The sequence below is a fragment of the Plectrocnemia conspersa genome, unplaced genomic scaffold, assembly GCF_051122295.1.
Source record: "Plectrocnemia conspersa isolate PC_06_02 unplaced genomic scaffold, ASM5112229v1 ptg000014l, whole genome shotgun sequence".
NCBI lineage: Eukaryota > Metazoa > Arthropoda > Insecta > Trichoptera > Polycentropodidae > Plectrocnemia > Plectrocnemia conspersa.
The window spans coordinates 3,349,430-3,421,518 of NW_028277178.1; the positions used below are offsets into that span (position 1 = coordinate 3,349,430).

General features: G+C 29.6%; 2 protein-coding genes and 1 pseudogene across 3 annotated transcripts in view; 1 reads left to right on the forward strand and 2 right to left on the reverse strand.

Annotated features, from left to right (window-relative positions):
* Nucleotides 1–33,242: 33,242 nt before the first annotated feature.
* On the reverse strand, nt 33,243–34,662 carry LOC148225986 (cytochrome P450 6B7 pseudogene; annotated as a pseudogene).
* A 1,199-nt stretch (nt 34,663–35,861) lies between these two features.
* LOC148225987 (putative cytochrome P450 6a14) lies at nt 35,862–38,252 on the reverse strand. Its single transcript, XM_088203804.1, has 2 exons — nt 36,936–38,252; nt 35,862–36,147 (listed from the first exon to the last, which is right to left on the reverse strand). The coding sequence occupies exons 1-2, from the start codon at nt 38,242–38,244 to the stop codon at nt 35,972–35,974; spliced, it is 1,485 nt and encodes a 494-aa protein (XP_088059930.1). The 5' UTR covers nt 38,245–38,252; the 3' UTR covers nt 35,862–35,971.
* A 30,497-nt stretch (nt 38,253–68,749) lies between these two features.
* LOC148225988 (uncharacterized) overlaps nt 68,750–72,089 on the forward strand; it is a 482,607-nt gene continuing 479,267 nt past the window's right edge. Inside the window, exon 1 of one of the 2 annotated variants that reach the window (XM_088204339.1) lies at nt 68,750–69,164. In XM_088204339.1, the coding sequence (XP_088060465.1) occupies nt 69,045–69,164 (120 nt within the window). In that variant the 5' untranslated portion in view covers nt 68,750–69,044. The remainder of the gene's footprint in view (nt 69,165–72,089) is intronic. The other variant, XM_088204340.1, reaches the window with a different exon arrangement.

Below are 72,089 nucleotides of genomic sequence, written 5' to 3' on the forward strand. Positions count from 1 at the left end.
TTGGAACGCCAATGGCTTGCTTAATAATGGGAAAGAAATCAAAATAAATATAAAAAATAAACATATAGATATTATACTGTTTTCTGAAACCCACATTATCGACAAAATCTATTTAACTTATATTAGTGATTATAATGCAAAACACACAATGCGGCTCAAAAACGACAACACCAAAAGGAAGACAACTACAAAAAGCTATGAAAACTTGCAACTTCACTTATCTTATTACTAGGCAACCGACATATTGACCTTCTAATAAAAGATTGAAAAGATCTTTATTGATTTCTGCGTTATAAAAGGAATCTCAGAAAATAATCTCAAAGAGCAATCTTTATTAGATTTATCATCAGATCATTCTCTGAATTAATTTACTGTGTGTATATAATACAACACAATACTTTCACAATAAGAGAGCAAATTGAGCAGCATTTAATGAAGCATTGAACGACTTGATATCATTAAAATAGAAGAAGACATAGATCTTGCAATCAAACATCTTATCGAAAATATACATAAAGTAAGACTGCAAGCAATTACGGAATCATACATACAAAGAAAAAAATGTAAAAACGAACAATAATATAAATAAAAAATAACTATTAAATTTTAAATAAGTTGTATTATAACATATAATATCAATGTATTATATTTCACATGAATTTTAATTTAGAACTGGATAGGGTACTATACACATAATATCATCCCGGATTTGCAAAGCTGGCGTGTTTATTATTTATATTGATACTTGCAGTTTCCCTGCGGTATTTAACGGTAAGCTACCCTTACGCTGCTGAATATGGAGCAGGAGTACCTGTGAGCTTCCTGTGGGAGATGTGAGCCCTTTTAAGCCCTTTTTCGTAGTGCTTCGTAGCATAATAGTAGCTATCATCGGCGCAGGGCTCACGCACGGTTAGTTATTCAAGATAATACCTCATTGTGCTTTGCGCTCAAACTCGAACACTGCATAATCTTAGGAAACTGAAGGAGCACTGCGTCGAAGTTCTTAAATGCATGGTAGTGTGATTTAGATATTAGATGTTATACATCGAATATAATTAATTTTTTACTGATACCGAGACTAATCAATAAATTTATTTTCGGGTTTGCCAAATGTATATAGTGTGACTATGTAATTCACCATCCGAAAACCACAATTTGATTCTAAACTTATTAACATGTATACAAATTTAATTATTTTATTATTATTATTTTTAGCTTGACTCTTAAACTCATATTCAGCGGCGCTTTGCTCATCGCATCCCCGAGTTACACATTCAGTAATGGGGCGCGTTTTGCGTAGGGAGAATGCTTTAAATATTTTCTATTACCCCGAGAGCACATCCTCTCCGCGGGAGGGATGCTGTGTTACGTACACATCTGCATACACGTGTATACTTCGGAATTGCCGCGAGTGCCTCTCGCAAAACAAATTAAAGTAAAATATTCATCACCCAGTCCCTCGGCCCTTAGCTTTCGCGAACCATTATGAACCGAAAATATATTTTTCTGTACAACTATTTACTCCGCCATTACCGAGGTGGAGGGTTAAGCACTAAGCCTTTGCTAAAATAGAATATGTATACACGGTACGAAATTCTTAAAGCGTTTTGCTGGATTATTACGTGCTGTATAGGGGAATGGATAAGTATGGCCCGCCATATCCCTTGATTGCCGAGAGCCGCTTTATAAGATAGAGTTATTATTATTGCGAATAAATGAAGTGTTTTTGCGCAATCTTATAGATTTGCCATGGATAGTCGCTCCCTTTCATTATATTTAGAAGCGGGTAGTAATTGACTAGTCGAAGCCTAAGAACCCTACATAGTATAGGCAACGCTTATTAAGACGTGGTTATTACTCGGTGGTTTCTAATCCTAGGGATAAATATGGAATGTGCATATTTTATGAAGAGTAAAATGTGCATCTTTTTAATTATTAATTCTTACACTATAACAAATGTTAAGTCAATAGGCACAAAAAGTTCATGACAAGTTAAAATTGATAAAATTATTAATTAAAAATAAAATTAAGATTATGCTGCGAAAAAAACTTATCAGTTAGTATATAAATACTAGTAACTAAAATAAAACGAGCTAACAAAAATTATATATTTTAGGAAAGAAGGAAAAAGTAAGCTACACTTCAGCTCTCTTCGAAAAAAAAATAATGGCAATCAACGACGACCACAGTACCTACTCTCAGAGACGAATGGATAATCAATTTGCTAATCACATCATCGACCAGCACGATGAAGACTCTCGTATCGGCTACCACTCGATTGACGCGTAAGACAATTTGACTACGCCGCCCGGTACTGACTTCTACATTTTTCTACACATAGTTCTGGTGAATTATATATTTTCACATAAGCCACATCATTATACACTTAAAGTGATTGTAAAGTATGCGCCTCTTGTAGTGCAGAATTTATAGTAACATCTAATTATTTAATCCAGAACATATATATACATTATTATCTTAATATTTTATATTAATTCATTTTAAAGGGAACCCTAATATTGTGGTCAAGTCAGTCGCAATTATCTAAGCATCTCTAAATCAAATCTCTCACCTAACATCCACATAACATATTACCCAATACATAACGCCCTAATAGCCATTAGATCATTCAGTGCTGCAAATCATCGCATTGCAGCATAATAGCTTAGCATCGATTTGTCTCTAAATAACGAACGAGCGTCACGTCAAATTTGCCACCCACGCGCCACAGTAGTCGTTTGCCATTTGCTCTTTTACTCATCTCATCCGTGACTACTTAGTGCATCAATATGACACGTCATGCAAATGCCGAGTACTACAAATGGATAAATTATGGCAACGTAACCTAACGGTACCAATGCAAACATCAAAGCCGGTAATTTGCTTGCTTCTCCGGCCACGATGCGGCCATTGCCGCATTTATCATAATAATGCACATTAATGCCATGGGACAGTGGGTCACTAAATCACGACTTTGTTCGCGATGCGACCAAGCACTGGATTTAACGTCTCAATAAAGACGCTAATATGGCGATCGATCGTGACGTGTGCATCTACTCTTGAGGTTTTACAGTTCCTAAGGGCGTTTGTGTGCAATATTGTAATTTTCGTCGCTTAGCATAATCCACCGTGTAATGATAGATGTTTGTGTGGCTTTTCTATGGTTTCACGCTAGAGATGAAGTCAAGAAACAGAACTTAAAAGCTGCTGAATAATTAACATATTTGATCAAACAAATTGAGATTAAAAATCGCCTTCATCTTGAAAATATTGATTAAAATACTCAAGATTTTTAGGAAAGGTGCTATTTATTATAAATATAGATCAAAAAGACATTGAATAGTTAAAGACTCTTTTTATCTGACATAAACATAATTTCAAGCTATTAACATTTAAATAATTTATAATAAAAATACAAAGTGTAGTGGTAAACACGATGGATAAAATGTAAAGTTATATTGTCATATATGACAAGAAAAATGTGCTTAACTATTTAATAAAATTTATTTTTAAAATATGTTAATGTAAATATTTTGTAAAAAAGTTTTAAAAACGAGTGCTAGAGCCAACGGCAAGTGACTCTTGTGCAGATTCAAAACATTTGGCTCTCCCACTTTCTCCGGGGACTCACAAGTATCACAACAGTAATTGCCTGGATGCAGATCATTAAATTTCCCAGACGGTTCGACCCTTAAAATATGTTTAGGTTACTTATGCTTGTATCTAAACGGTAAGTCGCATAAATTATATGCGCCAAGATATATGAGAAGGGTTTTAGTTCTCCTCTTATTTTTTAATATTTATGGCAATTAAAAAATCCGCAAATGAAGCTTCAGAAGCTTCTAGCACAAAATGATTGTGAAAAACGTTAACAAAAAGATTAAATTTCAAACATGCGTTTTTGATTGCCAATTATTTATTTCGAAACATATATAAAGCAGCTATTTATAAAGTTTTTTTAACTTCTAATAATATGACATGGAGTTATAAAATTTCAATATAAACGACTCAAAATCTAAGAAATTCATTACAAAAGTTTACGAACTTTTTCATTAATTGGTTCGTGTAGTGGTCTGGCTATTGTATGATAAAATTTGGTTGTCTTCAGATAGAAAAAACTATTTAAACAATATAAATAATGGTACAAAACGAATATTTTGCCGAGCTTATAAAAGAACAGTGAGACATATTTTCAGCCTAAGATATTATTGGATAACCTATATCAAAACACCTTTGTAAGACAAGATATTGAAGAACATTACTCTTCAGTTTTGCTTAGTAAAAATTTATTTAATCTCTATACATAAAGCTATCCTAACATCTTTATGATTCGTAATTTTTCATATCTATCAAAACTTTGTATGCTATCTTGTAATGAATAAATTTAATTAATAAATCCATGCAGTCTATAAGAATAATAATATCACTATTTAAATCCTGTTAAAATTTTTTCGATTATTGAATAAATTAATTTAAAAAAACGGTTGAAATCTATAAAATTATTATATATAGAAGCAAAAAAAAAATTTACTTTGATTTATACTGTTTTAATTCATTGATCAAAATTATTTCGTTGAAGCTAGCAGATGATATTAGACCATAACTTGTAAATTTCTTATAAAATATTTTCCTTAAAATGTCAGGTGCCCTAGGGTATTTATATATTAAACATTGTCAAATCATGATAATAAATTTTAAAAATCCCTAATATAATTAAAAGAAAAAAATACTACGAGAACTTGATTAATATATGATATTTTTTGTATGTTTGGCGTGCCTACAAATCTTATACATATATAAAAAATTAAAAAAAAGTAAATAATAAGGTAAAAGGATTCCACATAATTAAAATTCAGATTATTTTTTGTAATAACAGTGCAAATATTTTTGTAATATTTCTGTAAATCAGTAATACTGATATATTAATATTTAATTTAATTTGTTACTAGGATACTACAGATAAGTATTATCAAATGCATATGCAACAATATTATATATGCTTGATAAATTAACTAGAACGATTTTACAAAACTTATAAAATAGGGCAATGAGAGTAGTCTTAAATAAAAAAGATTTATTAGTTTTTATAAGTATTTTTAAAAATTTACATGGTTGAATATTCATAAAATATTGAAGATTAATGTTTTAGTATTTTTATATAAAATAGAAAATAACATGTTGCCAGAGTATTTTAGTATTTAATAAGAAAAAAAAGATGTACATATTTTTAACACTAAAAATAGTGATAATTTAAGGATAGATAAGTATAAGAAAGCGAGTACGGCCAGGGGAATATTGTACGGAGGTGTAAATTTGTATAATAATATTTCTAGTACAATACGCAAAAATAAAAAAAAGTTGCTGGTTTCTTAAATGGAATAAAAAATACCTTCATGCATTAAGAAATAAAAATATATTTTTTTTTATATTTTGCTTCTGTTTATAATATGTTTTATATTTAAAGGTTTTGATTAAATTTGTTTAATGTATAAATAAATTTCTATTATAGCTAAATAAATTAATTAAATAAAAATAATAATAATGCACCAAGATTCATCGTGAATAAAGAATCTAATTCCAAACATAAAGTTTTTATTGTATTTATAATAACTTATTACTTGAAATCATAAATAAATCAGTAAAATAAGTTTTTTTTAAGAGCAATTATAATATCTTTGCTTAATGCAGATGTAAGGTTGATCAATTTCTGGAATATAAATTTATAATTACATCAGCTAAGCACAATTTAGAATCACGTCAATAAAATGTTTCGGCAGCTAGTTTTAAGACTGTAATTTTTACCGTTTTTCTTAGCTATTTTCGTTAAATTTCAAGAAAAATCTATACCTATTTTAACAGACTTAATTTAAAAAATAAAAATAACTTGAACATTCTTATTAGGATTAGCTATTATTGTAAGAAATAATAAAAAAAAAATCGTGCTGTTTTCTGACAACTTTTTGTTACTTAAACTATAACTTTACTTAATTAAAAACCATTTTTAAATAATTCCATACAATAATCATTACAAATTTATACAGAGACCAACTCGATTGTTCTTAGTGAAAATTAAACCTTGAAATCCTGGGATTAGAATTATTAATCCTGAGAATCATAAGTATCGTAAATCGTAACAGGGATCCTGGAATTGGATTCCCGTCCTATTTGGATTCCCCGTACTTAATTTCTGAAATAAAATATTTTAGCAATACTATGGATTTTTTATGTCTACTATCTTTACAATTCTAATACCTCTTGTGCATTAATTTATTTATTATTGTAAATGTCGGGATGTAAAACATGACAGGGGCTAGTAGCTAAACAAAATCAACTAGTACTAAGTAAGTTGTGAATAGGGATTACAATACCAGTAGTATCGAAAATATTTTTTTTTGTAATTCGTACATCTAATTTGTTGAATACGAAATCTACATAGCTTAGAACTACAAAAATTATGATGCTCATATTGAAAGCAAAAGCGTAGAATAAGATGATGTTCATTGTAGGAGATTAATCTAGGTTGTTTTATTGGGGTAGGATATAAGTAGAATAATATTATCATTTTTAGTCTAAGAGAGCTAAAATATCAGTTCACCCTACATTCACAAAAAATTCCACCGGCCGATTTAAGAAAAAAATTCAACAAAAAAAAAATATATTTTTATACATGCGCGACGTGTCAACGTAATATAAATACATTTGCTTTATCTGAAGCAAATCTATCGATGCCTTGTACTTCCCAGTAATTCTGTAATGTAACAGAGAAATGCCGCACCTTTTTTATGATAGGGTTGGCTGGCGAAGTTAAGACAAAGGCAAAAATTGCATACACGTAATTCTTTCTATTTGTATATTTGTATCTCCATTTAGATATTTTTAATGAAATTGTCACCAAAATATGCTTTAATAATTAATATTATTGGTGTGAAATATTATCAATAATTATTTTGTAAAAATTGCGGTGTACTAATAAAATTAAAGCGTCGCATGCTTTGATTGTGCTACCAACCAATAAATTTGATAAATCATGCGAGTGGTATTCAGTATATTTTTCTGGTCATTTAATTAGAATACTGTTTTTCTCTTAGTTATAACGGTATTTTTGTAATCCCTAATTGCGAGACACCATATTGAAATCAATGCCTTTAAATCAGTCAATATTATTTTACTTATTTCAAAATATTAAAACGATTTTATTTTAAATATGCATCACGGTATTCTTCCGTAAGAATTAGAAAACCTAATCTGTGATGATTAATCTAAACGCAGACACGATGGATAGTAGAAGAGATACATAAACCATTTACCTCAATTCAGCTTGTTCAAGAAAAAATAATGTGTTGTGCTATTGTTATAGATATGCCTTAGTTCTGATTTCATTACACGTCGGCTCAGATGTGGATACATACCGGCGCATGCCTAAAGCAAATTATGGCAGTGCGTAAAAGCATACATACAACATAATGGATGTTCGTAACTGGGACTAATAATCCACCCGCGTGAGTCGTCGGGTATAGAGGCGAGCTTTCTTGATTTCATTAAGCTCTCACGGCGCCAAGGTGCGCGGAGGAGTTGCGTTGTATGTACCTACATACTTAGATTGCCAGGAGAGCCCAAGACCAGGTTCAAATCCCAACGGGGCAACCACCCACGTAGCAAAACCCACAGAGTGTCTCCGGGTCGAGTGTGTAGCAAAACCCGTACACACCCACAACGCGAATCGATTTGACACTTTGTCGCGTGCAAGCAAATGTTTGTGCAAATTGAATGGGAGATAATTCAAATATATATAGAGAGAGACGTATCCGAGCCAAGACAATGACGCCGAACGGGACACGGACTGAAAACAAAGGGAGATTTGTTTTGGTTTAGGACAATGTCGATGGGTGGTTTGTATATATGGATGTATGTATACATGTACATATTCATACGTATCGATAACCATGCGAAGCGCACGAGACCGTAAAATAATTTCGGTTAGCCGATGGTTCAAGGGCGAACGCTAATTAGGAGGGTTTCGAGTTTTAATTGAGAGGTTAACTGAATTATCGATCATCATTAGGAAGCTAATGTTGGCGCTTCATTAGTAGATAAGATAAGCGTTTTAAACAATTTAGGTACAGTGTATGTGTGCTACAAAAGAGTTCAATAAAATGAATATGAGTACTAATAAAATAAAAGCTACAGACACCACTGTCAAAATTAAAAACAGTTTTATTGAAGCTTAGTAAAATGGTTGTTGGTAGAGATCAAATTCTAAATACGTAGTTACAGATCAGCTAATAAAACACTGAAGAAGGTCTGCCAATTCAAATACCTCGGTAATTTCATCAAGCAACTATTTAATTACAGATATATATGGTTCGAGCGTAATTTATGAGGTACAAAAAAGTATCTAGTTTAAAGACACCTCAAATTGGAGATGCGATTTAAATTGCTTCGTTCATCTGTACTTTTATACGACTATGAAATGTAGATGTTTAAGATCATAAGATAAGTTAAGACTGTGCTGTATGAGGGCAGCAAAATTAAAATTGACGTCTGTGTTTAAGGCAGTTAAAAAAGCGTGACACTGATTCAGCCGCACGCTTGATGGCCATTAGACTTTAACCTACTATCTTGGCCTTAAACGTTCAACATCTGACTTGGTCTTAACAAATAATTTAGTGGCTATACTAAATACTATATTTATTTTAAAACCGTTTCTAAATAGTATACTGTTGACTTGTCGGACAACTTTTCTGATCGCGTTTCGACTTGTTTTTTTTGTTATTAAATATGTTTTATTGTAATTTTATCTACATTTAAATGAAAGTATCAAACAATTATTTGCATTTATATTCAACAATTATAAGCGTATTTTAGCTGTTCACTTCGCACGGTGGTACTTTCATCGCATGTACGATTCTCGCCGACAAAAGCACGCGATGTCGTTCCCTTCTAGGTATTTTTATTGGCCACGACAGGTAGCTAGGTATTTTATTTTTGCCAATTTGGTCGTAAAATAAGTTTTCATATTTAATAATATTAAAAAAATAAAGCAACTTTATTTGTTAATATTGAATCAAATTTTGAAAAATAAAACTATGCTGAAGAGTCTTATAGTCTAATATAAATATTTTCATATCAACCTATGTTATATATATGTTGCATAAATAAATTGTGCAGAAAATATTGCAAATTGATTAACCACAACAGTATTTTTATATTACCTTTAATGCCTAAATATTTAGCCGAGTAACGAGAAATTATTGATCTATAACTCGTACACTGTAGATGCGTATTATCTCTTAACACAATTTCTCAAAAAAATGAATCTTTAAGAAAACCTTTCGTGTGGTATGCACGTTGCGTTAAATTATCATAAAAAATAACTAATATTCTAAAAAAATCTATTCCAAAAACAAATTGTTCATCAAAGCACTTACTTTATTATTTAATAATTAATCTGATTTTAGACCAACTATACCCAGCTATAATCAACATAACGTCGAAAAGTTTAATGGCTTGAATTCATATTTGCATAGTTAAAAATGTATTTACTTTCTAACATAAAATATAATGAAAGTTTTGACTTTGTTGCCTTTGGGAGACAGAGGTCCTTATTTTTAATAAATATTACAAGTTTGTTATTTTACATTGCTTTAATTTAAAAAAATGCGCAACTGTCTTGAATTGATATATTAGATTGTTACTCTGATTAGTAAATATTTAAGACAAAAGTTGTGCATAGATAAACGAAATCACAAAAAAATCATCGCAGTACAAAAATATTAAATCCTTTTCTCCAGCTTTTAACCGATAAATGTCGCAAAACTAATGATCTTGTCTATTACAGGAGTAAATGGGAAGGATCCTATTCTTTAAACTCCCCTAAAAATCTGTGATCAAAAATTATTATTCATCGACAATTGAGAGAAACAAGACAATATAGTGTAAAGGATGGAACCACACAAAGGCACTCGTTTGTGGGGGGAATCTTATTGAAACTCGCGTTAATGACTGTGACTAAAAATGAAAAGGCCTACGTAGCTACTAGAGTCACATAAATAACACGCAATGATTTACCAGTGCATTAAATGAATATGTTTTTGTTACGAAACAGTCACGAGAAACAACATATCACCGCCTCGGCCACAACAATATCGCTGCACAATTGGAGATGTCCATCAAGCAAATGTCATTACCTATTTCGTTGTTTTAAGAAGCGAGTGCAACGATTGACTGGGTGATTGCTGAATGATTGTGATTGGTAAGCAAGCTTTGTAGCCCTGAATACTTAGGTCTGGTCTCTATTGAGGAGAAGTCAGACACTCAAAGAGACGCAGACACGGCCAGCCCGCGGACAACATACGGTCATGGACACTCACATCTCTACCATACGAGCAACGCAGTAGAGAGGGATCAGCCTTCGCTATACTGTCGCTGCCACACCAATCAGAACTCTAGGGATCTTTCACGGACATCATCCCTGCGCCAGATTTTCCAACACCACTTGGAAAATAACGATCTCGCCTATCATAGTCTGTCGCAATATATAATATAAAATAAAATTCTCACTAGTTTCCACATGCGTCTTACTGACTGCGAAGTCACACCCCTCAGGGTTAGAATCTATAGTTTAATAAATATTTAGTTTAATGATATATTTTCAAGAAATGAGAAAAAAACACGAACATTTTTTTAAATTTAAACTGTAGTATGTGTTCTGTTGAGCTCAGCATTATGTTTTTCGTTTCTACCACTGTCTTTAAGAGTTACTATCTAAACAAATGGTTAATCAATTATATAAGAGGCAGTAAAGACTTCAAAGAGAACAAGGGATATAACCAGCATAGCACATGAACTACACGTATATAAAAATATAAAAGAAAATTAAGACATTATGATTAGTAATCCCCGAATTACAATTCAATAGATTTTTTAAAAATGGTGTTTTGTATAAGCAGTTTAGTACAATTTCTGTTGTAAAAAAGTGGCAAGAATTTTATTTTTCAAATTGTTTAATTTTTAACAAAAATAGCGCAATTGTTAAGTGAAGTCATCGACTACCTAGAATTGCTAGTTTGTTGTTATGATATTAAAACAAAAGTACAATAGTTTCAAAAGAAAAGCCTTGAAGAGACAATGCAAAAAAAAACACTGCAAGTTTAATCAATTTTCAATGTTTATCGTAATATTTCTTACGATTATAATAGTCCACTACAAATTATTACCAGTAAATTAATTGTATAACGCGATGAAGCAAAAAATATGTTCATGATTCTGGAAACCTAATTATTTATTTTGCACCACGATAACGCACCGGTTCAAATGTTAGTTTTTGGTTAAGAACGACACCGTTGTGATGCCGCATCCCCCGTATTTAACAGATAGCATCACGTGAAAATTTTTTTTCTGTATAAATAAATAAATAAAATAAAAATAAGAACCCATACTAATTTTTTATATGAATAAATTTTAGTCGATATTTTAATCAACCAAAATATAATCGATTCAAAAGCAGAAAAAAATGCTATAATAAATAATTTTCTTTTTGTTCGGAATATTTTGGACTAAATTATTATTTTTTTTTAATTATCTTTGGAAGATAAGTAAATGCTTTGTTTGTTTAATATACTTTCTCTTTACTAATGATCGATAAGCAAGGATTTTATTAGTTATTTTACTATAATCATTAAAAGAACAACAACAAACATTGTACTGAGAAGCTCTTACGTATATATTATATCAACTTTAAATGTCGCCAATAATTTTTTTGTAATTTTATACTTGTTAACTATAATAGTACTAAAAATGTCATATAACATCTACATATATATGTATACATATAATAATTATATTTTGTTTTCAAATAATTTATGACAACGGCGAATACGTACCGCCTATCGTCGTCGTTGTCAGGAAATGTCATTCTAAGATTCTCAAATAAATATGCAGTTTTATCTAATACAATGCTGATGCTAATTGAATGGCAGCAACGATAATTTTATATTTGTTAAATAATACAATGTGAAAAACAACGTTAAGATATAATTTTCAAAAATATTCAAAGACATTAATATATATGTATAAAGAACAACTTTATTTCATATATTATACATATATGTATGAACAAGAAAGATATATTTTTTTTAATATTTATTATATTAATCAATTTTATACAAATCAATAATATTCTTTATTAATTAAAGCATAATGCTCATATTTTGAAGTTTAATGAAACATGATACCCACTACCAGTCGGTGCGTCTTTCACTAAAATACAGCACGATGATTGATATATGAATAAGCTCCAAACTAGGTATATAATCTCTCACAAGCCAATAAATGCGTTTTAACTTCCTGTTTGAGGTTTATGCTTCGAGAAGCATGCAAACAAGTCGATTCAGCTTATTTTTTGCCCGCAAAAACCCACAAAAACAAATCCCTCGTATCGAATTACACCTTGAATTCAATAATGAAAAGGACGAATAATGCCCGTATGGGCACGACGTTTTTGGACATAAGGACAATGACAGGTTAAATCATCAATGGGACCGCTCGCTCTTGCCTAATTACAATATCGCATAAAGGAATAATTTTCTTACACATGTGACGTGTAGTTATATTATAATATAGTGATGGTTTAGTGTAGGCACTAGTTAAAGTTGCGCATTGTGTTCGAGGGGCGATGTCCATCAATATACAACAAATACACATTAGAATGTGTACATATAAGATTGAGATTGCGGATAAGCTAAAGACAAATCTAGCATGGGTCGATAATTCACGGCGATGGTATATAACCTTTAAACGTTACGGTTTACCATTGTTCTATTCGCGAAACAAAAGTAAACATGTTTGAAAATTATATAGGCACTATTCTAAATCTATTCCGGGTTGGAAGTGCTTATTGTATGAGGATTAATGTACATCTGTGTACTTACGTTATATTTGATAATATGTAATTACAAGTGTTCAATATTAGAATTGTGAATGTGGGCATAAAATCATTATTACAAAGATTACTATTTAATATTAATGTGCCTCGACACATAAATCAAATATTTAACGTACAATACACATCGATTATCAAAATTGAATAAAGAGTTACCCATTGCATACGCCACGGTGGCGTCCTCTGACGTATGGGATTTCATTAACATAAATATGTGTTATGTTATGTTTTTTTCAAGTTTCTTCAAGATATGGCAATATACATTCACATATTATCGATATGTGATGAAAATCTATTTATTTCACTATTTTCAACGGAAGAATGTCATTTGAAAATTTCGTTAATTTGGCACATATATAATAAATTAGATTTAAATAATATTTTTCATATAAATAAACTTCAAATCATCGACATTATACCTTTATAAGGTAATCATTATTACAAAGGTGACCTTCGTGTCACTTTCGCATTAAAATAAATCAAATGAGAGATAGATATTTTAAAAAGAAACAAACAACTTGCGTTATAATAATACGAATTAGAGACAAATATCTTAAAAATAGACGAATTGTGAAGGTGACCTATGGCTATTATGACATCCGGTGACCTCTCATTAAAATAAATCAAATTAGAGATAGATATTATAAAACGAAACAAACAACTTGCATTAAAATAATTCGAATTAGAGATAAATATTTTAAAAATAGACAAATTGTGACGGTGACCTTCGGCTATTATGACATCCGGTGACCTCTCATAAAAATAAATCAAATGAGAGATAGATATTATACAAATAAACAAAAAACTTGCATTAAAATAATTCGAATTAGAGATAAATATTTTAAAGCTAGACAAATTGTCAACCTTTGATAAAAAATATTTTTTTTGTAATCTGAGATGCACGACATTTTAATCGTTATGGTTTACATGAAGCATAACCTTTAAATCGTTTGAACTTGTTTATGCATCTCGAAATATTTAAAAAAAAATCAGTAGCTATATGACAATGGTCATTAACGGTCGTGTTACATTTTTGTCGAATATGTGTTTTTATAATAATATCGCTTTCGATGTTTTTAATTATAAAGTAATAGTGTAATTCAGTGTATGTGTTAGAATTAAGCAGTGTATATTTAAAATTAGTGTAGTGTTTAGTTGCACCGGCGGCGTGGCGCTGGCGCTGGCGTCCTTACCGACGCCGACGCGACGCGGCCCCCGCTACCCGTCACGTCAAGGTAATGTCCTTTTATTCATTTTCTGTGTCTTTCGAATATAGTTAACCCTTTATGCTCGTAAGTCGACAATGTGTCGACATCCGAGTGTATTCCAAGCGTTGCACTCTTACGTCGACAAAACTTACAATGCATTTATTGGCTTTGTGTTCGAGCTAATTTTGCCAATTTAAATTTATTAATGGTAAAAAAGCTGTGGTAAACACATTTTAGTAATATTTAATTTTCAACTTATGCAAATAACTCAATAATCTTCGATTTACGAGTGTAAGTTTATTGTAAAAAATTTCATCGGAACATGGCCGGACGATGCGATGTTAGGACCGCATAACGACGCGATACCTAAAAAAGAGCGAGATGCAAGCAGAGCTCGCTATCTCGCTCGCAGTATTCAAATCAGCGATTGACAACTATCGACATTTTTAGCGGCAACTCAAATAATAATTACTAAGTTATGTAAAACAGAATTAGTAATCTGTGTTTTAATTATTTATAAATACATATATTGATTTATTTTTAAAAATTATCCATATATTAATGGATGTTTAAGGAAGTGACGATGAATTTGATATTACCCGTGTTATTATTACTGTGACAGTAATAGTAGGAGAAATGATATCTAACCACTTAAAAGAAGATGGATTATGCCAATATTTGATCCAAATAATGAATACGAATCTTATTATAATCTTAAATATTATGACAATTAATTAAAATATTGTTAAACTAATATAGTACCTCTGCACCAAGAGATCCATTTACTGTCCAGAAACTCAGAGACCCGAAACTATAGAATAATATATCGATTTATAAAAACACTGATCAATTTACTAAGAGAGATTAGCATAATAGTTTATTATTATTATTTATAAGCTAATAAAAATATTGTTTCTAAAAGAAGTTTATATATGGTATCCTTTTAAAATTGTAAATCCTGCAATTTTTCAATATAATTTTCATTTTAATTTTTAATTTTATACACTTTCTGGATTGATAGTGCAGCAAGGGCATTTAGTACATGATATCAAATTTGTCATATGTATTTAATGCGATTCAACGACCTGAACGAACGTTCAACATCAGCTTTAGATACGTTCATGCTAAGACTATTACTACCAATTTAATTATTTTTTAAAAACTGTTTTAATAAATTCCTAAATATTTTGGTATGTCCAAATATGGTTTTAATATCAAATATCATTAGGAAATAACAGTATTTTCATATTTCCAAGGTACCGGGTTTTGTAATAAGAAATTACATTTTTTGTCTTTCACTGGAATTAATATATAATTGTCAATTGGAGTTTGGTATGTCTTTTTAAGAGATTTAATCTTTTCATTGGGCAATGTTTCAAAATGTTATAGTGCTTGTTCAGCTGTTATGTAAGTGTAATTATTTGATTGCAAAACATTTTATTATTCGATTTTAGTAATTATTTTTTATATTTTTCCTTGAAACCACAAGATTTTATGTCTATTTTTATCATCCAAATTATAATGCCTATAAATACTGGGTACAATGTACAATCAAATTAAAGTTAAATAATAAATTTATTAATAACTAAAGTGACACAGCTTTTAATAAAATTATTTAAGGTTGAGAGCCACTGATGAATTTTATCAAATTTTCCAAAAAAGTATGGTTCAATTTCACCGGAATTGAAGAATTTTTCGCGGACCTAGTGTTGAGAACCGTTGAATAAAAGCGGAACTCGATACCATGATATATTTTAAACAATATTTCATGTGAACTGAGGCAAAAGATATATAATTTTAATCCAAACAATTAAAATTTGTGTATATTTTCAAAAAAGTGCCGGTAGTTCGTGTAATCTTTCTAAGCGGTTGGTAAAGTGTTAAGATCAGAAAATATATTTTTCAATAACAATAGTATAAGTTTATGTGTTGTTATAATATATTAATCCATATACTAAAACAATAAAGTAAATATCTTTCATGCTTATAATAATTTTATATTGATTTTTATAAAGAACTCCTACCATAGATTTGTTATGCTATTTTAGGAACCATTTGCAAACAAATCTAATATGTAAATATGTATTTTATTTTCATACAGTGAAATATTTTATTGAATTCGATATTATGATGATTGAGTCGGCTTTATGTTTTCAATTTTATTTTTATGGAATTACAATACTAAATAGTAATTCAATCGTATTTACATATGCATATAATGTGTGTGTGGGTGTTCTTGAACTTGTACTATAAACTGTTAGAACATTAGTTGAATCAACTGATTACTCCAAAAACAGGTTTTATCTAATTTGCCTTTAATCGAATTAAATATATCTATACCTATAATAAATTTAAGCTAATAAAATCTAACTGTACGCGATATTGGTATTTTAACAACTTATGTCACTTTTTTGTAATATTGAGCTTTTATATTTAAATTAAATATTTATATTAGGTATCCTTTCATTTTATTAAAAATCGATTTAAAAAAAATTTAAGCATAAAATCCAAATCGATTTTTTGTTTCATTCAAATTTTTTAATATATCTCTCCAGAAACATTTTAATTAGACAAATTAAGCAGAATTAAAATACATGTTCTAATTTGTTTTGCAACAATAGAACATTTTATATCTAAAATAAAGCAAAACTAATTTCTGCAATATAAATATAATTTAAAATAACAATCCATTAGTAAATAAATAATAAAATAGGTAAAATTCACTGTTTTTTAAGATCGACTCAAAAGAAGAATTCAATATTCAAAAAGAAGAAAAAATATTATAGGTAACTACGCGTTTTTATTAAAAAAAAATTACTTTCAAAATATATATTTCGTTTATTTGACAAGCAAATAACTTGAATAAAATACTTTTTTTTTATCAAATGTTATATAAGACAATATGTATAAAATAAATTACCTATACCAATAGTTTTGATATGTTACATATATATTTTATACGCTAAATAAACACATTAATATGTGCTTGCAATAAATAACCAATCGCAAAAAAAAATACTGAAAGATAATATTTTGATAGGAATAAAGTTAACATAAATCATTAGTCTTACGAAACATAAACAATCTTTACTATCAAAGTGATAAGGAAAGTAATATTACATGGAAATTGCTAGTTAACTATCTTAGTATACTTTTGGACTTAGTTAACAACGATTGATCACTATTGTTTTTAAATAACACGACATAATATTTTAAAAACAAACTAACCATATCAAAATGACTCTTTATCTATGCGCGCACCTAGTAAATCACGTGTATTTGCAGAAACATTTAAATTGTTTTCTTTCTAAGTATGATTAAACCGAGAATCTCATCATAATAAAAGAAATTACAAATTATTCTACTATAAAATGCATGATCTAAAATCTTTGAATTTGAAAAAAGTAAAAATATTCACAATATATGGTTTTGGATTTCATTCTGTGATTTACAAACGGTGAGATTCGTCCAGTCTTTACCTCACAACTTTGCATCGAGAACCAATACAATTCGGAGCTCTACAACCCAGTTTAATCTAGAATAATCTTCTCGGTCGACGAGAAGATTATTTTCTCGTCGACCGACCTCAAAAGTCAGCTAAGTAAAACTCTGCTAATATGCTCAACGAATGATCCTGACTTTAGAATCGATAGTACAGTGTCAGCTTTAAATAAAATGACCTAATTTAATGACATGAATTTGGCTGCAATTTTACTATCCATCTATACAATTGCGAGTAGAAACATTAAGCTACAGCTGATTTTTCTGTCTAAAGGCCGTGATGATGCTAAGAGTATATTGGCGAAATATATCGAGATTAAAATTAAAAAAGAAAAAACACGTAAATATAATAAATTTTTAAATAAACAATTTATAATATTAACAGTTAACGTGCTGAATATAATTTTAACGATCTCATAATTGTAACAATTCGGCAAATGATCGAATATTTTTTCATTACGCTTCTATCCGTGGAACAGATGAGGCTAAAGTATTCAATCTGAATGGTCTTTTTAACATTAAGACTATCGATCAAGCCAGATTTTTTTTAAATTTACAAGTTTTTAATGAACTGTCAAATAGCTCTTTAAGCATCTAATAACTGATTTCCTAAACAAGTAACACCACTTGGCACATAAAACCCAAAAAAAACTATTTTGCCAAATGCTTGCTCGGTGTGGAGTAACACCAGTATTCTTTTTTTGGTATTTTATTACATATGAAATAATGTAATGAAAATTTATTTATTTATTATTTATTTGCCTTTCCATCTATTATGTAGTTTTATTTCTTAGATTGTTAGCACAAACGATTTTTTATTATATTTGTAATAAAAAATATAAGCGTTTGTAAATATTTTTAATATAGATAAATTAACGTTGGATAAAAAAAACTGTAATTTACTATATTATCTTTTGTAATAAGATATTATTTGAATAATAAAATAAATATGCTCGTTTGCAATAATCTTTCCAACACATCGATAGCCTTTTATGTATTTATTTTTCTTCGAAAACACAACTTACATGACTCACATTAAAAACATCACCCGCTTTGGTCATCGCAAATGAATTTTTAATATCCACCGTATATCAATATTTACAACCCTGTAACCAAGAAAGCATGAAATTAATATATGCTTAACGTGCACTTTTATTGTTTTTCCTCGCTTTTACGACCCGGCGAGTTTATTTCGCATAATAAATTTCGGACATCCTGGCGATACAGGTAGGAGAGACGTATTGCTTTATGCTTTGTTTCAGCCATACGTACGTATAATAAAATATTTTTAGGAAATCTTCGTATATAAGAAAAGCTTATGCGCCAAAAATCTGCACGCAAGAAGTTATAGTCCAATTAGCCGAGACTTTGGGGCCGTCGACGTTCGCGATGGTAGATGTTCTTGCAGATAAAAAAAGAACACTCGGGAAGAATTTATGACGCACATAACGAACGTGATTGCAAGATTGCCCTCGTCTGGGATGATGAGTACAAAGCCCGAAATCTCGCGGTCGTAAGAGATTTCGACGTTTCGAGAGACGGGCGCGGTGTAATTTGTATCAAAGTATACATGGGTAACGATAATAATAATTTGATTTATGGGTGTATTTTTGCACGGAGTGTATTGCTTTTTAATTCTACGCGCAAACAATGCAATATTTAACAGAACAAGTGACAAAAATACTAAATAAATACATCGTGTTCATGTTAATATCATTTTAAGAACAATTTTCGTTCTGTATTTTAGTAACGACGAATTCTGTTTGGAATTATTTTGCATTAAATTGGGCTATTTATTTTTAGCATCATGCTATTTATAATAGCCATAGTCATAACAACTAAAATCAAGCAGTTGCATAAAAAATAATAGGAAATAAAACACTTTTTAATTGCAGAAATTTCATAAATTGTTCATATTTCTAGGAACAATTATGCATTTATGGACTCTTGCAGAGGAAAATATTGGCTATACATGGAATAACACAAGCTTGTTCAAAAGTAAAGCAACAACACTTCTGTGATTGTAGAAAAAAATAATTCCTCCGTGGAAATAGATATATTAACTTTTGAAGAGACTGAGGTAAGTGATATATTTTTAAAAGCAAACGAAAACCACAGATTTTCTTAATCAATAAATGAAAAAATATTTTGTACTGTAAATATATTATATATACAATATTTTAAAACCAAATATAATTTGATAGTTCGGATTATCCATGTTTTTCAATATTCCGTGCTCTTTTCTCCATGATTATCCCAGATAATCTAGAGTATTTTGTATATAAAAAATAGTACTAATACCAGGCAAAATATACTATATAGCAAGACACTTTGACAGATATGACTAATAAAACAAAAAATTATACCACCCGACGCCATTCGCGTTCACAATAAAAATATGTTTTCGGTAGCGCGGTAATGATCGAATATCTGTCTGAAAACTAAATTTCTGGGCATGAAATAAAATGAAAATTCCGTTTCGGCCCATCCGATGGGATCATAAATCACAAAACTATTCCGCAACTGCCCCCCTGTTCCACACAAGGGCCTCTGTGAATATATCTTTATGCCTGAGCGATATGTCGTAAAGTTTTTTCTATGCGCGACATATGCGCAAACTTGTCTGCGCCGCAAACATTTATTTCAAGTCGACCCTCATTTTTTGCAATGTCAACATTGCAAAAATATATATAAAATATACAACAAAAAAGACGTTAAGAGTCTTTGAGAGTGAGTTTAGAGACCTCTAAATGCGTTTGTCTATTGTGAGCTTTGGCAATTTTCAGTGTAGCCTATGCGATAAATATATACTCGACCCTCTCTATTGTGAGCTTTGAAATATTTCGTTAGTAAATTATAAAAAATAAACACGGTACTTTTATGGGTGTAATTTATTTTGTCTAGCTATTATTTTTATTAAATTAAAACGTATCACAAAGGAGCAAAATATTAATTTAATAATATTTCTAAATATTATTTATTTTTGCATAAATTTCCAAATATAACTAACTGTACTTTCATAAAAATGTGAATAAAGTCAAACATTATATTTTCAATGTTACACACCTGTGCGAATTTCCACATATTTTCATTATCCTAATTTATGCATAAAAAGAACGAAATGTTGAGAAAACAAACCATTAAATAAATCATGAAATAGAACCAGATATCAACAAATATCGTTCCTGTTTTAGTAATCTGAAACAGAAGATACCTTTATGATTTACTCACATATTTATTATATAAATATATAATAACTCAGTAGCTGATTAGTCACTGTTTGAGAACAAATCGCAGCTGTTACTCAGGGTCAGTCGACAAGGTACAATTAACTCGCCGATCGACCAGTTGTGAAAATTCAATTTTCAATATCTTTAGAAGCGCAGGGTGTATGGTTGAGAGGCAAATAGTAGTGGATTCTAATTAGAATGTAACGGTAAACCGTCGAGCTCGCTCTTTTCTTATAATAAATACAAATATTTTATAACTTTTGGAAACAACAATAGTAGGAACACATTTAATATTGACTGTAATAATTATATTTACTTAAAAGATAGTTGAAATTCTGCGCAAAATTAAAAAAATGAGATACATAAGTAGCAAAATTATGGAATGAAGTTAGTGGTATTGGAGGTTAATCAAATTAATTCATTTAATAATCTAGGACTGACGCCGATACCCTAGAAATAAAAGTGGGATGGGTGTCGCATGCAACGAAGAAAGAGATAAAGCATGCTATTTCATAATAAACATAAACCCAAACTTGCTCTCTTTTTCAATTATGAATAATGATGCAATGGATAGCTCTCGAACTGACTGTGCTAACGCGAATAGAGTATAGTAAGCGCATACTTTCTATTAAATATCGGTATATAAGGACTGCATTTAAACTGTTAAATTACATTATTTGCTACTAGCTTTTTCTAATACAATCATAAAATTTAGGAAAAAAAATTGTACTTGGTAACCAAAAAAGTTGTTATTACTTATATAGTTAATTTGATGTAGAATTTTTTTACTATATCAGTTGTAATTTGAGCATATTTCCTTAATAAGTTTAAGCTTAGATCAAATGCCACATATGAGTAGCATTTAGAGAAGGTATGATACAAAACAGCTGCACAAAAACGGTTTAAAATTTTTCACCTGGCGATGAATCATTTGTAAATGTAATACGTTCAGAAAGACCCTTAGTTATTGATAATGAAAAATTACGAAAGTTCATATCAATAACTTTCCAAAATCAATAAATTGAGCAATGAAACTGGTCGTTTACATTTATATCAATTAGGAAAATCATTGATCATGCATTCATTAATAGATGATATCAAACTTTAAAAAATAACAATTAATTATTCTATTATTTGAGACCATACATACATACTAATTTTATTTATTTGATTACTTGCAATGAAATGGATCCTTTACTAATCTACTGTACCAACAAGGTAAAAAATCTTTTGTTGCCTTCAAATAATCCAATAATAGCATACACTTCAGAAGCGATACAACCCGGAAGATTATAATTTATATATAGTGTACCTACTGCAGCTTACATATATCTACGCAATATAATATTTTTTTACTATCAGTATTTTTGATGCTATATAATCATATGGGGAAAAAATAAGATGGGATCAAAGATTAGTATTGTAAAGAAGAGACTTTCACATAAAAATATATTATAAAACTGACACAATCTTTCTCGTTGAATTTAAAATTATTCACAATTCGTCACCATTCACAAGATGAATGATTTTGAGAAAACGACTGTCTAAGAAGAGGACAGGATGTGGCGAAGTGCCAAGTCAGGCGTCAAGCTCGTCGCCAATAAACATTATTATATGGGCGCTCTGTCGATGACAGGTGTCCGACGGTCTCCGGCTGCCAGTGGCGTTCGTGAAATTCGAAGCCGTCCCTGATTGGCCCGTTGTGCAAGTAGGCCGGGCTGTTGTGCTTAGGAGCCACTCCTGTCCGTGTGTCGCCAAAGAATTTTTATTGTTATTCCATTCGGACGTATAATTATCTCGTTCTCGTCTTGGCCACGCTAATTAACGAGACGATTTGACGTCGGACAACAACCGCCTGCCCCGCCCCCATCACGCGTGGGAATTGTGGAATAATTAATTTCATTATATTAATGCGATGACAAATTTAAAGCCGTGTTTATATAAATATCTATATAATGATATTAGTAGCGTACAATAAATTTATTGCTTGTTTTTAAAGCCATTTTCGATTTATTGTCACATTTTTTACACCATAGTGATGCTATTTAAAAATACTAAACATATTTTTTATGCTCATTTGATAAACTAAATAAAAATATTAACAAAAAAAATTTCTACAAAAAAATAATATTTTGTATGCCTCTTTAATAGCTTAACGCCCGAGGACTCGTATACGAGTCTTTAAACGTGAACTCGGGCATGAGTCGTCATGCGTTTTCATGTATAAAAAAAATACTGGGCATCATCAAGTTTGCCTCTATATAATAATTAATGATAGTAATATATCTTTGTACGTACTATCAAATAAAAAATAGATTAATATCCCATTGCGACGCAATGCAATGTGACGTCGCCTTTTTGGGGCACGTGATTTTTTTATGAAATGTATGAACCATAATTATTAATTTCATATAAAAAATAATATTTTATGTTACACTTCATGAACAGATTTTTTTTTAGATTCTAACTGTCTGGCTAGGTAAACATAAAACCTATCAAAATAAATCGAAACATCCCGGTTGATAGTACATCAGTTAACAAAGTTTTACACCTAAAATTCAGTATGTTATTGCAAAATTAAAAAGTAAAATCGTTACGGTATATGAGATAAATTAGAGTGTTTTTTATTTTGACATTTCCTCACCATTTGGAAAACCGCAATGATTTACAGATCAAGAAACCAGGGGGAAAAGCTAATATTATTTAAAAAATAATATTATTGCACCTAAAAGAATCTCTGAGGAATAAAATCATGAACGAATAAATACGTATTTTTTATTCCTAATATTTTGGGTAAATTTAAAATGGTTGCAGTGACTACAAACCAGTTATTTATAATTTAATAATATGTATGTTAAAATGCTTCTATAAAACAATTTATAAAAAATATCCGTTTATAATATAATACATAAAATATGCACTCACCAAATTTTTCGGCGTCCTTTTTCTGCTTACAAATGTCACGGACACGTTTATTTTTATCACTACACTTACAAACCACACTATATCACTATTTAACTATTTATATTTGTTTTTATTATATACACTTTTTTTATCTATTTTAATATTTTTTAATACGTATAAAAACATTCATCACTATAAAGACGAATTTTACAACTTCTACACATATATTCTGTATTTTTCCTTATTTCATATGCAGAACAATCACGACACTTTCTTCTCACATATTTCTCCTCACTTTTCACTTTTATTAGCTGGTAGTTTTGGCTTGTCCGAAAGCCTTTCTGCTGGATCAACAGCACGGGCATGTCAAGATGTGTTAAAAACTGGTGAAATGCCTTCAGAATCGATAGATGCCACTGAATTCTGCATATATCCTTTAGCCTTACTCAAAAGATAATCTTTGAATTTAATTTTACCGTTACGATTCAAATTTTGATAAACACTGAACGAATAAAACAATGCACATTGAAACAAATGAAAAATATATTTTTTGTTTATTTCATTGTTTTTCGAAATATTATGTAACTAAGTACGTATTGATCGGCGCGATCAACACCTCATATTTATTACATATATATTGTAACGCCGGTCGTTCTGGTTTTTTCCTGTGTCTATCATCTGGCTGTTATAAAAGGTAGATATCATTCTAAAATCTCTTTTATTAGTTGTTTTCCAAATTTAGATAAGCGTTTTACCTTATCACCATAGTCGTAGTTTATTAAATAAATAAATAATGCATTTGACAAACAGGGAAAAATAAATTGCCTTGATAATAATCGTATTCTTCGATAAACGGAGAAAATAACGTATTGATTTAACAAATATTCATCCCTTAGCAAATTAAATGTATTTTTCTACATATTTAATTCGCGTATTTATTTTATTATTTATATAAGCAAACAGATAATTGTAAAAATAATCAAAAATATGCATACATATAAAATATGACACAAAAAAGTATAATATATTATTAACTTATCGCTAATTCTATTGTATTATTAAATCTATATACATATTTATTTTTTATTAAATTAAAAATAGTCTTGTAACATATAATTAAAAAAAAAACAATTATTATTTCTTAGCCAGCTTTGAGTCATACATTAAAAACTACTGACTTTATTTTTAAAATGTTGAAAGCGTGATCATCACGGACTCCTAAATTTCTGTTTTGTGGTTGATTGTTTGATGGAAAAGATGCACTGGTACGTGTAAGGTCACAGGAAAATATTAGTTTATTTATCTTAATTTTAGGTACAATTATGGATGTTGTTTTATTTATGGCCCTTTTTATTGTTTACTCTGACTTTGATAACAAGTTTTATTTAGATTTTCTGTGCCTAGTTATTGTCTCGTGACTAGGGATCCCGAATCCCGGGATCCCGGGATCCCGAACGATTTTCAATACCCGATGAGTCCCGGGATTATAAAACATAATCCCGAATTTTTCGGATTGGTTGATTTATCAAGCACAATCGAATTATTATTGACAACATCGTTATATTTCGTGTACAAACTTGCGCGAGTTGCACGTGTCATCTGTGAATCTTTGAGGCTGTGAGTCTGAACGTGCTTTTTCAGCAGCAGGCTGCTTAGGAACCAAAATCAGATCAAGGCTAAATGATAAAACACTTGATGCTTTGATGTTACTTCGTGAGTTTTATTCAAAATAATGTTTTCAATTAATTGTTTCTATGAATGTACATACCTATGTGCATACATTGTCAAAAGTTCATTTTTTTCTTCTCAAATAAATATATATGACCTTCCCTTTTTATTTTTATTATATTATTTTCTATTTTAAGTCCAAGACTAAAATTATACGTACTTTATACATTGTACGTTATAAAAAACAGATGTAAAAATATATTGTATTATTCATTTTAAATTATTTTTATCGATAAAATAACATGAAAATTATCCCGGGACTGGTCCCGGGATCCCGGGATCGACTAAGTGCAATACCGAAATCCCGGGATCAAAATTTTGGCCCGGGATTGGAATCCCTACTCGTGACAGATTGTCCGTCCAATATTTCTAATTGATGCTCTTCTTTTGTGGTAACGAGATCTCTCTTCCGCTGTGTTGTGTGTCAAATAATCAAAACGTAAGAGATCTCTCTTCTCGTTTATTCAAATAGTCATTATGCTGACCTCCAAATTGTGCGCAGGTGGTTAAAAAATCACACTTATTTGAAAAAAAAATTTTTTCAGTGATTATGTAAATACAAGCAGACTATGCAGAATAAATATATCAAACTAAATCTATGTTTATTTAAAAAAATACTTTTATCGAACAATAATTAACATAAAACAGAAAATACTATTGCTGATTTTTTGTGTTATATTAATATTATTTATCATTCTAAGCGATATTTTTTTTGAAATACAACTACAGATCATTTATAATTTTCTCTAAAAATTTTATATTATTATCTGACATATATATCTAATAATCATACATTCAGATTCCTTTTTATTTAAATAAATACAGTATTTTTCTAAATAAATTAATAAATTAATTGCAAATTGTAAAAATTAAAAAATAAGTTAATTGCAAATTGATTAGTGTTTAGCTTAACTTATTTTTAATATTTAGCTTAATATATCGCGTATTTGAAGCTTGACTTTTTTCTAAATCATTTTTGGGATTGCAAAGAAAATAGTTGAAAGAGTATTGTGGTGATTGTAAGTTATCAATAATATTTTATGAGTTTTGAAAGTCTACGTGGCTATTGTGTTGTTTTGGGTGTTCTTAAGTATTAATTTCTAATGTTACTGTTAAGCCAAATCATTGTTATTTTGCAGATTTTCAATACTATTAATAATTTTTTACCTTACTCATGATGAACCGTATTTTTGCAATTAATATTATGTAAAACAGGTTCTAAATAAAATCAAACCAGTCTGTATATATCATATACATTTAATGGGGGCGGCAAACATCCAATGGTTTATGTTATATTAATCCTACCAATAACTACACAGTAAAATTACCATTAATTAAGTACTTGTATTGTAACAAAATCTACCTATGATATGAATATAAAAGGCAATAATAAAAAAATATAAGCAATCAAGATGACAAAATAGAAAAAATAAAATAAATAACAATTTTCCGTAAAAATATCGCAGATTAAATAAGTGCTTAATATTAAGACATGGTATTTATAAGTGTATCATAACATATTTTTACACTAATAAATACCATGTCTTAATATTAAGACATGTTATTGATTAGTGTATCATAAAATATGTTATGATAACTCTTAGTGCATCATAACATATTTTCATATTGGAAGGTCTTTATTGTTGGAAGATGGCAATGAAAATTCTGAAATATGTATGACTAGGGCATCCGAATAACCGCCCAAATTCATTACCTGGTTTTCGGATATTTTTATATAGGAACCGGGTACCCAGTTCAGTTCCAGTTAATTTTTGTCAAGTATTAGATATTGACCTGAGTTGAGATTTACGAATATTATACTATATCTTGGATTTTGAATTTATCTTGAATTTTAATCATAATTCATTTTACCTTTTCGATACCCCGCTACTATCACTACCTACTCTATATGCAGCTGTGCTTTTAACGAACTTCTTAGATGCACTGAATATCGTTGCCCAGAAGGGTTTAACTAATCCCTAAATCGGTTTTGCAAAATAGAAAAAAGAGGGAGAATTTTGTTTTTTTAAACAAAATAAGTTTCCCTCTTTTTGACAACAGATGTTTAACTTAAAAAAACAACAGATGTTTAACTTTAAAAAAAATTAACATATTGAAATAAAAAGAATCAGGTACCCGTTAAAATAACACAGTTCTCAGTTCCTTTAAAAACCCGCGGGTTCCGGTTCTTACATGGTTTGAAAGCCATACTATTACTACTATTTCTAAAAATTATAAAATAAGCTATAAAAACATATAAGTCAAGACTGTGCTGCGAATAAAGTTTTTATAAAAAAAATATCATTCAGTAAGAAAATTAATATTTGATTAAATATGTATGATATAGTAAATGCGTATTACCAGTACCAATTACCAAGTTATATTTTCACTTTTCGCGTTTCAGTAAAACTATTTTTAAAAACATTTAATAAAAAAGTTTTAAAACTAAACTGTCGTTGAAACTCGATTTGATAATTGCGAATCGTCCATTTTATGTTCTAACTCTAACCTAACCTAAAGAATAAACCATTTTTAAATTCGCTTAGGCTAGGTTTGGGTTTGAACAGCAAATTAATGTTTCGCAGCGGTTAAATTGACTATCAATAACAGTAGAACGACTTGTGTAAAAATACAGCTTCAAATATATTTTGATTGGCTCAGTTAGTGAAATTAAATTTTTACTAGTGAATATATAATTTACTTGAAATATTATATACACATTCACTGAAATATATATACATTTCTAAGTTGCACAATTTCAAGTATAATAGTATAGCTTTAGAAGTAAAGTAGGATATGCATGTATTATATATACTGGTTAGAGAGAAGATTAAAAAATACATATGGTGTTCAGTTAAATTTGCATGCAAATAGAATCCGCATATTTTACACGCTTCTTTTTTTGCCCTATACTTGTTCCCCTACATATTCGAAGAGATTTTGACATTTATGTTTTGCTTGACATATTTTACATATATTTTAGTATATAAAATTTATGGATAAACTATGACGCATTAACTTTGAGAGACATATTCTATATAAAAAAATATTATGACTACAGATATTTTCAATAACGATATTTATTACCATGGCCATTTATTTTCAATATATAAATACCGGTATTTACCTAATAGAAATATTTTTAAAAAAATAATAAAATATATTTTTTATATACTACAGAAATATTACATTCTTTTTTATCGAGAAACTGTTTAGTACGACATAATTATTTAGCTTTATTTGAATAATTTTACCATTATTTTGCCTACCTGTATATTTAGGAATGCACTCCTTTATAATTTTGTGTATTTGTCAATCAATCGTTGAATATTATTTTCCCGCATGTCAAACCTACAAAAAGTAAACAGCTGTGCGGAACATTTTAATCGCCCATTGATAAAAAATATGCTGGAGATTTCAAATACTTTAACGATCATATTTTGTATATATTTTATTCTATACATAGCTTATTAATAATAAATTATATTCTAATTTTAATTTTATTTACATCATAATTAAAAAAAAAATTCACGGTAATAAAACTAGTTATTTCATTATTGAATATATAAAACTCTAATTTTGATATAATTTAATTTGATTGTAGATTGAATAGTAAAACCTTTTTTTATACACAAGACTTATAACGTATTAAAAGATAATGTCCAATCATATGATTATATGTTTATGATTCAATTTGCATAATACCAAGCCGAAGTGTCTAGGTCAAATGATGCTGTTCGTTGCATGTGATGAGAATTTTTCATCAGCGTTGTTGACCTCCCCTCAGAGGGCGTCTACCCCAAAGCACAAAGAGCATAAATATTCATGGACCCTTAAGGTTGGTGGCTCTATCACCGGAGTCACAAGTGGCCGTGACAACTACTTAACAAGATGGCGTTCTGTCCATCGTAAAACTGGGTTAATATCATCATGAATATAATTTGAAGCGCAAAGAAGGAGGCTTGGCTGCGTGAGAGAAAAATCAGAAAATGGGACAAGAGACTTCTTTGAGATAACGACGTTTCATGCATAGATAAACATTGAAGGCTTAAGCCACCCAGATTATAACTAGATGTAGGTTTTTTTATCACAATCTATTACATAAAATACCGGTTTAGTTTGTGGATCAGAATCAATACTAGATCAAAGTGTCGCGATAATGTGTGTATGCATATTGACTGTGTTTTTTTAATCAATATTTACATTGGCGTCTGAGTTTTAGGCTAATGACATATTAATAGGAAATCGTAAAATATGCGATAAAAAATAAGTATTGTATTTTTATGGTCTTGTTTTATGGCCCGTGTATTATGTTACTGTGTATTTCGATAACAATCGTAAATTTAAAAACTTATCACTTAAAGTGTAAAAGGCTTTTATATTGTTTTTACTGCTGATATGGAATGTAAATCCCTCTTAATTTTAATACACCACCCAGGACCAGATTTGTATATAAATTAAAATTATGCTTCACTAATTTCACTAGCTAAGTGTATTAAAATAAATGTATGAATAATAATATAAATTATATAAATACAAACATATTGTACTGACACCTTTATATATCCTCATACCAAATTAATTATTTTAATAAAGAGCACAACTAATTAATATTCGCAGAATTAGTGAGCTATGTACAGAGCTTTCAATTACGGTATACAGGTATTATAAAAGCATTTTCGTACACATACTAGATATTAATTACATATCTTTAAAAATAAGAGTTATTTGTAATTATTCAATTTCAAACAGTGTATTTCCTAATCGTTAAATATTGTTTGCCAGTACACCAAACATACAAAAAATCAACAGTATCCTTAATGTTTATAGTTGCGATCTGATAAAAATCATATGTTTTATTTACAATGTGTTGTATGATGTTTTTTGAAAGTAAATAAGTATCAAATCAAAATCCGGTATCTCATACAATAATAAAAATGCAGTAGAATCGTAGAGCCATACAGGTGAAATTATCGTGTCGCTTTTTTCCTGATTCTTTGTCTATCATCTGATTCAAATTGGCGAGTCTTGTGAGAACGCCAAGTGATCTACGAGTATTCAAAAATGGTGTCGTAAATACAGAAGTGATCGTCTCGTGAGTGAGTTCAGAGAAATCACATTTCGTTTTTGAGGAATTTTGAAGTTTGAACAAATGAGAGCGAAGTCTAGTTGAGAGCCAATTGCATAAGTGATTTTGTGCACCTTTCATGCATATTTATGTCAAAGCATAACTTTGTGGGTGGCCGTCATATAATCACAAAGGATACTAAAATACTTACTCGTAGCGAGATTTTTTTTTTGGATGTCTCGAAGCTTATAAATAGTAAAATTTATAGTGTTTATGTTGTGAAATTTGTATATTTGATGGTTTTAAAAAGTCTGTCAATATTTAGATGTTCTGAAAATGTTGATAATTTAAACCTTGCAGATTTGCGTTAAAGGATTTCTAATATTTTTATTTATCTCACAGTGTATTTTTTGTGTAAAGTGAAATTTTAATATAATTACAATAAATATGTTTTTTAAATTAGTCTTTACATCTAAATTATGCAATCAATGTTTATGATTCAATTAGTGTTATAAAACATTAATACAGCTTTGAAATTATTAACATTTTAGTAAAATTTTAATACAATAAAGTGGTTTTTGATAGCCCGTAATATTTATTATACCGTATATCATATAGTTATGTATGCATATATTTATTATGTGTGTATTAAAATTTAAAAAATAAAATATAATGAAAAATTGCTGCATCATAACAATATATTTTATACTATATGTTTAGCGTCAGATAAAAACGAAGGATTCACACCAAGCAAACTTATTAAACGGAATATTTTGGGGGAAGGATGCGCCGCCTAACCAAAGTAAGTGGAAAAAGCTTCAATCATGTGGAAAATTTTATGAGTTCAGCCTGTCGTTCGATGAACTTAAAGTGTGCACTTTATAGGCGAGTTTTATAAGTTGAGGCTTTCGCGAACTTCCTTTTGGGAAATGTCGCAGCCTTTTCCCAGGAAGTATATAAATCGCGTCAAAACTTTCGCAGATAATATAAATTTCGATCCTGGCTCTATTGTGCGTTAAACCAATCGCGACCATAATTCTCTATTATTAAATAAAAATGTATTGTACAAACAACACATCTTAATTTAGATATCTAAACTTCAGTATCACATAAAAACATTATTTATTAATATAATATACGTATAAAAATATTTAGTTTATTTATTTATATATTCTTCTCTGCAATTATAACCAAATAGATATGAAAATATATATTTTTAACTTACCAAATAAATCTCTAGAACCTTTTCCAAAAGATGTCGGATGCATATTTATCTTAGCACTCGGGGTGAATCTTTCCGGTATGAATTTTTCTGGCTCAGAATATTATTTTAGATTGAGATGAATCACTAATACTGGTACTATACTTTGCTCGGGCATTTTTAATTACTATTTAATTCCAGAAATAATGTAAGCTATGCCGAAAAATACAGTGTCTCCAGATTGATACATTCGCGTTGTCTCTTAATAATTAAGCTCTGATTTTTCCGTTGAACTTTATTAAAAGATATGTGTACTTTTTCTTGATTATCTTTATTTAAACTCAATTGATAGAGCGCAAAGGTGATGCTTTTTTCAGGTGTATTCACACCAATGCCGAAGAACTTCATAGCGTGTACAGTAATGAAGTTTTTGACTATTTTGATATATTTAAAAATTTCACTGTCGTTATATTTATATTTGAAAAAAAGTCTAGTTAGATTTGAACCATATCTTTCAATCCTAAATAACAAGAAAGGCTCGAGAATGAAAGCATAAATTTCCTCATGGCTATTAGGGTTTTTTTCTAAACAAAAAATTAGAAATACAGTCATGAACCATGACTGTGATTCACATTTTTTTAAACATGGAATCATTTTCAAAAACGAGTTTGTATAAATCTTGAAACCACAAAAGCCGACGTTTTCACATAGCACTTCAATATTTGTTTCTTTACCTTTCAGCAATTGCAAATGCTCTGAAATTTAACGCTTAATTTTTTAATGATGATGTATTTAAATATTTTTTTATATATATATATATATTTTTTTATTAAAAAATTTATAAAATTTAAGGCGCAATTTTAAAATAATTTTCCAATTTTTCAATTCAAATGCTCTGAAAATTTAGCGTTCATTTTTTCAATGAACATACTTTTAAGACTTAGATGATGAAACTATTGGTATCAATACTTTGCGTAAGCTTCCATTTATTTCCTTATACAGTAAACGAATTATTCAACAAGTATTTTTTTTCTTTGTGTCATACATGTTGCCGCTATTGCGAAAGTGTTTTAAATCTCATAAAACCAGTATATTTTGATTATCGTCAAGTCTTTTAAATCCACACAAGATGATAGATATCTGATACCAGCAATAAACTTTCTGTAGTTATACAAGAATAGCTTTTTTGCACCTCATTAGTATCCTGATACATAATAAAACGTTATATGTGCTACAGATTTACCTTTCTATTAAAAATTTCAATTAAAAATGTGTTCTACTATTTTAAATAGCAAAAGGGTAACGAATATATTAAAGAACATTGCGAAAGATTAGAAAACAACAAGAGATTGTCACGTTTTTTAATATAAAATGTACGATTATGATCATAAACTATGCATAGCTTAATGAAAATAAAAAAAATCTTGATTATTTAGTAGTAAAAAGTTTATTAAATAAATACTTAGTGTTTCCTTTTGATTAATTTTAACCAAAGACCGTGTTTACTGGTAGTAACTATTGCTGATTTTTTGTATTCTATTTTCGTTCTTGTTTTTGAACATGGTTCAACGTGAAAATCTTTAAGTACGGTTATTATCGCAAGTTTTGTCTGCACCATTGCAAACCTGATTCCTAGAATATTAATAAAAAACATTATTCAAGCTATATTTTCATGATCTTTATATTTTTGACTCACCAATGCAATTCCTAGGCCCTCCTCCAAAAGGTACAAATGACATGGGATGTCTTTTTTTCTTTTGCTCTGGTGCAAATCGTTCGGGCTTAAATTGTTTAGGTTCTTTGTATAAATTTGGATCGTAATGAAGTGCCAGTGTTGGTATACAAATTTGTTGGCCTACTTCTATTTTATAATTGCTCCTAGGAAACGTGTAAGGTAAAGTACACGTCCTAAAAAGTAAAGTTCCACCTGGATGCATTCGCATCGTCTCGTCGATGACCATGTTCAGATAATTCATTTCAGATAAGCAGTCATAGCTAAATTTTCCATTGTGTTTTTTTAAAGTTGAACATATTTCTTCGTAAACTTGATTTTGAACGTCAAGATTTAAACTCAGTTGATGCAACGCGAAAGCTGAAACATTCGCAGAAGTGTCGAATCCAGCCAGAAAAAACACAAAAGCCTGCGAAACGATAAAGTTTTCACTGATTTCAACAGATTCGTTTGCTTTCTTATCTGCTCTTAATTCAAGCAGAAGATCTATAAAGTCTCCACGCTTCTCTTTACTATTTTCTCTCTCCTTGATTATCTTCTTGACTAAACTCATGAAAAACTCTCCTTCCTCGTTACTTATTATTTGAGCTCCTAGCCTGCTGAAAAAATCTGGAGCCATTAACCTCATACACATCTTGAACGACTTCCATGCGTTTATCTCCATGATATTTCGCCCCATTTTTCGAAACAACGAATCTTCTTCAGTTACTGAATTCATATCAATACCGAAAGCACAAGCGCCTATAACATCAGTCATAAACTTTGCCATAATTTCAACAAAATCCGCTTCTTTTCCGTCGTACCTTTTTAGAAACTGCGAGAATTTGACGCTCAATGTCTCAATTATATAATACATGCTTCTTAACTTCAACGACGTGAATATTGGGGTGAGCCTCTTTCTAGTCGCGGTCCATCGATCTCCGCTCAAGTTTAACAAATGCAAGCTCAAATTCTTGGTATTCTTAGTGATAACCTGTTCTCTGTCGCGAAAATGATTGAAGTCAGTCACTAAAACACTTTGAATATCTTCTAAATTTCTGAGTATCAAATATGGTTTTAAAAACTTGACACCGCCGATGAATCGCTCATTTGGATATTTATCATACAAGTCCTTGACTATTTTCCCTTCTGTTTTATTATAATTAAGCATCCATCCTAAATAATAGAACATATCGTGAGGGACGGGTTTGCCATCCCAATAGGTATGAAGCTTCCAAAATAACGTTATTATAAATAGCCCCAAAAGCACTGTTAAAAATTGTAATATTATGTAAAGCAACATGTCAATGTTTCACTAAGAAGGTAAGAAAACGACTAGTCATGATTTTATACATAAACCACTATATACTTATCGTTAATTGTGATTATCCTAATCGTATTGCATTAGTTGTTTTTTATTGCCGTCACTTCAATTAAATTTTTGCAAATAATTTTATTTACGTATAATGCAAAAATATTGCTAAATATATAATAAATTATATTAAATATAAAATATACTACAAAAATTATATAATAGCACGAATCTTTAACATTCTTACAATTATAAATACGTTAATAATTTTTATTTTTATTTTATTACCATAAGTACATATATCAAATCATATATATTTAAAAAATACATTGATAAAATATTATTCATATTATAATAATTATTTAAACATTATTTTATAATTAGTATAGGTAGAAATATTTATTTCTTACTTTCATATTTGTATTACATTTTCTGATAGGAAAAATAATTTATATAAGTAAAAATATAATTTTTTTGTGTTTTTTAATATATTTATTTTTTAATAATTTTTATTAATAATTTACAGTAATGTAACAGCATATTTATAATAAAAAAAATGTTAAAAAATTAAATTTTAGTATTGAGCATAAGCATTTAAATGTATTATATTATATATAATATTATATAATATTACAATCCTAATTTACTACTTTAATTATATATTCTACAATTTGTATTACATGTCTTAAAAAATATCAAAGATTATTAACATTAATTATTTTCTATTTGAAATTTGGTTTTAATTTATCATGTTACCAAAAATACTCATTAAGTTATAAACAATATTCTTTTTGGTATAATTTTTTTATTAACTATATTAACTATTTCAAAATTATTTTTTATAAATAATTTTAAAATAGTTAATTTTTATTTTAAACAAATCACATTTTTACTAGTAGTTACAACAGCATACAAAAAATAAGTTTTATTTAAGTATTAAACCTAAGCACATCAATTTTTTTTTTAAATTTCTTGGCAATATTATAAATACATAAATAAATAACATTAAAGAATAAAATTAGTATATATTTTTTTATTACCATTATATACTCTCATATTCTGCAATTATATTATGTTGGTTTAATTGCCTTGAACAATAATTTAAAATGATCATAATATAAATTGTTTCATATTTATTTTATTCGACAATAAACGTTTTTACGGATTCTTATGATTTGGGAGTCCGTTTGCGTAATTTTAACCAAATTCCATTTTTACTGGTAGTTATTACAGCATATTTATCATATTGAATTTTAAGGTCTGTTTTAGAACACGGTTCAACATAATAATCTTTGATCACAGCAATAATTCCGAGTGATGTTTGCAATCTTCCAAATCTGCTTCCTATAAAGTTAATACAAATACAATTTTAATATATGTTTTAAATAATAAGATTATTTTAGATATCATAGTTTACAATAAAAATCTAAATATTTTTTCGGAGTTGGATATTTTCTTTTTGATATATCGTATAATTTTTCTCTAATAAATTAAATATGAATCTGTTACTACTAAAATTATACTAGCATATACAATACATAATATTTCTGAGATTCAGTGTGTACTCTTTCGCTTGTAGAAACAGATCTCTGTTGCTATATGAAAATGCACTTACATAAAACGCAATTATCATTTGCCTCAACTTATATTTTTTCGAGTGATAATTTAACTATTAAGTAATTAAAGAATGAGAATTAAATTTATTTAATGTATATATCATGCATGTTATTGTTTACATCACATATACATATGTGGTTAATTAAAGTAAAAAAAGCAATTTTACTAGTTCTTCCCAGTAGTTTATAAATATATTATTTACATGTTTAATTTTTTTATTTTTTAATAAATTATAGTATAAAATAATTTTATTATTTTTAAATTATTGATATAATTGTCCGTTGTAAAATATATGTACTAGGAATTCTGAAGTCTTGACTCTTATCATATTTTATCATAATCAATTAAATAAATGCATTTATAAATAAATTATTTATCCTAAATCTTTCTTTAGATTTTTTAGCTAAGATTTTTACTCAAAATAAATTCAAAACCGAACATATTCTAATAAATGTGTTATTTTAATATTAAATTATTTGTATATTAAAAATATAAAAGTTGTTATTAGTACTCACCGATACAATTTCTAGGACCTTCGCTGAAAGGCAAGTGGGTCATCGGATGTCTTTTGGCTTTAGCACCAGGTTCGAATCTTTCTGGTATGAATTTTTTAGGCTCATGATAATATGTTGAATCATAATAAATCCCTATTAACGGTATTGTCACCATGTCTCCTTTTTCTAAGCTCAGGTTGCTATCAGGAAATGTGTATGGAGCCGTACAAGCTCGTATAATATTGGCTCCAATTGGATGCATTCGTAAGGTTTCATTAAAAACCATTTCCATATAGGTCATTTCGAAAATCCCCTCATATGTTAGTTTCCCGTCGTGTCTTGTCATCACTGTGCATATTTCATTATACAGTTTTTCTTGTTTATCGGGATTCTTACTCAATTGATAAAGCGCGAAGGCCGCGGTGTTTGATGAAGTATCGAATCCAGCCAAGAAGAACACTAAAGCTTGAGCGGCTATGAAATGTTCATCGATCTTAATAATATCTTCTTCTGCTTCTGAACTATCTCTCAGTTCAAGGAGAAGATCTATAAAATCATTGCGTTTTATTTTATTCGTTTCTCGATCTTTGACAACGTTATTAATCACACCTGTAAAAAAATCGTGCTCGTCTTTAGGCATTATGTTCATGTCTAAATGATAAAACACCTTCGGAAACGTAACTCTAAATTGCATCATCAGCCTTTTTATAGTCGTGAAGTGCATCATCTTTCGTCCCATTTTACAAAACATTGACCCTTCTGTAGATATGGCGTTCATATCAATCCCAAAAACACAAGCGCCGATATTATCAACCGATAGTTGAGCCATGAGATAATGAAAGTCTGCTTCTTTACCATCGTACGTTTCCAAAAACTTTCTAAATTTAATATTCAGTTCCTCCATAATATAAAACATGTTTTTTAACTTACACGATGTAAAAATTGGCGTCAGTTTCTTACGTGCAACGTTCCATCTATCTCCAGTCAGGTTGAATAGATGCGCGCTCAAATTGTTCTTGTCTTTCTGAAGAATTACTTCTCTATCTCTAAAATGGTTAAAATCCGTCACCAACACTCTTTGCACATCGTCCAAATTATTCAATACTACACAAGGCTTTGTGATTCTCATCGTACCCGCAAATCGTTGATTATGAAATCTGTCATAAGCTTCTTTAGCTATTTTTCCATATGTTTTATTATAATTTGTTATAGCTGACAGATAATAAAACGTTGTGTGGCCAACTCCTTTGCCATTCCAATATGTATGAAGCTTATACAATGTGTATAAAAAATACAGTACCCCAGCAACGATTATACTGTACAATAACATTTTGATGTGTTGTCTTGAAAGGTTAAAAAATCACTAAGCGAATCAACGTAAAACATATTTTATATACATATGTATTATAAATTTAACATGCTAATTTATAGAAACGTCAAAGTTGTCAGTGTTATCTGGAAAATTATTGTATTATCGCTTTCATTATGATTTATGTTTGCTTATCGTATATTTTAATTATTTATGACATAATGTTCCAGTGAATATGAAATATAAATCGTGTGAGAAACAGGATGTATGGTAGATATAGATATAAAACGTTTTAATAAAAAAAGTTTATGATTGTATTATTTTTTTGTTCTCTCTATTTCAAAGTTGTCCTCACAGGAAACATGTGTCCCTTGAAGGCTAAACAAAATTAAAAATACGTCGCCAACAGACGTTTCTGAGTGATTCGCTGATTTAATTAATACATGGAATTAAATAAAATCATATTATTTCTAAAAATAAATATCAAGTCCTAAGCTTAAAATAAATACTTTTATACAATCAATAATATTTTTAAAGGTAATTATGAATAAAATATATTTATAATTTTTTTTAAAAACATGGCTTTTTACACATATTTTTAATTTTAATATATAATCACATAATTATATTTGTTAAATTATGGTCAACTGTCATTCATGCTGTTCATTATCATATAAATAATCTTATTAGCATTAAAAATAAAACAATAATATATAAAATATGACATTAACTGATATGTTCTCATAATTTACTCTGATTTTAAGTTGTTATTTATGTCACTGCTATTGAAAATATACATACAATAAATAAATTAAATAATAAAAAAATCACTGGTTAAATATCATAATTATATTTTAATTACCATTATTACAATCGTAGACATATATGTATGAAAGTACATACAGATGCTTTGACTTGTGTAAATAATAATAAAAACCCGAATACATTACCATTTAGGCTTTTATATAAATAACTAACATTGTAAGTTATTAGATAAATTGAGTATAAACCTTACATAGTATAATAAAACAAATGTTAATAAAATATGAAATATTTATTTTAAGGATTAAAAATGAGTTTTTAAAACCAAATTCTTGATTTATATATAATACAGTTTTTTTGTTATAAATTATTATTATTGCGCAATAAATTTTGAGTCAGGTAGAATTTGTGTAATTACTATAAATACATTTTGTAGGTTCTCGTCTCCGACGATTTCAAACGTCATACCTGTACCAGGGTTGGCGCGAAGAGGGAAGCGGCTGCTCTCTCAGTCCATAATATCTGTCGAAGCTTGACGTAGCTCCTCTTGTATGAGAGCACAATTAAACCTCGTGTATCAATGTGTAGCAAATAAGCTATCAGACAAATCTAGTAAATCTAAATAATATTTTATTTTAACATATATTTACAATCAAACTATATCATTATTACCAATCTATTAAAAGTCTTAATTATATTTAAAAAAAATATTTTAAATAAAACTAAAACACATTTCTTGACTTCTTACCATTGACAAATTTTGTTAAATAAAAACGAGACTTCAAAATGATTTTAATTTAATAAATGTATCGCATATAATTTATTTTTTGGCACCCAACACCCGCATATTTTTATTAACCGTATAATCAATACTAGTTCTGTAAAACTATTTATAAAGTTAAACGAATGTCAAAAATATTTTTTTATGATTAAAATTTGTTTAATGAGTTTTTTAGTTAAAACAGATAATTTTTTCATAAATATCTCTTCTTTATTCTTTAAATTTACTATGTCATCTTACAACAAAATGTTAAAAATATTTTATCTGTCGCACAGATTAAATTAATTGCCACAAAAGTACTTTGTTTATTTTTATTTTAGGCATATATTTTTGTTCTATTCAAGAATGGTAATTTACCGGTAAGTTACGTGTTGGTTTAACTCAACTGCGGCTGCTACTCGCAACAGCCCAGGTAGGAGGTGAATCCAGAATCAATTCGTGCTATAAACTGAAGCAAAATATGTAGTAATACATGTATAATGCTGTATTATGAGTCGAAACTCTTGAGCATAATATTACCCATTTGTAACTTGTTAAATAATTCTTTCCAAATTTAATCATGAAGCAGAAAACCACCTAAACTTTAGATTCCTACACACCCGCGGTTCGGGTTTTATTGCGTTTTACGCTAATTTTTTACTTCTGAAAAACGAATAATTTTATTCCAACGAGTAAGAAAACTTGCTTTTATTTTTATCAGCCTTGTATCATATTTTTTAGATATTCTTTTAAAATAATAAGAGTCACACATAAATTATCTGATTTAAAATCGCATTTTTTTAAAAGTAAATTAAATTATTAGCTATATATTTCTGAGAATCGATCTGAGAATGTCGTTTTCCGAAGACTTTGAACTTTCCAAAGGCAAGTTAGAACTTTCGCTGACTCCTCTTCGAAATTAATTTGGGACCTCGCGAGCCGACAATCGCACCGGAACTTTCCTCTCGCCAAACAATCATAACACTAAGCAAAACTTCCCGGATCGACTTTGCGACACGTCCCGCGGGAAATTTCCGGTCATATCTTTATATTGGTTTCATTTTCGGGACGCAAACTTTTGCGGTGACGAAATTAAAAGAGTTTCCGATGCCTCGTCATAACACACGCTCGTCATAATGGAACATAATACGGTTACCAAAGTTTCCGCCCCATGCCGAGGAAAAAAGTCGTTATTACGTTTGTCTCCCCTTTCACCTTTTTCTTCTCGTGTAACTGCTTAATAAACGTGGAGACAAAGTTTGCGAATCAAATAACTTTTACGAGCCCGAGACGCGATAGCTCAAACTATTGTACATAGGCGAGGACTATTTTTTGTAGTGTATAAATGTCAAAAAAATAATACAACGCTTTTGAGAAAGGCAAACTAATTCAATCAAAACTAACGACACTTGAAGTTTGTCGAGGTTTTGTCATGAGAATGCCGAATATCTTTATGTTCTAGTTAATTAATATACATTTTGAATCCGATTTGCTGTTTACATCGAAACTTTGCCCAGTAAAAGTTTTTTGCCGTCGTCAGCTCTAGATTGTTTGCGCAGTTTTTTTATTATTAAATATAATGCTAATAAAAACATGCTGAAGACTCTCGTGTATTTTACTTTTTATATTATATAAGTCGATATGCTTTTATTATTTTTTTATTGTGAATAAATAATATTATTAAAAAACTGTAATATTTGAACTTATAATAAATTATCAAAAAATAATAATTTACAAATAGAGTACCTGATTTCTTAAGAAATTTCTAAGATATATAATATTAATGTGCCTTAATTCAAAAACTACCAAAAATTTCAAGCCCCCACTTTAACTTTTTTTACATACATATTTCACACACTAATATTTTTTAATTATTTTACATTTAATAATTTATTTTCAATTCCTCGACACAAATATCAATTTTAAACACATATTCTTTAAAATCCCACGCGGTGTTGTATGTCAGATAGGCATTATGACAGACTGCTTTGGCAGGCTTCGTGGGCAAGTCGTAGTAGGCGCAGTCCTGCAATCAGTCTTAAAGTCAGCCGCGATGGTTTATTGAATCAGTGCGCCAATAAAGCTGTTCTTTGCTCACATGTTGCGGCCCGAATAAAATATTGCAGACGGTGAAATAGTATGCACGATGCGGATAAAGCCTCGGGCCACTTACGTGCGTGTACAGTCAGCAAATGGACTGTGAAGCAAATACAACCCGAATCAAAAAACTAACAAGCAAATTTATACAACAGCATCAGCTAAATTGTATAAATTTATTGATTGTATTATCGGTAATTTGACAACTGGATTTAATGCAGAAAAATAAATAAATAAATCATTCAGTTTCATCCCTAATCTAGAAAAAACAGTCTCGAATCTATCCCGAAAATATTTTTTAAGATATGTCATTTTAGTAAAGTCATATCGAAATACATTCACACCATCGCTTTGTATAAACGGTGTATATAATAATACACAAAAACAAAGGAAATATATTTAATTAAAATAATAAAAATAAAAATTGAGCCACCGGTAATGCATTCTGTTGTTTCGACCAATGAAAAATAAGCATTTAAATATAAAACAAGATGGCCGACATCAACATGACAACAGTTTAAATAATTATTATTTATTAATAAAATTTTGCTACGCTACAATAATTTTCATTAATTCGTCATATGTGTTGTTCGATTTGACTGAATATAAATATTCGGATTGCAAATTAACTAGGTATGTTATAACTATGAAAATGAAATATATACATAATTTGAGTAAGGATTATAAGAATACATTGATTAAACTAGATAAACAATTTTTGCAATGAAATCTTCAAATTTTGAATTCCCATCGACGGGCTCCGAGGCCGAAAAGTGAGTTTTTTTTTATAATACATAAACATTATCATTGCTTCCGATTTAATGCACATATACGTTAGATTTGCCCAGGTACGTTTTAAACATGAGCATGTAATATATACTTAGTATGTATGAAGATTGAGGTTATGTCTATCAAACCGTATAAATGCTAATAAAATGTATTTTTTTATCTATTGATATTTGGGGATATTATTTCACGACGATCGCGTGACATTGATTTTGATGTAGTCAGTTATTTAGCTGAAGAAGTTTGGTTAGAGCAAAATAAATTAAAACCCTTATTGCAGCATAAAAAAAACACCTAGATCGTTCCGTTCCGAGCGAGGACTCGTAATATATGTACATATGTATAGTTTCTTGGGTGTTATATAATAGACAACATTTTAAAATGATTATAAATATGTATTTTCATACCTAAAATAATCGATAGCCAAAATATTTAAGAGTCGGTTATTTTTAATTCCAATGTGGCAAAATATGTATACGTCAGGTTTTAATTAATTTTTGTTCGGTGCTATCATTCCTCTTTCGGAATAGCCAAATTCAACCGTTGGACGGAACGCTCGTTACCGAGCGTTCCCACTGTTGCGGCGACGGCACGATTTTATTGCTTTTGACGTGTATTTTTGACTTCTGAGAAATAATAATTTTTTTTACTCTCCTATTTGTCAAAATTCGGTTTAAATGTGCTTCATTCGATTCTCACACGTAATATTGTTATAAAAAATCTTGCTTTTGACCTGGACTGGAAGTTTACTATGTTTATTAATTTTTAATTTCAAAAAATATGTCGCCACGGTGGCTAATTTTTATATTTATATGTAGCATAAAACGGGTTTACTCGTACCTATTATTATTTATTCAATAAATTATATTATGATTGTCATGAGGCCCGGAATCATTGTTTTCCCAGGGCACTGGTTTGCTTTCGGCGGTCCTGAGTACAAGTTATAGATGTAAATGGTATCCAGTTAATCATTTTGGTAATTTTTAAAATAATTTTGCTAGCTTCTGTCTGTGATAAGCATGGCAATTGTCAGTTGTGTTGGACGAGTGGTTTGTGTTTGACAGGCAATTATTCACAACGCATTTTTTACGTTAAGCGATTTTATTGTCTTGGAAAAATATATTCTTTTAAGATCCGTTCGTTATTTATTATTCAGAATGGTATTAATCAGTAGTTTATGTCTAAGATAAAAAATAATATAATCTCATATTATCGGTTCAATGAAATTCTCTTTGGTTGAACGCAATTATTTTGGCCAGCCAATTAATTCCGATTCGATATGTATTAAATTATTTTAAAGGTGAGCACGCATCGTTCAATTTAATATCACTGCTCTCAATAATAAAACCGTAATTATATGATACATGTAGTTAAACAGTAGATATACATAAGACTATTTATAATGTCATATATTTTTATTTAAAAATATGTTTTACCCATACTTGCTGAAAATTGCAATATAAATAAAAAAGTCGGTTTTCATGCTGTGCTTACCTAAACCCAAAACTTCTTAAAGCATTCCGATTGTTTCTTAATGTGCATATTTTCAAAACAATAAAACTTTACTGGAAACTGCAAATCTATTTGCAATGCCGACTAATTGTAAGTCATTAATCCTTTCTAAGTTTGTTATTTAAACATTGCATGACTTTTTATTTTTTTAACGATTTTAAGAGATTTTTCGTAGCAAGATTTTTTTATTTAAACATAAAAAATAAACTATTTTAATTTATCAATCTCTTGACTTATAAATATAAGTACAATGTAATACAAATAGTGTTCTTAAATTTAATAAGTGATCAAAGAATATTGACACATTAAACGTTTTATGGAAATACTTACAATTTATTATGTCCTTTGAACAAGGCGATTGATTCCATTTAGTCAAGTCTTTTAAAATTAATATCAGTATCGATACATATTGAATTTGATATATATTTAGAATGTTATCTGTTTTTAAATAAATAATTAAAAATGTATCTGGTTTTTTATTTATTGAGTAAGTCGAATAAAGCAATTCTCATTAAAGTAGTAAAAGTTGATATATCGGATTTCAACAAGCAAATGTTAATAATGACGTTGAATGCATACTGTGCGTTTTTTATCGAAGCTATTCCACTTTGACTCTTGTCCTTGAAAATACCAAGCCAAAGATAAAATCGCTTATTTTTAAGGAGAACATTTGTAAACTCTCTCAATGATACATTTAAGCTGATGTTGAATGTAAAATTATTTTAAATATACTTTTAGAATCTAAAAAAGAGAAAGTTGTATGTATTTAACATAAAAGAAGTAATTTATTTTTTGAAAAGTAAAGTTTGGACTGCCATGTTATGTTTAAAGAATTATAAAAAAAACGTGTTTAACTACACCTCAAATTAATCCTTTTGTGAACGTTTAAATTTCAAGGTATCAAATAATTACATAAGATAGTTAAAAATCTAAGCTTATAAATTAAAGAGTTGTTTATGATGTTTGATTACTTTCGAAAGCCTACGTTTCTATTTCGTTGAGTGTTCTAAAATAATTGCTGAGCAAAACCATAATCGTTTTACAGGTTTCTGATTGATAATTATATTATTAAAAACCCAACAAAATGTTTTAAATCATAAGCCAGCTTAATTAAAAAAAACGCTTTTATTTATTTAGTGTTTGATATCACTCTGTGTTTGCGTTTTTTCGATACGCGATATATTTATTCAGAATTTGTATAAATAATACGCAAAGATGTAAAATTAAATCTTTTTTTATGGTATTAAGCACATTAAAAATGCTTTTGGTTCTTTTAAACATGAACCAAAATACATACCCTATGTTTTTCGTTGATCAGTTTATTTATGAGATACGCATTTAATGCGCCATATAATTTTTATAATCCTATTTTTATTGATTAATGCTAGGAAGGAAGGAAACGGAAAATTGAAAAACACGGATACTCAAATTATCAATTTTATTTAGCTTTAACATATGTATTTAGATACAATTTAATAGAAATACAGATTATAAATTTTTTTATTTTTTAGAAAAATCTGTGATTTTATATAGTTTGCTTTTGAGAATCTCTCAATAATTTTCGTATATCAGAACGATTTTCTATAAGAGCTATTATATCATTTTATCCCCTTTGCTCGATGTGGTCCAGTATCTTTTTCTCTTGTACACCTATTCTCACTATCACTCTCTTTTTCTTCTGTTTGAGTGACAATAGAAACGATATCTGCTTCAGTCAAGCATTGAAAACCTGAATCGTTTGAATCACGGTCAAACCACTTACACGATGTTTTTCCGATTGACATTTTCAAAGCATTTAAATTTTTTTTATTAATATGAATACTTCAGATACATGTCTTGTTTTATTCTCTTCAGACTCCAATACGTTTATTTCTAAGTTTAAAAAAACAATTTTTTCACAATCGAACAAGTGCTACGGGATTCGTTTTTGATCAAGATTGTGCTATTTCAAGTGAAGCATCCAACGTTGTCATTTTTTTCAAAAATTAATCAAGCCATCGTCTTTCTCAGTGAGTGTTTTAAAAGGACCAGCATGGTAAAGCTGTTTTGTTGCTGCTATAATATTCTTATTAAAATAATATCTCAAGCACAATTAATCCGTACCTGGATAATCTAGAGTACACTGTATTTGATTTACGAGAGACATTTCTAATTGTAACACAAATAGTTTTCATTATTGAATTTCAATCTGCATCATCAATTGATTTTAAATTGTAAATATGGTTTATAATCATTAAAATTTCTCTCACTGATTGTCAAATCGATACTCTGTCAGGTTGTAATAAATAAATCATAGTAAGTACAATAGTAATTTTGTAAACAAAAAAATAATTATAAATTATAGATACCTTTTAATATATTAATTTTATTAATATATTTATGAATGTATGTATATTTAGTTTTCTATACCTCAAACTAAGTGTCAACCTAATTAATATTATATACATATTATCACTATGAATATATTTCCAAGCAACGAGCTTTCGTCGGATGCAAGCTTTTATTAATTAACACGAACAATGCAAGTTTCGTAATTTGTCGCGAGAACTTTTTCAAAAATTCATGAAAAGTTTTAATTATGAAAAGGAGAGAGCGAAAAAATGATAACGCAAGAAAGCTCGCCTTGGGTTGTTTATTTTGAGGATAATTAACGCAAATTATGAATTATAACCCGAAGTAGAACCTCGCAATTCTAGCGTTTTTATTTTTAATTTAACACACCTGCCCCGCGAGAATATTTTTTTCATTATTTAACGCGGAAAATTTATGCAGAAATATTGTATTTATATATTTTTCACTCGTAAATTCACCAACGTTAACGCTTCCAGGAAATACATTACAGGGAAGCAAGTACATATATTGTTTCGCACGCAAATACTCTACTATTTACGGTTTTAATTTTTCTTTTCCCTTCCCAACCACTTCAAGGCGCTAAACAAATGAAATTCCGGAAAACACGGAGGCGAGTATAATTTTTGCGAGGAAAATCCCATTTTGGTGCTTTGTAACGGAGCTGCAATCTACTTTTTTTTTATTTCTCTGAAAGTAGATATTTTTAAAATGCACGACGTCAATGAAAATCCTTGTTTAGGTAACCTTACTTTATTCCTCAAATGCTTACTGAAATTTTAATTAGTTTCAAGCAAACTTGATGTTGGTTTTCCTAATAATTACTGTCTTAATCTGAGTCTTGCAATTTTAGCGTAATATTTTTAATTAAACTCTCTATGAAACTTGAGTATCAATCTCACAGTATTTGAAATATCGTATGCTTATTGAAAATAAGCCAGATTGTTCCATAAGTCCATGCGTTTTTTTTAATTTTCTTATAAATTAACAATAATTTCTTAATTTATTAATTAAATATAAAATTCAATATTTAAATGTGCAGGACATACCAGCTTTAAAACAATGCACCCTTAAAATAACTAAAGAAAACAATACAGGATACATACAAAAACATATTTGCAGATATAATTGCCTTATATTACTCTACTTACATCCTTAATCGTTGCATTGTTCCGAGAATTAAGAGTAAAAAAAGAGCGACAGCACCTCCTTTATCTCATAAATATATAGCGTACTCACGACACTTATTTTCGGAAAAGGCTTCAATCAGAACTCGATTTTCTTACTACTTTGCTTCCTACTCAAAACACACAAAAGTTCACCTGAGCGCTTCATAAGATTCCCATGTCGTCTGGACGAAGTACCGTTACACGAAATAGCATGCTTTATCTCTTTCTTCGTTGCGTGCGACACCTCTCCTACTTCTATTTCTAGGGGATCAGCATCAGTTCTGGATTGTTAAATGAATAAATTTGATTAACCTACAATACCACTAACTTTATTCCATAATTTTGCTACTTATGTATCTGGTTTTTTTTTAATTTTGCGCAGAATTTCAAAGATTTTTTAAATAAATATAATTATTATAGACATTATTAAATGTGTTCCTACTATTGTTGTTTCCAAAAGCAATAAAATATTTGTATTTATTATAAGAAAAGAGCATTATTATATAATAAAAATAAAATGGTCAATATTTCTTTAGAAGCGCAGGGTAACACCCCCACGGTGTATGGCTGAGAGACAAATAGTAGTGGATTCTAATTAGAATGTAACGGTAAACCGTCTAGCTCGATAGGGAATCTTATGATGCCACCTGAACTTGCAACAAGCGGAGCTACGACCAGTATCAACCAAAACAACCGAGAAAGTAGTCGCTTTCCACCCCATGTCAAATCTGATCCAACAACGAATTCAACGTGCTACTGTTATGTATTTTATTTTATTTTTTTCTGCCCATTTAGAACTGTCTAATTCATTTTCTCGTAATTTATTTGGAGGCATAAATATTAGCTAATAAGACTAAATTTATGTAAATTCTTAGCTTACTGCAAATGAGTAATTTATTTCATTTTTCTAATCAGACATTTTAATGTTTCATGGTTTTTGAGAAAGGGCTTAAGCGAGGTTCTATACATTTTAAGTATTTTTAAACGTCTGATTTGATCAGTTATTATTCAAACATTGAGATTTTTTTTGGAATTGATTATAGATTCTCTACATAAAAATTGATATGTTTGCTTGCTTACAATGACAAACCTTAACAATATATTTGTATAATTACTTTCTGAACAACCATCGTAAATATGTAAATATTATTTTTGACTTTAAATAATTTAATTTAAAAGAATATTCTATAATAACAATTTTACGATATAAGATACCATAGTCTGTATAATAGAAATATACATTTTTCAGCTACATTCCAATGTTATAGAGCTATGCATTCACATTCAAGTCGAAAGGTCGTCTTTGTGGTTATTTTCGGATCTCATTCAGCGAGACGCTAATCGAGATTCTTCCCGCGGGATGAGTAGTCTGCACGAGACGTTAGTTGTTTCGAAAGATGAAACACCGCGTTTAATGCACATCACTTTGCTGTATTAGTTAGTGTATTAATGTTACACAGTGGCACTCTAAAAAATTACCTTCACTCCTCGCGGTCAAAACGAACGTTAAAATAAACCACTCCACTGCTGCTACTGCTGCATATGTTATGCATTTTTATTTAATTAAATGTAAAGTAAATTTTATCGCATTGTGGAAGAAAGGAACACTACTACTGTCTATCGTCTGCACGCTATGAATACTAAACAGTCGCGAGCTTCTAGATAGTGGGAGCCATTCTTTTTCGACTCTGATACAAAAACCGAGCAAGAATCCCCCGATATGTGTGTACGTATGTATGTAGAAGATGGCGGGGTCTTTTGCTATTTTTTTTAACCCCTCAACCAACCCTTCCGCGCCCCCGGCGATCTCTTTCATGCCTTCTGATGTCACTGAAAGCCATCTGGCATATTAGCTACGCTGCAAGAACGTTTCTGGTGAACTTATCCGATTTTTTCACATCGCGAGTGCTCCGACAAATTTGATCACAGATTCGCGAAAACTTAGGGAAGATATACGAACATTCCAGGAAAGTTAATGCAACTGCGCGTTCTCTAATAATATTGGAGAAACTCTCGAATTTGTAGCAATTTAAATAAAAGCGCTTGCATCAAAATTTAAATCCTCAGACGAATGTTATTTGACCAGCACGATAGATCGTATGTTTGAATGTAAATCTAACATGAATACGAAAATTTTTATTATGTCTGGAAGATCGCAATTATCTCAGGGATAGTTGTTTCCTGCGATATATGGTAACTAATGACGGTGAAAGGGAAGTGGAATCTACATACAATATAATAGTTAATATTCTTAAATTAATACAACGAGATGAGAACCAATAGCTGTATATTTAAATCTTAGAAGTTGTTTGTTTGTGTTGAGATTTTATTTTCAATGCGTGGCTTTAACTGACTATCGAAAATTTTGTTGTTCGAAACAGTTGTTAAAATAACCTCTAAATTATAGCAAATTGTGAACTGTGGGATTTTAAACTCCCACAGTTTTTTATTTATGGAATTCTGTTAATACATTCATTTATATCGGTTTATTTTTAACCACGATTCTAATTTTATAAGCGTGACCTCATAATCAAAAATACTATCTTTTGTAGTGACATTTTTAATACATTTTTAAAATATTAATTTGCCGTGAGCTTCGCTGGTGGTGAGTTTAGGACTTCCTATCTGCTCGGGGAAAACGGTTTCTGCTGAATTTTATTTCCTGTTTATGACAAACGATTGGTAATCTTAAGATGTCAAATTCTTTTTTTGGCAAATATGTAGTGACGAATTGGAAATGAAATTTGAAAAAAAAACAATTTGTATACTTTAAACACACGGGTAGTAATTTTTTCTCTAAATATACCAGAGTGTATATTCAACTAAAGATGCGCCTTTATTTTATTTCGAAATGCAAGAAAATAAGACGTTTTTTCCCAACAAAAAATGCTTTTACGCCTTCAAAAAACAGAATGTTTATCGGTGTGTCTACTAAGACCGGAATTCACAGAATTCGTTCATTGAACGAAATAAAATGTTGGAAAAGCCCAACGTTCAATATCGTTTAACGCTTAACTAAAAACAGGTATGTTTTACTTACGATTTAGGATCATTGACAGACTGTCGATAACGCCATTTAGCAAATATATAAAGTGCATCATTGTATTCTTGTACAGGTATCTCAAAAACTTTGAATTCTCTAACAACAAATAATGTTTTGCTTCACAGAACGTGAATCGCCAATAAATAATTGAAGTGACACGCGCTCCGTATAATGAAGTTGAGCATCCTCGAGGCCTTTTCGTAACTTTTCGATGTACATACTTAATGTCTATCCCTGCTTGAACGTCAATCCCAAGTTATCGACGGAAAAATATGATGTTGTTAACATCTCCGCCTGATGCTAACCACATCATATTTTTTAGAAATGAGTGCCAGGAACATTCACCCCAGCCACACTTCTTCACCTGGAAAATTTCTTGTTGCATATATTGAAAAATATATTCTTTTATCGATCTCTAAGATCAAAGGTTTCGCTCGAGGGCTTAATACACTGCAGTGTCACGTGATCGATTCTTAATAGAGAGGTCACGCCGTGAGGTCCGTTTCGACATGTTTTGCGCCACGCGGCGATACAAAATTAAGAAGAGGAAGAAGCTATCAGGATCGCAGCGTTTAATGCGATTTCATTTATTTATGATAAGCTTTTTATCAGGGAAGCAAAATCGTGACCGGAATTCTCTCTCCTGGACGCATCGGTGGTTGTGTGTCTAGAATAACGACCGGCACGTACGGAGACGAGTCAACTCTTCCCCGTGAAACAGCGATGCTAAACTTTCCTCAAATGAATTCTGCGGTCGTTAATAATAATTAAAGTCTATACAAAAATATATGCCGTCTCTAACTTGATTAAAGTTTGCCAAGTTTAACGTCGCTGTTAAACTTTTTGTCTTGGCTTTTAATTGTCATGCGGGTCAATTGGGATTCGTTCTATTTGACTCAGTGTAAGGGCCTTTGTGATATGAAAAAGAGTATGCAAGCCGTATACTTTAATTTGTGCGTAAGTCTTTCAATCAATTTACTTGATAAAAGAGAGATCTTAATAGTAAATAAAATTTTGAATAAGGAAAAATAAAACATGCTTGCTCTATACAAAATATTTGTAGGAAACCGTTAATTTTCTGTTCACTAATTCAAGTTTCTCTGTGTTTTGTTTCGTAGATTATCTATAATTATTAATGATCAAACATAATATGGTATATATATATTTTTATTGCTAATAACGTTTAGCTGTATATACTAAGATAATATACGAGACTCTTAAATCCCATCAAACACCAAGTACTTTCTTTTATGGCAGGTTTTGGCTTTAGAAGTGCTTAATGTTTTTTTCATGTCACTTTGTCGAAGATTATCCGTTCTTTATCTTTAATCAGTAATCATTGCAAAAAGTACCCATATTTTTGTATTGCACTTAAAAAAAACACATTAAATTTCCAGCCGGAAATTGATGAGGAACCCAAACGTACATTAAAGCCATCCCACTATAATGCAGATGCCTCACGATGGATGATTTCGCGGTGATTTAACATTGGTCAACATCAGTTATAGACATGAAAAATAAACTTAAATACACAAATTAATTCATCAGTTTCACTTCTACCGAATACAGTAACTAATATCTAAAAGACATAGGTTTAAATCACATATGTTCAATTATTGTAAAACACTAAATTTTTCTAATCCGAAGGTTAAAAACTCAACCTTAATAATGAATAATTTAAAAAAAATCGGACTAAGTTATAATAAAATAAATGTCACTAATTTACAGACTGATTTCAGTCTGGTATACTACTTACTTCCTTGTATGTGTTGATTGTATTTATTCCGTTATAACGCAATGGTCTTACGCTTGTGTTGCTATTAGATAATATTTACAATTAATAAATAAATAAATTACAAATGTTGATTTATTGTCTACATATGCAAAATATCCTAATGAAATTTATATAAAAAGCATTATAAGGCCGTCTGAAATTCGCTGATTTTAAAATAAATACACATTGAAAAAATGTATCTTTTATAAACTAGGTTGATACTTCACAAACTGAAGTAGCCGTGAAACATTTAAATATTTAAAAAATCTACTATTTATTTGTAGTGTTACGTTATAGTACCATAATATATGTACATAAAAAAATGTTTTCTCTAATTGCTCAGACTCTGGGGAGCGCAGGCCCTCTGGTGTCACAGCATCTGTGGATACGGCTATTGATGCAGCAGCGCAATTCTTCTCTATGCTCTTTGGCGCTCTAGATCCCATCTACACAGTTATAGATTTTCGCCGGGCGAAGCCAAAGCCCTGACGGCGAGCCTTCCGCCTATCTCAGTTCTCTACGAAGATTGGCCATTATCGCGTGAATCTCTTGGCATATGTTTTCATGAAAGCAAAATTATATCGATTCATGTGAATCATCGGAATCATCGGAATTCATAAAATTGAGTCATCCCTTATCTCGTTGCGCCATTAATATTTAGTTTATAGTATTTATTACATTTCAGCCGCTAAAATTTAGTAACTTCATAAAATGCTCTAAACCAAAGAAATTTAAATGCAAAGCGAATGATTTATTTTACTGTATCCATACAGTATATTAGTATTTCAAATTAAATTTTGTCCTCAAAAAACCATAACTGAAAATATGCGTTAGATTACCATTCGCGGATGTAGAAAATGTACCGTCAAGAATCCCTTTCCCAAAATCTAATAAGAGACAGTTACAATTCTGCATAGGAGCTTCAGTATCTCTAGAGTTGCAGATTCCCTCATTGAACAGAGAGGAACTGCAATCATTTTTAATATTTTTGCAATATTCTTACCCACAGTGCAGTGGTGAATATTCTTATCCACCCGTGCACTGTGGGTAAACAGTGCACGGGTGGATAAGAATAAGAATTAAGAATTAGAAAAGTAAGCGAAAGTTAATTAGAATAACACGGGTTTCACCCGTGTTATTCTAATTAACTTTCACTTACTTTTATTTGAAATGTATTTTTTTTTGTTTATTAGTAATATTAATTAATTAACTTTTCATTATAGAATGTAAGGTGTTCAAAAATCATACATTTTGCACATTTTCTAATATTTTTTTAGGTAATAAAATAAATTATTATCCCCTTGACATTTAATTAAATAAATATTGTTTATGTAACAGAAACATAATATGCACGCACAGACATGAGAATATCTGTTCTGTGTATGCACGTGATGCATTTGCTCTCGTGTTTTTGCGGCGTGTTTTTAATATAACCTGCTCAATCCTTTTCTTTAAAAAGGGTCGCTTAAGATCGACCGTTTCTAGAATTATACATACATATTATTTTCTTCTTAACTACCCACTCCACACACTCCAAAAGACTGACTCCATTAAAGCGCCTCCCAGAGATAAACTAGCCCTCAGATGCTGCGTCACTAGAGGTTCTGAGTCCCTTGGATGCACATATTTGAAAAATCTAGCCTAAAATAAATATATAAGAATTCAAATGTCTGAATTGCATCTCATAAATCACTACCATTAAAACAATACATAAGAGTGAAGTTTAAATTTAAATGTATTTTATTATATACAATATCATTATTAAAAATTAAAAATAAATACAGTTATATTAAAATTCCCCCAATTATGATTTTTTTCCACAATATATAAAAGATTATTTTAAATATTATATAATTAAATATTTTTTACGATATGTTTCTAATTAGTTTATTTTAATTTTTAATACGTTAATTTTTTTTAACGTCTATTTTTTAATTAAATCAAAATAAGAATAATTTAAAGTTTCTTGAATCAGATTAGTAATTGATATTGTATAAAGTTTTTTATATGCTATGATAACATTTACTCGCAAAACTGTATTTATAAAGACTATTGAAAAAAAATCTAAGAGAGAATTGGTGAATATTATACTTTAGATAAAATTAAAATACGGCTATTTTTATCATTGGTTCAAATGTATGTATGTTATCGCCAAATAGATTAATTCTTGATTAAATTAATATTTTTCTGCATTTGAGAATTATACTACTTGTAGAGAATTCAAATAAAATTTCTGAGATATCTATACAAGAGGGAGTAGAGGTCGTATCTATATTTGTATTCTAATGTATTTTTATTAGGCACTTATTAGGCACTTTTTAAAATTGCTAAGGGGCGATGTTGATTATCAGTATATACTCGGTGACTTTAAAATACCATAAAGCATCGCGATCACGTCCCTTATTCTTCTTCATTTCGACTTGGAAGTCGGAGCTTAAATACGCCTTTCAACGAGCTTGCCAAACATAAGGATATTTTCGGTGATTGCCATGAGGATCTGAAAAAATGTATGTGGGATGGTGCTCTTCTATTTTAGGTGTGCACTATAACTGTTTTTATCATTGTATTATTATTTATTTTATAAACCTATCAAGTCATGATGGTAAGATGCTGTATAAGCCAGTTTAAATATATCTGATTTGTTTTCTCTTTGACGTCAATAATAATTGATTTGCGTAAGTTTTTTAAAACAATCAATCGTTTCGTGACCAATAACATCCATCTACTATTTGATTAAATTGTCTGCGAGAATGTTTCACGAGCCAAAATTGGAGAATGGAATCTATAAAGCAATTTTGTACACGACTAAGTCGTCTGCGTCGAGAATGTCATTTTGACGTGTTTCTTTTTTGTTATTCCCTATCAAAAAATTTAATTGGTCCAAATGCACATGCCATGTCGGCGATAACTCGCAAGATGTCAACTTCGGCCATCTTCGGCAAAAAAACCCAGCAAATTGAAGTTTGTCAATGTCAACCGCAGCGTTGGAATTATCCGAAACGAGATCGAACGGTTTGTTTGTGTACGTGTTTATTTATTTATATACGTACATTTTATATATTATGTGTGTTTGTCAGAAGGAAAACAAATTATCATTCGCAATATATTTAATTCGACTCGGGTCGGAATCGTTTCGCCAGAACGTCGACGAGCTCCCATAAATTGATCGTAAAATTTCGTAATATAAATTATGGCTCCAAATTGTCTGTGGGCTTCTTAAAGTTTTGCGTATTGAATGCCATCTAGTCAGGATCGGGTTTCTATCGTTTTATGGTGCACCATAAAATGCATGTGTGAAGATAAATATAAGTTTTTTTCACGCGGGATATATTTACATTGACTATTTAAATACAGGGGCACACTTTTACGAAAATAAATATATGTACATATATGATTTACATTTTATCGAATATTTCATCATTTAGATCTCCCAAAATTAAGTAGACATAAAAATGTATTTTACCACTAAAAATTTAATCCAAGTTATAGGTTTATATTTGTGTATATATCAATAATTCATAAAATTGGTAACTATGTAATACATATATTTAGATGATAAAATACTGACTGCATTCGCACAAGTGCGACATATGGATGCCATTTAATAAGTGCTCATAGTGCCCTGGGACAAATATAAATTAACTATCTGAGGTGAATCCGTAATGAACGATCCTCCCTCGTTCGGTGAATGTACCTACCGATTTGTCGACATTCGTACAATGCATTTTTGATGCACCCTACCCTTGGGCAGTGATTAAAACGCCGTAGCACACGGGTTCAATTTCTATCTCCGACCCCAGTTTGGTTACCATTTAATATTAATCGAATGAGACTTGGCACAAGTGCGCTGACACAAAAGTAATGGAATGAAAATATTAATTGAACACAAGATTGATTAAGTCGAGAAGATAGCAGTTGTGTTAAATAATTATTAAATACTTTTTGCAAAATAAACACAAAAATATTTATTGTTAATTAATTTTAATAAATTAAAAATTTTGGAAAATGTAAATTGAGAAAAATATGTTATAGCCAGGGGTTTTTTTTAATAAAAAAGATGCCGAAACTCACTTCTTGTCAAGCGTTTTATTTTTATAAAATTAATATAAAAAATATTTTATATTAATTTTATAAAAAAATATTAACAGTCTTTAAATTTATATATATAAAACTACGTAAAATAAATTAATAATACGTACGAATACAAAAAAAAATTGTAAAATAAATCAAAGCAATAAAACGCTAAGAATCACTGATTTTTTTCTATAATTTATTATAAATGCAATATAAAATATTAATAAATAAATAAAACAGAAATAATTATGGTAAAATACGTAATATTAACTACTGCCAGATATATACTAATTAATAAATATGTAGAAATTAACTCACCACTCAAAAGGTTAGTAATCAATAATGAATATTGTCAAAAAAAATTGGTGAATACAGTATGATAGCAAGAAAAACGCATCATTTCTCACAATAATCAGAGTTTAAGATATATACGTAATTCTTAGTTAAACTATTTTAAATTTTTCATTACACATTTTTTTTAAAGTGATTACTTAGTCTATTGATCGTTAGCTTTCGAATTAAAAATATTTGTAAAATTTATAATTCCAAATTGTCCATAATGTGTTTAATCGAAAAAATTGTATTATTTGTCCATTATGTTATCGACAAGACAAATTCCACTGTTTTTCGGTTATAACTAATCATAAGTTCAAAGGTTAAGGCTAAAAATATCTACCCTTGTTGAACATCGATTGATATTACAAATGTGCTTACGTGATAGACGCACTACTTACGTGGGTATTACCTATGCAATGCATTTAATAAATTAAATACATATTGACAACCTATGTAGGTCATAGAATGCTGTACCTGCCAAAAAATACGCCTATAACGCATGAAATGCATCAGTCGACACAAACGTTGGACTCTCTTTAATATTTAAGAACATTGAGGCTTTTTGATGAAAGTAAAATATGGAATGCACATTTGTTGTGATGGTTGCTTAAGATATAATGAAAAATGTCCTCAACCCTTTGAACGCGGAAATCGACTAAAGTCGCCTAATTGATTTTTTTTATCCCTTTACGCAATAATAAAAAAAAAATGCTTTTCAAGAAAAAACTTTTTTTTGTAATTAAACATAAAATATAATTTTAAATAAATAAAACTTAAAAAATCAGAACATTTAAACACAGTATCAAAGTAAAATTTACATTTTTAAAAAAAAAAAAAAACAATTAAATATTATTTTTGATTAGCGCGTCCAAAGGGTTATGCTACTGTGTGAAATGGTCTAAGGGTGTCTCTTATATTCCGTGATGGAAGCTATCAACCTAATCAACGAAATGGTAAAAAAAAAGTGGATAATAAAGCTGCCTGCCCTATTTTTTTATCACTTGAGCTCAAATTTTGACCCGTACTTTATGGATGTCACTGCATGTTTTTATTTATTAATTTGTTAAAGACAGTGAAGACAAAATAAAATATATAAAAAAAATATTGCTTAATAAAATATTTCAGAATATAAGCAAAAATATTTAAAAAAAATAATATAGTGGTTCTGAAAAGGTAATAAATTAAACCTGATTTATGTTTAATTAAAATAAATTACACAAGTAATAAAAAAAGTATGTCACAAAATTGTTGAATCGTTAAAAAATTCCATGCCTATTTGTTTTTTAGCAGAACTAAAATTAATAGTATTTTATGTAATTATTGTTTACTAGTAATAATATAATTTTTTCAATGCATGATATATAATAATTAAGTCATGTATTTCAAAGTTACATTTTATTGTTTTAACATTTCTTTTTAATTCTTTCGCTATTTTAGGTTCTTTGTGTGTACTTCAATAAGCATTTAAATAGTTTAATAACGAATATTATTTATTTTTTATTTCAGTTAAATTAAGACCATTGTAATCTAACACGTTACCCCAATGCGTCACGATGGTCAAAAACAATAACTGTATTATTGCAATATACAAAAAAATACATATAGAGAAGCAAACAAAAAAGTATAAAATATCAAAATTAAATGATACGAACCGGACCAGCTCCTTTTAGCTGACATTAAACAGGTCAATGTACAATGCCAGCGTATTAAGGAGCCAGATAGGTGGGTCGGCATGTGCCGACGTCCAAGCCCCAACGTGCAGCAAATGAAGACGCGATCGTGATTCTCAAGAACGTTCTAGAATTATTATATTTCAAAAATACAACATATCTTAAATGTTTATTTTATGGTTTTAAACGTATTGCAGATTTTGCATACTACTGAATATACATATGTATATACTAAGATAAAGTTATATGTATCTAATTATGGTTTATTGATAATATGATTTTCCTTTTAAATTTTAGTTAATCGCTAGTCGATTTTGTGAAATTTACACACATTTTACTATATTTATCTAATTAAAGTGTAGGTAAATAATTTTATTTGATCCTTATTAATTTTAATTTTAAGTCGTATTTTCACTAAAATTTAATCATATCAAAGATATGATTAAATTAAATACTTTTTTATTTGTTCTATAAGATTTAATTTCAAGTCACGAAGATTCGATGTAGTGATATATTTTAATCATATATATCCCTGAAACATTTTTACTACGTCAAACTTAAATTAATTAATTTACATAGATATTTCCCACATTAAAGTGCTAATAAGTTTTTGAAATTAATTTTATTACTTCAATTACTATAGTAAAGTGTATTAGTCCAATTAAATTATAAAGCTCGGATTTCAGTATTATTAAAACATATTTATTGGTGCAGTACTTTATAATTGCTGCAGCATATATTCTATAATAATTTCCGTGTTAGTGCAGTGTTTGTTAGGGAAAAATTATGCTGGTCCACTATATAAGAAAGTCTGAGTAGCACTGTGTTAGATCACACATACTCATGCACCGGTGCATGCACTGGTATGTCGAAGTTCTGAGCATGGTTATGAATTAAAAAAAGGAAAGTGCGTAGGCTCAGTGCATAGCTTTTACCTTTATCCTTTGTGACGCAATCGCTTGCCATTGGTCGAACGATCCACGAGGGGTTGACAATCATTCCCCCGTCATTCAACACTACTCGACGCGACTCACATGGCAATACTATATGTATGCCATACTACCCCATGCGGAGGACACCGTCAACAACAGCAGGGTTACTCAATCCTTTTATCCCGCCTCGCTAGACTGAATTTGCATACTGAAATCACAATAATTCATTTAAGATTAATGGCTTTCGCTTTCGTACAGGATGTACGCGTATGCGTACGGGTGCGTAAGCGTGTGGATAGATTGATGACACTAATGGAAGTGGGAAGAAATCCTGAGCTTATTTAATGCTTATTTAAATAAATAAAAAAAATATTAAAAATGTCTCTTTAAATTATTTAAATATTATTGGGCCATAAGTCACTTAACTATTAAAGAAAACGTTACTTTATCAAGCGTACATAAAAAAATATATTTCATAAATAAATAAATAATAAATCTATTGTTCTTATTATGAGTACTTAAATTAAGTATTTTTATGAAAGAATTTAGCCAATATTATTCATTTACAATTTTTTTAAGAACAGGAAAGCGCACATATTGGCATTTTCTCGATCTCATTTGGCATCAAATTATTCCTGAAAAATCTGTGGGGAAGTTTAGGCTAAAAAAAACTTACTACGCGTACGTCTGCATAACATCAGCCAAGATGCTCTTCAGTTATTAATGTCTTAGGTAACACAAGTTCGCGACATTCTTCAATCAGATCTATGCAATGCCTTCCTTTCAGTAGCGTTAGGATACGATTCACTGAGTTTGTATGGCATTGATAATTTCTCTTGACAATCCAACTATTTTCAATGAACTCCAGTTTTGGGTTCTGGAATGTCTTCGAGTGTCATAATTATGTTCTCTTCTGATTAGAGCTAGTTAGAGTCAGTACACCCACACTAGCCAAATCGGCTGTAGCTATTGTCATCCAGCTTCTTAATACGATGGCATTGATCTATTTAATGTCAGCTACAAGAGCTTGTCCAATTTGTATTGTTTCACATTAACATTCAATACATTTTTTTATACAAACTACTTAAGAGTATTGTTGGCAATCTCTTATAACTCCAGTACAAAAAGTTCCCAAAGGAAATGTATTCCGATTGGAAGTGTCGCTAGTTATTTTGCTCTGCTTCCTTTCGACACTTTTGGTGGGTGGAATTTGATCTGTTAGTCTCCGCTGTTAGAGATTCGAAAACACTGGAATGATAATAACACTTTCCATCAGTTTGTCTGCACTTGTTAAGGCACCGAATGGCCTTTGATTATGGTGCATTTGGCGATGGATTTATTTAATCCATTTGGATCTCCGATCGTCACGTACGTCAGCATAAAAAAGCACTTGTTTAAAAAATGATGATAAACATTAGCTTTTACCACATATTTGCGACGCTTTTAATATGCGTGTGGTGTTCCCGATACTATCCTTTGAATGCGATAAAATTATTATGTATCTTATATACTAAAGTAGAAAAATCAATATAAAATAAAATACACTTACAAGCTCTTTTTAAACACATTTAATGTAAGCTATGTATATTAGGATTTCCAATAATATTATTTAATTGAACTATTAGGAGGAAAAATATTTATTTAGAAACAGTTTAATAAAAAATATTTAAAAAAAATGGTAAATCAAGCATACAATGATTTATTTTAGTAAATTCGTTATTAATATAAATGAAAGTAAATTCCAAACGCTTTTTGTGTTACAGTAAAGACAATACAGACTTGTGGTTTTCTGAAAATATTTGATAAATTATCGTTTAACTCAGAAGAGAACTTAAAAGTATGACTGAAATAAAATAACAATTTAAATGTAACATATTTACATTATTATGTATAATTAGTAATAGCAAAAATTCTATTATGAAACTTTTTAGCAAATAAATAGGTAATTTTAATTTTATGCGTAGATGCGGGTGACGCAAAAATGCGTCATTCGTTGTTTAGAAAATATGACGAATACAAACTTAAATTAAACTTGCTGCAATACGTTAAATTATATATTATTAAAATTTTATTACATTATGTTTGATGGCTCTCAAACGTTTCACGTATTGCTGTCGTAGAAATGCTTTTATGGAAATGCTTATAACTTTTAAAAGCGTAAAAATTCAAGAAAAAATTAATTTATTTTTAAAATGTTTCTCAAAATATGTTTCGCGTATTGTTGTCATTAAAATGTTTTATTTAAATAATGATAACTATGTTCTGCGTATTGTAGCAAAACTATTTTAATAAAAATTCGCGGAAAGATCAAGTTTAAAAGCATTATTTTGTAATCTTGTTAAAAGAATATTTTACGGTTATAGCTATTAAAAAAAATATGTAGCCTAGTAAGTAAGCCAATAAATTAAAAGCAACAAAATGTGAACGTTTTTTCTTAAATATCTTTTTTTAACTATACAGATTTTTTTATGAAACCCCTAATTTAATTACTCATGTTTTTTATTCAGTTTTTATTATTTTTCAAAACTATTTGATAAAACTTGGTATAGATTTTAGTGAGATTTTGCCTTAAAATTTAAATTATATAATGTTGGTTATAAATATATATATAATGTATAAAATTTATTATTATATTGCATATTAATTTTTTTTTAAATAAATAATATAACTTGATTTACAATATGAGTTGGAACATACACTTTTATAATTGTGTAAGTGTAAATATGCCAGTGAAAAATTCAATAGATTATACTTTTTAATTAGCATGCAAATTGAAAGGTCATTTTACTTTAAATTTATTAAGACAAGCTCTTGATATTTTTAAAGCAATTTTTAATAATAGTTTTAAAATTTAATATTTTTATTAAAACATAAGCAATTTATTGAACACTAATGTTACTTAAACCAAGAAGAAAAAAATATTTATAAATATTTAATTTTAATATTAAATATTATTATTAAAACAATGATTGGTTATCAAAATGAAATGTTCAAAAAATCACAACATCTTAAATTAATTATCTTGTCTTTAAATATGTTTTTTGTGAATGTATTTTCTTTTACAATAATTTTGGAACAACACTACCTTCGTTAGAAGGGTAAAACCGCCTTTCAAATTAATTACACAGAAACTTCTAAACTCTTGCCCAAATTTTGTTGTTGTACAGAAGATGATGAACTGGACGAAGTGAAAAGTTTTCATAAATATTAAACCTATTCAATAATACCCGGAACAGACAGCCGCGGGCGTCTGTATCATATTTTATAGAAGACCGGCCTTTTTTGTACAATATTTTAATTAAAACGAAAAAAACTTCGAATATATTAGACATCGCATAGTAGACATTCGGGATCTAGTCGGTGGGGTAAAAAAAACCCATCGGCGACCGCATTCCGGTCAAATGGAGTCAGTAGTCAATTTCCACGCCGAAATGTCCATTATCTTTTTTGATGATAATAACGAAATTAAAAAAAACGGTTATTCGCAACTTCTGACCTCAGATACACTATATATTTAAGGAATAATTGATATTGCTCAGCGCGTATCGTTACTCATTTTTCAATACTCGACAACAACCGATCGAGCGGGCGAAGAATAATTAATGATGTAATGGACTAGTGTAAAAAAATACTTGGACGCACCATTAGGAGTCTTAGATTATTCAATTAAATGATGTTCTGGCAAATTAGATTTTTAAATAACGATTTCTTCTAATGTATTGAATTTAAATGTGGAACGGGATTATTGATGGCTCGGATCAATTTTAATAGCGCCATAAAATGATATTATACGTGGCTTTTATTTATTCATATGCAAATTGCTCTGTGTTATTAAAAATAGTTTTATGAGTATTTTTTAATATAAATATAATTTTAATAAATAAAAACAATCGTTTTTATGTATTTATTTTTAATTGAAGTCAAACATGCAAATATCAGTATCAATATTATATAAACAATGAACAATAAATTTGATGGGTTTGGCGACACAATAAATCGTAAAAAATATAATTAAAAAAGTTTATCTAGCACAAACAGAAAAATAATAAAAAATTACGTACCATATTGACATATTCTATATTTTAAAACTATATTAAAATAATTTGTTATAAAGGTAAAAATTGCCAATATTTTTCGAAGCAAAATCCATATTTTTTTTGTAATCAAATAATTATAAAAAGTCGTTTAAAACGTGTTTTGTGGTCAGAATTTTCATTTATTTTAATATACGCTTTAGTTCTTTCAATTACGGTGCGAAAAAATCTGCACGCTCTTGTGATGTACACTCAGTGTACATGTAAAAATGTGTAAAAAATAAAACAATATGAAATTAAATTGTAAAAACACAGTTAATATTTCTAAATATTAATCAATGTTGTAATAGTTATTGTAATACAAGTTTTGAAAACCAGTTAATGCATTACTTATTGTACTTTTCTGGAGGAACTGGGACTGAAATAACGGATTGAATATCAGCAACGTTTTCCTCATGCATCCTTATGTCAGCTCCTGACTATGTGAGTCCAATAGTACGTTGACATGATTACCGTCGACTTCCAAATCTAATTGTCTGTAAGTTTGATAACTTATTGTATTATATAAATGACATAATCAGTTTCTGGCATTGTTACTGTCATCTTTTTGTCAAAGTTTCTTCCAGACACCATTCAAGATTTTTTGGTAAATTTTATCTCAAGTATTTGCAAGTGTTTGCATAAGTCGGGATTTTACTGTATAAGATTTTGAACGTTTTCGACCAAATCATATTCTTTTATTTGGAATTCAAAAATTAAACAAATATATCTTTTGTTTATTTCTATAGTAACGCCGGAAAATTTAGTTCTTACTATCGTGTATAAATAATATTTTTTATTTCCGCCGTTCCGCGAAATTTTTTGCTATTATCAGTGTTCCGCGTGTGTAATATAGAGAAACGCTGGTCTATCCGTTAATATTATAATTAAAAAAGAGTGCAGTGGTGTAAGCTTCCATAGTGATTAAATAATAATAAAAAATAGATCACGAATCGTTAGTGTATTCTCGAAATCGAAAAAATCGATATCGAAAAAAGGTCAGTTAAATTAAAATATATGAATATTTAAATGAATAAGGAATTTTACGCTGTTTGTGTGAAGCAATCCAAATAAATTGTTTTATTGTAAAGATGTTTATCTGCGTGATTAGAAAAATCTAATTTGTGATGATCGACTGAAATTATAAATATTTAATAATCTCTTAAGAGTTCTGAGCCCAAAGATGTGTTATTTTAATTGGTAGTTAATTTTAATAAAAGAAATAATCACAGTATATAAATTATGTCGTATTAATAAGTGACTCTTGGAAGTCATTTAGCCTTCGCTGGTTTGTCAAGCTGTATTTACTAGTGAAGTAGGTGGGATTTTCGTCGTGACGATCTGCTAATGTCTCTCGTGTCGATCAGCCTCTGCTTGTGTTTGTGCAAGTCTTCTTAAATCTACCTGTGTCGCTGCAGTCTATCCCGATTTGACCAAGTGTCATATTTTTTATATTGATCATCCGAAACAGCTTCGGCGAATCACAGATGAGTATGTTTATAAAACAATTACATCGCTTCTTAAACACACCTCCAAAGATGTGTTCACGTCTTAAGATAAAACACGGTACAGATGAGTTCGAAGAACGCGCATTTTTTTCATACAAAAGATAGATTTTTCGCCGAGAATAATGGGTGGTTAACTTCTCGGGATGGATCAGGTGGACCGTCAGTGGCGTAGCTAGAAATTTTAGGCCCTCATGACAAAATTATATGATTTTTGAAAATATGAGATGAGATGATTTTTACTACATGTTTGTATGTGCTCACATAATGAAGCAAATAAAAAGCATTTGGAATCAGCACTAAATAAAGGCTTAATTATTTTAACAAATTTACACCCTACATTGATAAAATAATTTCTAGCAAAAAATATAAATTTTCTTAGCATGTTTATCTTATTTAAAATTTTGATCTAAAATAAAATGTGAATTTTAATTTTTGTTTTTATCCAGAAAAAAACTTAAATCTCTGATTTTTTAATATAGGTATAATATAATATATTTTTACTCGGCACAGTAGTTTAGAGTAGTTTTTAATCAGTTATATTATATTTTCGCTAATTTAAATATATATCTACTGGTAAAAATGTATGTGGACTATACTAGTAAAAACATTACTTCAATAAAAATAAATATTCACTGTAACATGTATACATCGCATGTAAATAAATAATGGTGCTATATAATTTTACTAGCACCTGCAAAAAAACGAAATATTAAAAAAACGATCACTGACTGGCCCACTTCTGCCCCCCTCCCCGCCCTTGAAAACAGCTGAAATGACATCCCTAATTTTAAACCAGAAAAAATCTAAAAAAACATTCTCGAATCGATCCTGAAAATATTTTTTTAAATGTCTTTTAGTGAAATCATATCGAATACATTTTTACAGTGAAAATGTATTTTATCAATTATAAATTATACTCAAACTGTTAAAATGTATTCCGATAAGATTTCATAAAAATGACATATTTTAAAATATATTTGACTGTTTTTTTTTTAGATTTTCTTAAAGGAATTACCTGAAAAATTCTGGTTTAGAATTAGGTTAGTTTTAGTGGGCCAGTCAGTGGTCGTTTTTTAAATATTTCGATTTCATTAAAATTCAAAGTATTTCATTTTTTAAAATGCATTTTTCAGGTCAATTTCGAGAAAGAGCAAATGCCCCCACATGCCCCCCCTCCCTAAATGACGTCTCTGCCTATTTTTTTTATGTAAGTGTTGTTGATGATTTTATTTTAGCTCGATATCAAACATTTATTTATATTACATTATATTAATTTTACTTTTGTTTTTTTTCAGATTGAGTGCTTAGAAATTTGGACTCCCTGTTAAGCTTTCAAGTATGACTGCTATGAGCTAGCTTCCCTACTGTGATCCGTGCAATATTTCCAATTGTTAACGCTTTTCTTTTGTGATATTGAGATTTATCTCCAATTATGTGATGTGTGGTTTAAACTTTCGAGACGCGTTGAAAATGCTGTAGAGTACGCTCGGGATAAGGATTCCGGTTTGTAGTTTTTTGCGTGTACATAGTGGCTCAAAATAATTTCGCGCAAAATTTTATTTATTTTTTATTTAAAAAAAATACATGTTTATTTAACATATATTTATGATATTACAAAGAGTCCTTTATAACTTGGTAGACATTATACTTTATTTTCTTGGATTGGGCGGAAAGTGTTTTTTTTTCCGAGTTTAGATATTATTCTAAAAATATTAAATGAACCATAATTTATTAATCTAATCGAAACACAATAATAAAAAAAAAAATTCATATTAATTGTTACCCTTCTTTTTAAAGAAAATTTAATCAAGAACGTTCCGTGTCACACTACACTTTAAAAATAAATAACGTCAATAGATATACGCGTCTATTATTTTCTTTCTCTCATATACCGTATACAATACATTTGCAAAACTAAATCCTTATCCCGAGCGTACTCTACTGTAGAATATAATCTCTTTTCGTTGTCTGTGTGGTCGTTATGGTAACATTTAAATTGTGACTAATGAGCAAGTGTATAAAAAACCCACATTATTATTTCGCTATTCCGAGAGGGATTTTTATCTTTCTTCGGTCATTCTTCGATAGCTAGTTTATTGTTTACAGAATAGATGTAAAATATGGTTTACAGCATCGATGGAAATATGCATGTTTCTTAGACTCTCCGCTCTAGTCAATTGAATTATAAGTAAAATGTATCGCAATCGATGGTTTACAGTATTTTTTGTTAAAATTTGTCCCTTTACTGATTTTATGACCTGAGCCATTTCCGCTCGCCTTTATTAATTTGTGCCACAGTTGCCGCCATAGGTAGTATAACGTCTAAAAGATCTAAATTAGATGTTAGATGATAAGGTGTAAGGTTTTATTTCTTTATGACCCATCAGTCACTCAATATTATTATCATTGAAAATGTAATTTTGACATTTTTTATCAAAGACAGTGAGACATCATATATTGTAAACTAAATTCACGTGTTAAAAATAATTGTAGACCGTGTTGTTTAACGCGTTTATTTCAAAAATATGTACTTACTTACCATGTACTTAACATGTCTGTATACAATAGTATACAGACATGTTAAGTACATGGTTCATAACCATTTCCATTGTTTACAATTAAAAATAAAAAATAATAAGTTATTCCTAAGTATAATAGAATAAAGATTCAAGGAAAAACACATAAAACCTTTAAAAAAAAGAAAAAAAATTTAAATATACATATATAAATTATAACACATACATAATTAAAAATACTAGATCAAATGAAAAAGCGAACTGAAGCTGTTACTGTTTGCGTTTGAAAGTCCTAAAGTAAGATGTGCTTTGGCATTTTGTGTGTATATTTAAATTTAAGTCCTTTTTTGTCGTAGTTACCGATACTAGTATTAGTGGGTTAGTATGTTCTCGCGAAATGTTTTTATAATATTTACCCGTGTATAATATGTATAATCTTCTTTTATTGTTGGAATTCTATATTTTTTATGTAACTTTTAAAGATTCATATTCAATGGGGTGTAATATATTATTTTTATTGCTTGTTTTTGGTTGTAAACCGTGTAATTGATTATTGTTTTGACGTCAATCGCCAATAGTTATTCCGGTAGTACTGTAGGCATAGGGCTTCATAATATGCGTGCTTAGATGAAATGCAGAATCACCTAAAAACACGTAAATCTGATGTCCGATAAGACTTACGTCCGAATTCAGAGATTTTGCGTGTGTGACTGTCCGGGTGTCCGTCAGACAAATCCGTACGTGTGTGCTTAGCTAATATTATTCATGTTTTTCAGGCGTTAGTCACTGTTTTATTGCATTGACTAACGTGCTTTCTATTGTAGATAATTAAGTGTTTTTTTGGCCAAAAACTGCCACGGCATGATGCCGCAACTAAAGGCTGTATTATTTGTGATGAGGAGAGCAATTTTAATGTTATAGAATAAATAAATACTTTTGATCACACCTTTTCTATGATAAGGGTTGAAAATTGTCCACCACGTGAGACGATCGTACGGTCGCAACGTCAACGGAGGAATGGTAATTTAGCGGGCACTCTGGCGGCAGCGACACACTGCGCTAAGTAGCGATTCCGGCCGCGGGGTGGGGGCGCCCGTGCCTCTGTGTTGGTGCCAGCGGTGCACCGACGGTGGGGGTAGCTCGCCGAGCAGTGGGGGAAAACTCCGCGTGCGGCGCACGTTCAGTAGACCGGCGGCGGCCGCACGGGCAGCGGTGTGCCGTTAATCACTATCTTTCTCGACCTCGTACAACACGAGACCTTTCGATCGCTACTATGACATACGCGTAATTCAACCAAAAAATTGTGCAACCTGTGTTAAGTTTTCGATATATAATTCCACCGTTGCGGTGCGATACAGTGATATTATTATTGTAAAAAAATAATAATCAAGTGATTTTTGTCCGTAATTGGATCAATTTTTTGTAGTGTTTGTGATTGTTTTTTTTTTATTTCTTAAATCATGGCTCAAGCGGGGGTAGCTTTCGCAACCCTTGTGCTGATGCTGATGAGGGTGGCTGCTGAGCAGGAGGTGTCGTCGCCGCTGAGGGTCGCTCAATGTAGAGCTACGTGTTTGCAAAAGGTATGTTCAATTTCATATAATTATTTATAACAACTTAAAGCTCATGTCAATATATTTTCTTATAAAATACTCGAGTATTTCGCAGTAGTTACATATAAACATATAGGTGGTGTATGCTTAAGAAGCTGCTTCAAAACCACCGATATATGAAAATAACGATGCCCGAATTCGCGCTTCAATAGACTGTATTTCAAAATCCACTACAATGCATCTCAGATTCTTATCTTGTGTCTCCTAATGGCTCGGACCGCAGATCTGAGGATCGGACGGTTGTTTGTGTTATTATTTTTGCTCTCAGGTAGTTTTGGAATAACACCTGAAATATCACGTCTCTCAGATCTTCCCGGAACTGTGAGATTGTGTGTCAGCAAAAAATATGTATGGGATGACAACAAAAAGCGCAATTACTGTGGTCGAATGACATATTTGCGGTTTAGTAATTTTCGTCATATGCTCGGATGTTGATTTGATAATAATTGCGCTCGTTTCAAGCTGTCACAGTTGCATATAATTTTTTGAAAGATAAAAATATGCATTGCGCTGTTGGTCAAATTCATGTGGTGGTTAAAGTGAAGCGTCAAAGTTTAGGCCTAAATTTGATGGGCGGAGCTGGAGCGAAGTTCTAATTTGCGAGCTTTCTTGCAAGGAATATTCATGAATATGATTGAAATATATTGTACCACATTTAAATATTTTAATAAAAATTGCAAAAATATTATTGTTACATAAAAAGATATTCCAGCAGTTTGTGTTAATACTAAATATTAAATGAAATATTCAACGAGTATTTTATTATTAATAGTTGGGTGTAGTGAATGATAAATTTGATATAGAAATGTGCTTTGTCGACTATATATATAAATTATAATGGTAAACAAAGCCTAAGCGATATTTTGTGCTAAATATGCAGTATTGTTATTAAATTGAATTTACAGAATAAGTATTTTTTAAAAAAATTGAGCAAAATATTTATCGTGACAATGATTTTATTAATATAACAATTAATATGTAGAATTTTTGGTTCGGTGATTATTGCGCAAACGAAAACTGCGAAATAATTTAAAAATATTTTACAATTATATTAGTAATTTACATTGGTTACTTACGTTTCCTATAATTACACTATTTTTTACTTAAAAATAGAGAAAAGTACAAGCAGTTGTAATTAAAAGTAAAATATATTTGTCAATCAAACAATCACATATATTCGGAATATTCGCTGTGTAGAATTTTCATACGCACAATTTTCGTTTGCGTCTTAAACGATTTTATTAAAAATATCATTTAGTTATGTATTCATTTCTGAATGTCTGTGAAAGCATTTAATATATTCGTAGAAATGTTTTAATCTGATCCTACCATTTTCCTGGTTTGCTCATAATCTTAGTGATTCACAAAATATTCTTTGAAATACCCAGTTACATATTATTAAAATATTATAAAAGTGCCTACCTATCTACCGAAAATGATATATCAATAAAAATATTAAATGTGAATATTGCACTACAGATGCACATACACAAATAGTCCACAGACATTTGATATTTTTATCGGACAATATTAAAAATCCCCCATAGATACGTCGGAGTAGGAAAGATCGCATCTGGCGGCGGCCAGTTTTTTTCTTCTCTCCTTCGAAGAGGATTCCGCGGGGAGAGAGTAGAGAAGAGGAGCCACAGCAGATCCAAATCTGCTCTCTCCTGCAGCATCGCAGCGACTGTTCTGCTCAATTTCTCGCGCGTTTCCAATTTATTTCTTTTTCCCGGCGGCAATCTCGCCGATCGCCGGGGGCTTTGCTAATTTCCTGGAGCCCACCCCGCTTGTTCCACTTCCACTCCTCGACTTCCGTTCGCCGAAAAACACTTTTGGTTACCTTATCTTTGAGATGATAATTATTATTGTGACGCTCGTCTCGGGGATTCGCGCAATTAACAGGTAAACGCTCCGCGGATGATTTATGCGCATTTCCAGAAGCTCGCTTGCGAACTTTCATAAGCGCCAAATGTACCGCGACCGTTTCTAAATTGAAGTTTAATTGCTTTGGCGAGCTGTGTGAGATTTTCAGTAGCATTATTTTTCTAAAACCAGGTTAACTCGATTCAATTAAATAGTCGCAAAATATTTTATACAAATTACTCTTAATTTATGAATGCATATGAACTGAGGAACAGACGGGCTATAAATAAAATACGCTTTGCATAGTAATTCACAGTAGTTAGTACTGCAGAGAATATGAACAGGAATGCAAATAGGCATACATGTTATATGTCAGCAGCATGTTGCTATCTAGGCTCATTTTAATAAAGAAATGAGCTCCGTTCTAATTAGCAAGAGTCCAATTTGATGTAGGATTTGTTAAGTTGTCGCTACTGTTATAGTTCCATTATAAAACGATTTTTATATGAACTTTTAAAGCAAAATTTTACTACTTCAATTTTTTTAAACCAATAATTATTATAATCAGTAGCTTTTATCTAATATTTTTTTTTGTATATATTAAAATTAACATAATCAATAATACAAATATTGGGTAAAAATGTATTTGTATAATACTATAACTATTATTTTAAATAATAATATAAAACTATGTGTATTTGGTCACATTCTAACATTTTTTATGTTTTTGATTATATTTCTACTATATTATTTCCCTACAAGCTGTTTAATAAATATGTTTTAATACATAAGAGATATAGTTTTATGAATAATTAAAAAATAAAAAAGGAAGCACAGTTTGTATAGCTATAGCTATATTAAAAACTAAAATTTTGCTTCTTTAATTTTATAAAAACAAATAGGTGTTATAATGGGAAGATGAATTGTTTCCCTTTAAATCAATTATATATGTTATATATATATGATATATTTTAACTAGCATACTCAATTAAACAAGTGTAATGTAAAAAAGTATTTTGAATATTATTA

Coding starts and splice junctions, on each gene's coding strand:
- LOC148225987 (XM_088203804.1), bottom strand. CDS start 38,244: ATGTTATTGTACAGTATAATCGTTGCTGGGGTACTGTATTTTTTATAC. Junction 36,148..36,935: donor AGGTCCTAGAAATTGTATCG/GTGAGTACTAAT, acceptor TTAACTTTATAG/GAAGCAGATTTGGAAGATTG.